At 38.5% G+C, this 72,089-nt stretch overlaps 1 protein-coding gene, 1 long non-coding RNA gene and 1 pseudogene across 3 annotated transcripts; 2 read left to right on the top strand and 1 right to left on the bottom strand.

Moving 5' to 3' along the window:
* Positions 1–26,215: 26,215 nt before the first annotated feature.
* On the top strand, positions 26,216–32,703 carry LOC114378887 (annotated as a pseudogene).
* Positions 32,704–32,853: 150 nt separating this feature from the next.
* LOC114378459 (probable cyclic nucleotide-gated ion channel 5) lies at positions 32,854–46,479 on the bottom strand. 2 transcript variants are annotated; one of them, XM_028337053.1, is made up of 8 exons: positions 46,296–46,479; positions 45,490–45,579; positions 44,319–44,901; positions 42,209–42,421; positions 41,722–42,023; positions 35,747–35,858; positions 34,309–34,545; positions 32,854–33,698 (listed from the first exon to the last, which is right to left on the bottom strand). In XM_028337053.1, the coding sequence occupies exons 2-8, from the start codon at positions 45,546–45,548 to the stop codon at positions 33,006–33,008; spliced, it is 2,199 nt and encodes a 732-aa protein (XP_028192854.1). In that variant the 5' UTR covers positions 45,549–45,579; positions 46,296–46,479; the 3' UTR covers positions 32,854–33,005. The 2 variants fall into 2 exon arrangements, with proteins under 2 accessions (XP_028192854.1, XP_028192855.1); XM_028337054.1 differs by lacking the exon at positions 46,296–46,479 and adding an exon at positions 46,127–46,243.
* On the top strand, positions 33,033–34,752 carry LOC114378461. Its single transcript, XR_003659339.1, has 2 exons — positions 33,033–33,611; positions 34,304–34,752. It is a non-coding gene; the product is annotated as an uncharacterized LOC114378461 (long non-coding RNA).
* Positions 46,480–72,089: the final 25,610 nt, after the last annotated feature.

The following is a 72,089-nucleotide window of genomic DNA, read 5'->3' as shown; positions in this document are numbered from 1 at the left end:
GACGGATTAAGTCAAATGACTCCTATTCTTGATAACTCACTTCTCTCTAAAAAGAAAAAATTTCTGGAATGATAAAATGAGGTCACATGAATGTCTATATTTTTACTTGAAAACACAGTCAATTAAATGCTTTTTTTCCTTTTTGAACTTTTCTGCTTTACTTGTTGTTTATGGCACCCCACCAACGTGCAGGACGAGTAATCTCTGATTGAACGGTCTTGGAAGTCAACACTTAGGGGCGCAGGTCGCTTTGAGCAAACAAACCAATGGCTTACACTCACATTCTGGTGGAAGTTCAATAAGCAAAGATGTGCTTGTGAGAGGATGAGAGAAACAAGGATGTCAAATTCATCCATTTTAGCATTGTAATTGTGGTTTATAATAATGGCATAAACTTGAAAATCCTGATGAGTCATTAGAGACATCTAACAATAGCTTTCAAAATTACCTCATGTGAGGTGTCGTTTGTCAATGTTAGGATTCACAGGCGATTCTCCTCAAATTTCAGCCAGCCCGTATCAATTAGACTTTGCACCTTACGCTTCAGGGTCATACAATGCTCAATGGAATGCCCCGGGGCTCCTCCATGATAAGCACATATTGCGTTCGAGTCGTATCCTTGGAAAAATGGAGGTTGAGGAAACCTAGCAGGGGTTATGGCTACCATTGCAGTATCAAGTAGATAATGGAGCAAGTTAGCATAGGACACCAGAATTGGGGTGAATTCTACAGGCTTTTTGCTGCAAAATTCCTTCCTTGGTTGGTGTTTTGGTTCGTGCTAAAGGTGGTGTTTAGCATTGGTTGTGTGGAAGGTGGGTTTTGTGGTTGATTTAGGGATGGCCTTTGTGGATAACTGGGTGGTAGGTAAGGAGAAGGGTTGTTATTGGCTAAGTAATGACATTGTTGGGTTGGTGGGAAACTTGGCCGTATAGGAATGGCAATCACAACATGGTTTTCTCCCTCATCCTCACCCTCTTCATTTGCCCTAGTTTTCTCATTCTTCCAAGCAGGATGATTAAATTTGCCTCTTTTCAGATCCGCTTCGACCCTTTCCCCGGCGAAGAACAAATCCGCAAAGCTTGAAGGTGCGTACCCCACCATTTTTCATAGTAAAACACTGGTAATGTGTCTACTATTATTGTGATCATCTCTTTCTCCATCATTGGAGGTGCCACTTGAGCTGCCAGGTCTCTTCACCTTTGGGCATATTCTTTGAAAGATTTGTGCCCTTTTTTGCACACTTTCTATAGTTGCATCCTATCCGGAGCCATATCAGAATTGCATTGATGCTGCCCAATAAATGCAACCATTAGGTCTTTCCAAGAATGGACTCGGGAAGGTTCCAAGTTAGTGTACCAGGTAACAGCTACCCCAGTAAGACTTTCTTGGAAGAAATGTATCAGCAGTTCCTCATCTTTTGCGTATGCCCCCATCTTTCGACAATACATCTTTAATGGTTCTTGGGGCAAGTAGTCCCCTTGTATTTGTCAAAGTTTGGCACCTTGAACTTGGGATGGGTGATGATATTGGGTACTAGGAACAACTCTTCTAGGTTAGCTAAGGCATAATCTCTACCTCCTTCAACGACCCTGAGCCTTTCCTCTAGATGATCCAACTTCTCCCGTTTCTACCATAGCATGAGGGTTTTTACCTGTTGTGGAATGCAAGAGGTGTGGTTTGTGGGTGATACCGAGGGCCCTCCAAAGTGTTTGCCAGGGGTATACCACCAATTGCTTGCCCTTCAGTGGCATATCCGAGGCAAGGCTTGAAGTCGGCTAGATTGTGGTGGGGAATTTCATGTGTCTCCCCTACGGTTTGAGAGACATGTGCATGATCAGATTGAGGTTATTGGCTCTTAATGAGTATCGGAATGGAGTTATTGACATCCTCATTGGGAGTGTATGCCACATTAGGTGGTGTATAGTTGGGAGGCAAGCCATATGGTGGGAAGGCATGCTTGTTTTGAATTTGTGCATAATGGGGGCCGCCCGTACTTCCCAAATCTTTTGCCTACTATATCTGAGGTTGGATGATTCATTTGGTTGAGGCCAGATGGGGGCATCGGGTTCACCTTAACAACAGCGCTGGTAGCGGCAACAGCAACCACCTTGGCTTCCATTGTCTTCTTCATGCTCATCATGGCCTCCATCATTGTGGCCATTTGCTCTTTCATGGCCTCCATGTCGGCCTTCATCTGCTCTTGCACCTCCTCTACTTCACTCATTACTCTAGCTCTAGCACGAGTTCGGTAAGGGCGCCGTAAAGTATGTTCTTTTCTTTTTGATAACAATGATTAAGTTCATTTTTTTTCAAGGAAAGAATGAAATGAGCAATGCAACCAATGAAAAGCATGGATGTATGCGAATTATGCAAAGTTGAAGTATTGCAAATTTTTACGCAGGATATGGGGTTGAATCAATTTAGATTTTCAACATGGTCCATGACATCTTTGTCAAGGTGAAACTGGAAGTAATAAGGACATCGACAGTCCTAAATGTGTTTAGCAGTAGATGAAGCAGCGATGTAACCCGATCCATCTTTTGCCCCAATTTTTGCAAGATGGTTACTTCCATACTTCAACTTGACTTGATGAACCTTTTTCGTAAAAGCATGAGCTTAGTTCAACCCTATAATCGAAGGAATGGCAATTCTAATTGCCAATACTTCAACAACCTTTCATAGGGATGAATGACTCGGGCATACTTTAAGCTATGCATGGAAAATGTAATTATGAAATTGAGATGCCCGTAGAAACATCATTTCCTAGTTAACCATGCATTAGGTACCATGTTCACTCATTTTGTTTTTAAGTGAAACGGGTTTATGATCCCAACATGGTTGGCTCATGTTACCGAATATATGCAACCAAGAATGCATCATGAATTTTCATGCTTCCCTTTTTGTTTTCTGTTTTGTAGAGGAAAATGCAAGGATCATGCATGAGCGAACATGAAAACAAAAGGTATGTAGTTTGAAGAACAAAAAGTATGTTGAACGCATATGCATGATGATGCAATGGCTCATGCAAAATGTGATGTTGGAATATGATAACGGACAAATGTAGGAACGATATGTTCATTATGATGCCATGAAGAGATGCTTAGGCGATGTGTGACATCCTGGAAATTTCTACCCGGAATTTTTGTAAACGGTGTATTTTGAATGATTATATATATATAAGTATTATTCAGTGTATATGCATATATGTTCTTGGTAGAAGTAGGAATAGTGGGGGCAAGATACGTGGGTTAGGCTAATTAAAGAAGAGAAATCCATGACTGGATGGTTATGGATTAACTCTCAATTAATTAGTCTAAAATCATCGTTTTGCGTGCAACTTAAAATTTAACAAAACCAACCTCTGAACCACGCTCGGGGTTTTATTCTGAGCATTTTGATATATATATTGCCTACTTTCGAAAACTGGCCCCGACGGGAGCAGAGAAACGCGAGGAACTGGAACCAGAGAAACGGCATGCAAACCGAGGCAGGATTTTAGCGTTGCAAAGGTCAGATTTTTCCTTTTTTGTGACTGAGTAAGAGTCACATCAAGAAGAAAAAGTGGGCCCTTTTGCCCCACTCAAATGGAGACATGTGGCATAGTTTATAATAAAATAATAGGAAAAGAGAAAAGCTCTTTTTGTAAAAAACCAAAAAGCAACTTTCTCTCTCCTCACTCAGCCCAAATTTCAGAAGCTCTCTCCCTCTCTCTCACGCAGCCTTCTTCCTCTTTTCTCTCATCCACCATTGTTGCCCAACAAAGCTCCAACCTTTGGTCACCATTTCTGCTCGAAATCGCGAAAGGAATGCATTTTCGGAGTCATGAAGCGCATCTCTACGTGTGGGACCTCGAAATTTCAGGTTTGGGTAGACTTCTTCTCACCTAAATTTTCGTGGGTATTGGGTTTTGGGAGATATGATGGGTAGTTTTGCTAGGTTTCTGCTTCATGATGGTTATTTGTGAAGAAATTTGTTGAAAGCATGTTGAACTTGCCATGTTTGGGTGAGTCAAGCTTACCCATTCTGTTTTAGGGTTTTTATGATGATGCTTGTGATGTTTATGTGCTGATATTGCTTATGGAAAATTGTTAGAGATGAAGGGTAGAGTTAAGCTAGAGTTAGAAGGTGAGAATATGGTGTTATGAGTGGAAAAAGAGTGAGTCTTTGAGAGTTGGAAGGCCAAATCTGGATTTAGTGGTATTTGGAGGTTAAAGTAAGTTAATCCTAGCTTGAAACGTCCTTTAGGACTTATGAGAAAGCTTGGGCTGTGCTAGAGAGAAAAACAAATGACCAAAGTGAGGGCAAGAGCCATTTCTAGGGTAAAATTGGGTGTTGAGGAGTCAAATTTTGATTCGGTAGAATTTTCGTCGTAAAACCAGTTTGAGCAAGTTTAGATTGATGATATAGACTTGTGTGAAGTGAGAGTTTGCTCCAAATTTACCCCATTCTCAATTTCACTTCTCAAACCTTGAAAATCCATTAAATTGAGGGATTTTAGATACCTAGATTTTGAGTTGCTTTGGTGTGAAGCTTGCCCTTGGTTTAGACATGATTGATACATGATTTAGGACTTGTAGGATTCAATTTGGGCAAAATTGGATGAAGGCAAGAGTGGTTTTCGAAATCTGCACTTTATGCAGAATTTTGCTCTTGAAATGTGCAGCAGAATTTTGTAAAAGTGCAGAAAAATGCTTGTGTATGGCTGGCTGTGGAAAGGGTAGTACACTTGGGGTTCTGGACATTTGCTAATAGATCCCAACGGTCAAAATATAGACTTACGTACTAGAGACTTCCAGTAAAATTTTCGAGTCGATCCAACGGTTAACGAATTGGAACGAAGAGAATATTACTGGGGTAATTGAGTGTGAAAAGCTGTGATTTTGGTTTGGGCAGAGTTTTCTGCCTTTGCCCTGTTTTGCTTGGTTTTATAGTTTGTGATGATTGGATGTTGAATTACTTGGATGTTGTGGAAGCTTGGGAGGATTGATGGGGACCCGGCGTTGAGAGGAACGAGGATAAGGGCTACGTGGGAGTACGTGAGCTCAGTTGGAGGTGGGCAACAGGGGATGGTGGGTTTATACGTGATTTATGGACGTGGAGAATTGTTTTGCACCATCGCCCGACCGCCACCTAGTACCACATGTGATGGGTACCTCATAGTCCTACAAGCTTGAAATGAGGAAGTGTGGAAGGGTGAGACTTCCTACTTTTATTCGTTGACCACAGAGTGGTACCTGGAGATATGTCGCGGGGGTCAGGAGACCTTGGGGACGTCAGGTGGGGTGCTATTGCCCAAAACCAAGCTTGACCAATCCCGACCCAACCCGGGCATAGTCAGTTAGTGAGAACCTGTGATGTACCTAAACAGGCGAGCTCCTGGCAGTCAACAGATAAAAGAACAAAGACCACAAAGCAAGGAGGCTTGTGTGGTGGCTGGCCAGCTGTGAACTTTGATTGATATATGGGATATGGCCTCTGGTAATCGATTACCAAGGGTGGGTAATCGATTACAAGGCTTAAAAGTGAAGACAGGAAGCTAAGATGGTCTCTGGTAATCGATTACCAAGGGAGTGTAATCGATCACCAGGCTTGAAAACGAGATCAGGAAGCTAGGAGGGCTTCTGGTAATCGATTACCAAGGGGTGTAATCGATTACCAGGCATAGTAATGAAGGTAGCATGTTGTGGAGGCCTCTGGTAATCGATTACCAGGCTGTGTAATCGATTACATAGAGGAACATGTCACTGGTAATCGATTACCAGTTATGTGTAATCGATTAGACAGTGCATTTTTGCAGGTTTCATGTCCTGAAGCTGTGTAATTCGAGTTTGGCCTCTGGTAATCGATTACCAAGGCTGTGTAATCGATTACCAGAGATGAAAAGCCTTGAGATACTCCTTTTACTTGCATGTAGTGGTTATGAGAAGCATTGTGTTGCTACGTAGTTAGATATCGCGTGAAAAAGTCTACCCCTTTCTTTTCTTTCTTGTAGATCGTGATGGCGGCACAACTAATCCATGATCGAGTGGAGATGGAGTGCCTAGAGGGAGCTTGGGAGACCCTCGAAGGCAATGTGAGGTGCCGATTCCGGGGCACGATTCGATTCACGGCTACTTCATTGGTGTATCCAGATGAACCCGTGCGCACGCTTCAACGTACTATGGATTGGATACTACCCACACCTACACCATACCGTCTAGTGGAGCCAGTCCAAGTGATCGAGGTGACGTCATCCGAGGAAGACCCTGAAGAGGACCCTGAGGAGCTACCTCCCGAGCCTGCTGTGGATGCTCTTGACTTTCTAGAGGGTGATGAGGACCCACTCCCTGAGGTGGATTCTCCCGAGGACGTCATGTCGGCATCTGAGGCAGACTCTACGGAGGATAGTGGCCCTGGAGATATGGCGATCAGTGGAGGCTCTTCATCATAGTAGACAGCTCATTAGACTAGTTTTATATACTTTTTGAGGGTGGGTGTATCTAGGACTGACTGTTAGGTTTACTCTTTTGTTTTTGTATGGGTAGACCTATTGTATAGGAATTTGATGATTGTATACATGTGGCTGAAGCCACCACAGTGGACACCTTTGCTCTGGATGACACTATGTATTTTTTAAAACTCCCATATTTTGGACAGCTTTAAATGATGAATGTACTTATGTTTAATCTTGTTATTTGAAAAGAAAACATTAGCAAACTTTATTTGCAAAAGAGTTTACCGACCGTATTTTGTTTTATTATTTTCACGTGACGACCTAAAGTAATGACTGGTATACTCTTCCTTTTGAAACAGCAAAATAGTTTAGAGATTACGAGCGGTAAGAAAGAAATGACTCCGAATAGAGTTGTGAACTGGCCATTCAGGACTCTATAGTGAGGATTTTCCTTCTAAACCTAATTATTGTGAAAAGAGAAAGAAATGAAAAAGAGAAAAAGAAGAAAAAAATAATTTTTTTCCATGGTTTTTGTTATTTAAATCATTACTGTTAAACCGGTCATTATTTTGGGGACGCCACAATTGGTGGTATCAGAGCAAAAGTTGGATTCTAGTGAACCTGTTTATGGTCTTGCTGTGTGAATGCTGTGTATCTCTGAAACTTGGAAGTAGGTTTCGGGGAGTGACGTTGAGTCACACATTGTGTGTATTTCTATCTTCTTGTCTTAAGCATGAATGTGTGATTGATTTAGTAGGATTGTTGTGTGTATATGTATGTATAGAGCGAAGGATATTGTTGTAACTGTCATAGCCTGTGTGGTACACTCTCTCAGTAGGATTTCTTGGGTACTAATAGTTTCCCTACAGGTTTGGTATGGCAGGACGTGGTAGGGATCAGAACCGTGATGTCCTCGACCGCATCACAGTTGTACTGGAAACTCTGGTGCAGGAACGTGATGTGGAGCCGGCGGAGTATCGGGGACTCATGGCTTTCCGTAAGAACCACCCGCCAAAGTTCAGTGGAGACTATGATCCGGAAGGTGCCAGGTTGTGGTTAGCTGAGACGGAGAATATTTTCGAGGCGATGGGTTGCCTCGATGAGCATAAGGTCCTTTATGCGACATTTATGCTCCAAGGAGAGGCCGAGAATTGGTGGAAGTTTGTGAAGCCTTCATTTGTTGCACCTGGAGGCGTGATTCCTTGGAATGCCTTCAAGGAAAAATTTCTGGAAAATTACTTTCCACGAGATCTCAGGAAGCGGAAGGCGAGGGAATTTCTGGATTTGAAGCAGGGAAACATGTCTGTTGGGGAGTACATGGCCAAGTTCAATGAGCTTCTACAGTATTGGCCTCAATACCAAGATGCTAGGAATGAGGAAGATTTATGTGCTCAGTTTGAGAATAGGCTTCAGTTGGAGATCCAACAGGCGGTTAGCTATATGCAGATCAAGGATTTTAATCAGCTGGTGACAAAGTGCAGGATTTTTGAAGATAAGATGAAGGAGAGGCAAGCTAGAGGCGTTGGAGGACCTCAGAGAAATCATCCTTTTAGGGGGAATAGTAATAAGAGGATGAAGCCGTATGCTAGCAACAAGGGGAAGCAACCCATGGCTACGTCCAACATGAGTCAGTCCAGGGGGACTGGGGTGCAGTGTTTTCAGTGTGGAGGACCACATCTTAGGAGGAATTGCCCACAGCTCCAGCAGACACAAAAGAATCGTTGTTATGTTTGTGGCAAGGTGGGCCACTATGCTCGAGAATGTAGGGTAACCGGGAGATCGACGGTAACTGCCAATTCCAACACCGTCAATCGTGGACCCGCTAATTCCACAAGGAGCGGTAATGTTAGCAACAACAACACTAGTGGTGGAAGACCAAAAGTACCCTCCCGGGTATTTGCTATGAGTGGTTCAGAAGCGGCTGCCTCCGACGATTTGATACGGGGTAAGTGTTTCATTGCTGATAAACTACTAGATGTACTTTATGATTCGGGTGCCACGCATTCTTTCATATCTTATGCATGTGTGGAGAGGTTGGGGTTATGTGCGATGGAGTTACCATATGATATGGTGGTGTCTACTCCGACTAACGAGCCTGTAACCACCTCTCGGGTGTGTTTGAAGTGTCCTATGATTGTCGAGGGTCGATCTTTTATGGCGGATTTGATTTGCCTACCTTTAGCTCATCTAGATGTGATCTTGGGGATGGATTGGCTATCTACTAACCATATCTTTCTAGATTGCAAGGAGAAGATGCTAGTATTTGGTGGAGATGTAGTTCCAAATGAACCATTGAAAGGGGATGCGACCAACGATGGAACGGGGGATGTTCAAACTTACATGGTGTTGTTCTCCATGAATGTGGAAGGGGACGCTGAAGTTAGTAGTATACCGGTGGTGTCAGAATTTCCGGAAGTTTTTCCTGACGACATTTGTGAATTACCATCTGAGAGAGAAGTGGAATTCATTATTGACTTGGTGCCTGGGGCGAATCCAGTGTCGATCGCGCCTTATAGAATGTCCCCGGTAGAACTAGCAGAGGTGAAGGCACAAGTGCAGGATCTTTTGAGCAAACAATTTGTTCGTCCAAGCGCATCACCGTGGGGAGCGCCGGTCTTGTTGGTTAAAAAGAAGGATGGAAGTATGAGAATGTGTGTAGACTACCAGCAGTTAAACAAGGTCACTATCAAGAACAAATATCCTCTACCAAGGATAGATGATTTGATTGACCAATTGAGGGGAGCGACGGTATTTTTGAAGATCGATCTGCGATCTGGGTATCATCAAATCCGAGTTAAGAAGGAAGATATCCCAAAGACTGCGTTTCGAACTCGGTATGGGCACTACGAGTATTTAGTCATGCCATTTGGAGTGACTAATGCTCCGGCTATTTTCATGGACTATATGAACCATATATTCCATGATTACTTGGATCAGTTCGTGGTTGTGTTCATTGATGATATCCTAGTGTATTCGAGGAATAAGGAGGAGCATGAGAAGCACTTGAGGATTGTGTTGCATATCCTGAGGGATAGGAAGTTGTTCGCCAAATTGTCGAAATGTGAATTTGGGTTGGAGAAAGTGCAGTTCTTGGGGCACGTGATTTCTAAAGACGGAGTTGCGGTGGATCCGAACAAGGTGGAGTCGGTTATGGAGTGGCAACAAGCGAAAACTCCAACAGAAGTTCGAAGTTTCTTGGGATTGGCTGGCTATTATAGAAAATTCATTGAGGGATTTTCTAAATTGGCATTGCCCCTAACTAAGTTGACTCGTAAGAATGAGAAGTTTGTCTGGAATGAGAAGTGTGATCAAAGTTTCCAAGAGTTGAAGAGGCGGTTGACAACAGCTCCAGTGTTAATTTTGCCCGACCCTAAGAGACCATTTGAAGTGTATTGCGATGCAAGCGGGCAAGGCTTGGGGTGTGTGTTGATGCAAGAGGGAAGAGTAGTGGCTTATGCTTCACGTCAATTACATCCTCATGAAGTTAACTATCCGACCCATGACTTGGAACTAGCAGCGGTGGTCTTTGCTTTAAAGATTTGGAGGCATTATTTATACGGTACTCGTTTTGAAGTTTTCAGTGATCACAAGAGTCTCAAATACTTGTTCGATCAGAAGGAACTCAATATGAGGCAACGAAGATGGATGGAGTTCCTCAAGGATTATGATTTCGGTCTTTCCTACCATCCAAGAAAGGCTAATGTAGTAGCCGACGCGCTAAGCCGGAAGTCTTTACATGTTGCGACTATGATGAGTTTGGAGCAGGGATTGATAGAAGAATTCTGAGATCTGAATCTAGCAATCGAGATACGACCCAAGAGCTTATTTGTGGGAGCGTTGCAGATCACCAATGAATTCGTAGATCACATACGCGAGGCTCAAGAGGATGACCCGCTTTTGCAAGGCAAGGTGTTAGATGTAATGGGGGATAAGGATGTGGAGTTTGAGAAGGACACAACCGGGTTAATTAGATTCAAGGGGAGGATATGTGTACCATCTTTAGATGATTTGAAAGTTAAGATATTGGAGGAAGCGCATAAAGGTCGTCTTAGTTTCCATCCAGGAATGACTAAGATGTACCAAGATTTGAAGAGAAGTTTTTGGTGGCATGGCATGAAGAAAGATGTAGCGGAATATGTAGTGAGGTGTTTGACATGTCAAAAGGCTAAGGCTGAGCACCAGCGACCATCAGGAGAATTGAAGCCATTGGAAATTCCAGAATGGAAATGGGAGAGCATATCTATGGATTTTGTATCTAGTTTACCCAAGACTAGTCGGGGACATGATGCTGTGTGGGTCATAGTGGATCGACTTACCAAATCTGCTCATTTTATTCCGGTGAATATGAAGTATAAGATGGAGAAGCTAGTAGAGTTGTATATTAAAGAAGTAGCAAGGTTGCATGGAATTCCTTCCAGTATTATATCAGACAGGGATCCGAGGTTCACTTCGCGATTTTGGACAAGTCTACATGAAGCATTGGGGACAAAGCTGAAGCTTAGTTTAGCTTATCATCCTCAAACAGATGGTCAGACTGAACGAACCATTCAGACTCTAGAAGATCTACTTCGGGCGTGTATTATAGAGCAACAAGGTAGCTGGATGGATTGTTTGCCATTGATTGAATTTACTTACAACAATAGCTACCAAGCCAGTATTGGTATGGCTCCTTTTGAAGCTCTATATGGACGAAAGTGCAAAACTCCTATTTGTTGGTACGATGATGGAGAAGCGGTACTTCTTGGACCTGAAATGCTACAACAGATTACCGAACAAGTGAAATTGATTCGAGAGAAGATAAAAGCATCTCAGGATAGGCAGAAGAGCTATTATGATAGAAGGAGGAAGCCATTAGATTTTCAGGAAGGAGAACATGTGTTTTTGAAGGTTTCTCTTGTCACCGGAGTTGGAAGAGCTCTCAAATCTAGGAAGTTGACGCCCAAGTATCTAGGTCCGTATCAGATTTTGAAGAAGGTTGGGCCTGTAGCTTATCATATCGCCTTACCTCCGAGTTTATCGAATTTGCATCCTGTGTTTCATGTCTCTCAACTGAGACGGTACAACCCGGATCCATCACATATACTTGCAGTGGACGAGGTACAGGTGAAGGATAACCTCACCTATAAAGCACAACCTCAGAAGATCACTGGCCGAAGAATGAAGTCGTTGAGGGGAAAGGAGATCGCGTTGGTGAAGGTGCAGTGGGGAACCGATGAGGGTGATTCAACATGGGAGTTAGAAGATAGGGTGAGAGAATTGTACCCAAGTTTCTCCATAGAGTAGTTAATTTCGGGGACGAAATTCCTAAAAGGGTGGGAGTATTGTGACATCCTAGAAATTTCTACCCGGAATTTTTGTAAACGGTGTTTTTTGAATGATTATATATATATAAGTATTATTCAGTGTATATGCATATATGTTCTTGGTAGAAGTAGGAATAGTGGGGGCAAGATACGCGGGTTAGGCTAATTAAAGAAGAGAAATCCATGACTGGATGGTTATGGATTAACTCTCGATTAATTAGTCTAAAATCATCATTTTGCGTGCAACTTAAAATTTAACAAAACCAACCTCTGAACCACGCTCGGGGTTTTATTCTGAACGTTTTGATATATATATTGCCTACTTTCGAAAACTGGCCCCGACGGGCGCAGAGATACGCGAGGAACTAGAACCAGAGAAACGGCATGCAAACCGAGGCAGGATTTTAGCGTTGCAAAGGTCAGATTTTTCCTTTTTTGTGACTGAGTAAGAGTCACATCAAGAAGAAAAAGTGGGCCCTTTTGCTCCACTCAAATGGAGACATGTGGCATAGTTTATAATAAAATAATAGGAAAAGAGAAAAGCTCTTTTTTTAAAAAACCAAAAAGCAACTTTCTCTCTCCTCACTCAGCCCAAATTTCAGAAGCTCTCTCCCTCTCTCTCACGCAGCCTTCTTCCTCTTTTCCCTCATCCACCATTGTTGCCCAACAAAGCTCCAACCTTTGGTCACCATTTCTGCTCGAAATCGCGAAAGGAAGGCATTTTTGGAGTCGTGAAGCGCATCTCTACGTGTGGGACCTCGAAATTTCAGGTTTGGGTAGACTTCTTCTCACCTAAATTTTCGTGGGTATTGGGTTTTGGGAGATATGATGGGTAGTTTTGCTAGGTTTCTGCTTCATGATGGTTATTTGTGAAGAAATTTGTTGAAAGCATGTTGAACTTGCCATGTTTGGGTGAGTCAAGCTTACCCATTCTGTTTTAGGGTTTTTATGATGATGCTTGTGATGTTTATGTGCTGATATTGCTTATGGAAAACTGTTAGAGATGAAGGGTAGAGTTAACCTAGAGTTAGAAGGTGAGAATATGGTGTTATGAGTGGAAAAAAAGTGAGTCTTTGAGAGTTGGAAGGCCAAATCTGGATTTAGTGGTATTTGGAGGTTAAAGTAAGTTAATCCTAGCTTGAAACGTCCTTTAGGACTTATGAGAAAGCTTGGGCTGTGCTAGAGAGAAAAACAAATGACCAAAGTGAGGGCAAGAGCCATTTCTAGGGTAAAATTGGGTGTTGAGGAGTCAAATTTTGATTCGGTAGAATTTTCATCGTAAAACCAGTTTGAGCAAGTTTAGATTGATGATATAGACTTGTGTGAAGTGAGAGTTTGCTCCAAATTTACCCCATTCTCAATTTCACTTCTCAAACCCTGAAAATCCATTAAATTGAGGGGTTTTAGATACTTAGATTTTGAGTTGCTTTGGTCTGAAGCTTGCCCTTGGTTTAGACATGATTTAGGACTTGTAGGATTCAATTTGGGCAAAATTGGATGAAGGCAAGAGTGGTTTTCGAAATCTGCACTTTATGCAGAATTTTGCTGTTGAAATGTGCAGCAGAATTTTGTAAAAGTGCAGAAAAATGCTTGTGTATGGCTGGCTGTGGAAAGTGTAGTACACTTGGGGTTCTGGACATTTGCTAGTAGATCCCAACGGTCAAAATGTAGACTTATGTACTAGAGACTTCCAGTAAAATTTTCGAGTCGATCCAACGGTTAACGAATTGGAACAAAGAGAATATTACTGGGGTAATTGAGTGTGAAAAGCTGTGATTTTGGTTTGTGTTTTGGGCAGAGTTTTCTGCCTTTGCCCTGTTTTGCTTGGTTTTATAGTTTGTGATGATTGGATGTTGAATTACTTGGATGTTGTGGAAGCTTGGCAGGATTGATGGGGACCCGGCGTTGAGAGGAACGAGGATAAGGGCTACGTGGGAGTACGTGAGCTCAGTTGGAGGTGGGCAACAAGGGATGATGGGTTTATATGTGAAGAATTGTTTTGCACCATCGCCCGACCGCCACCTAGTACCACATGTGATGGGTACCCCATAATCCTACAAGCTTGAAATAAGGAAATGTGGAAGGGTGAGACTTCCTACTTTTATTCGTTGACCACAGAGTGGTACCTGGAGATATGTCGTGGGAGTCAGGAGACCTTGGGGACGTCAGGTGGGGTGCTATTGCCCAAAACCAAGCTTGACCAATCCCGACCCAACCCGGGCATAGTCAGTTAGTGAGAACCTGTGATGTACCTAAACAGGCGAGCTCCTGGCAGTCAACAGATAAAAGAACAAAGACCACAAAGCAAGGAGGCTTGTGTGGTGGCTGGCCAGCTGTGAACTTTGATTGATATATGGGATATGGCCTCTGGTAATCGATTACCAAGGGTGGGTAATCGATTACAAGGCTTAAAAGTGAAGACAGGAAGCTAAGATGGTCTCTGGTAATCGATTACCAGGCTTGAAAACGAGATCAGGAAGCTAGGAGGGCTTCTGGTAATCGATTACCAAGGGGTGTAATCGATTACCAGGCTTAGTAATGAAGGCAGCATGTTGTGGAGGCCTCTGGTAATCGATTACCAGGCTGTGTAATCGATTACATAGAGGAACATGTCACTGGTAATCGATTACCAGTTATGTGTAATCGATTAGACAGTCCATTTTTGCAGGTTTCATGTCCTGAAGCTGTGTAATTCGAGTTTGGCCTCTGGTAATCGATTACCAAGGCTGTGTAATCGATTACCAGAGATGAAAAGCCTTGAGATACTCCTTTTACTTGCATGTAGTGGTTATGAGAAGCATTGTGTTGCTACGTAGTTAGATATCGCGTGAAAAAGTCTACCCCTTTCTTTTCTTTCTTGTAGATCGTGATGGCGGCACAACTAATCCATGATCGAGTGGAGATGGAGTGCCTAGAGGGAGCTTGGGAGACCCTCGAAGGCAATGCGAGGTGCCGATTCTGGGGCACGATTCGATTCACGGCTACTTCATTGGTGCATCCAGATGAACCCGTGCACACGTTTCTGCGTACTGTGGAGTGGATACTACCCACACCTACACCATACCGTCTAGTGGAGCCAGTCCAAGTGATCGAGGTGACGTCATCCGAGGAAGACTCTGAAGAGGACCCTGAGGAGCTACCTCCCGAGCCTACTGTGGATGCTCTTGACTTTCTAGAGGGTGATGAGGACCCACTCCCTGAGGTGGATTCTCCCGAGGACGTCATGTCGGCATCTGAGGCAGACTCTACGGAGGATAGTGGCCCTGGAGAGATGGCGATCAGTGGAGGCTCTTCATCATAGTAGACAGCTCATTAGACTAGTTTTATATACTTTTTGAGGGTGGGTGTATCTAGGACTGACTGTTAGGTTTACTCTTTTGTTTTTGTATGGGTAGACCTATTGTATAGGAATTTGATGATTGTATACATGTGGCTGAAGCCACCACAGTGGACACCTTTGCTCTGGATGACACTATGTATTTTGTAAAACTCCCATATTTTGGACAGCTTTAAATGATGAATGTACTTATGTTTAATCTTGTTATTTGAAAAGAAAACATTAGCAAACTTTATTTGCAAAAGAGTTTACCGACCGTATTTTGTTTTATTATTTTCACGTGACGACCTAAAGTAATGACTGGTATACTCTTCCTTTTGAAACAGCAAAATAGTTTAGAGATTACGAGCGGTAAGAAAGAAATGACTCCGAATAGAGTTGTGAACTGGCCATTCAGGACTCTATAGTGAGGATTTTCCTTCTAAACCTAATTATTGTGAAAAGAGAAAGAAATGAAAAAGAGAAAAAGAAGAAAAAAATAATCCATGGTTTTTGTTATTTAAATCATTACTATTAAACCGGTCATTATTTGGGGGACGCCACACGATGCATGATATGAATGCATGCTAAAGATAAAATGTGGGAGTGATTTGATTCGCACTGATCTTTGGAGTAAAAACGCGGGATAAACTCATTTTATTCAGAAAGTTTATAACTAGTCAAGATCTGAGTGACAATAGAAACTTTCCTAGCGGTTTCTAATTATATGGGCCATTAAGTCTATCATATGCTGACAATAGTTGAGAAGTCCGTGGATCTCCTCGGGGGGCGGAGTAGGTGTCCGCCATTGCTATGGCCTTGGCTAGCAATCGGGGAAGTTCTTGACTCCCGTTCAAGGTAAGAGCAAATCGGTCCATCCACATTGTTGCTTCTTGATGTAACGAGTCGATCACCCTTCCTCTAGCCTCCTTTTACGCTTACACTCGGGCATACTCGTCCACCACTTTGTGCTCGTGGGCCGTGGCTAGATTTAATTCTTCTTGGTACTTGCTGATGATGGCTAACATGTTGGTCTTTGTCTCGCATAAATGTTGAGACAAGCTTCTCTTGGACCTTGAGCAAGCAGTTAACTCCTCTTTTAAGACCATGTTATGTGCTCATGATTGGTCTCTCTCTCCCCTTCGAAGCTTGAGCTCACTGTTGCTGCCCCATAAAGCTCCATGAAATTTGTCTCGACCATGCTCTTCCTTGCGAGTCCTCTTGGTTTCTTGTTCAAGGGCTCTTGCGATAGCTGCATTTTCTTCTCGTAACTCGGCACACTCTTTCCGGACATCTGTAGCGACCAACTTGAATTTTTCTTTGGCAAGTCTCGCTTTCCCTAGTTCGGTTTTTAGAGCTCGGACTTCTTCATCCTCTTTCGGAGCTTCGAAGTTCTCTTCATTGATAATATTTAACTTGGAGAGCCAATCTAACCCTCATGTACGAACTTTCAGCCATTCATGATAACCACCAATGATGCCATTACGAATGCCCCTAAGTTCTTTATCTTTCCTTAACGGGCCTTCCCACGCCTTATGGACTCTTTGTATAATCTTGAAACTTTGCGCGCCGAAATCTCTCACAAGGAAAGGAGAGAGGCTTTCTTCCGTCGGTGCTCCCTTCATGGGGTACCCTAATTGTCTTATAGCAAGTGCGGGATTGTAGTTAATGCAACCCCTCGTTCCTATCAACGGGACATTTGGGTAGTCCCCACATGAGAAGAGAACTCCCTCCTTTCCTTCCTTCCATCGAGGAAACCAGTTAATCGTTCTGCCTCCTATCCCAGCCAAGTGTTGCTCCCAATCTACTCTTCTCTTTTCGACACACGAGCGATGGCTTCGAAGCGGACATGGATGCCTTATGTCTTGTTGGAATAGGTGCGAAACCAACCATACACAAAGAGCGGGTAAACAACAGATGATACGTGCGCTACTCTTCTCGCACCTTCGGTCAAATGTGTCAAATAAGTCCGCCAAGATAGGCACTCCCGGGCTCTCTTTGCTATGGTGATATGCAAGGAAAGCATCAATTGCGGCTAGGTCCACCAAACCATCCATGTTTGGAAAGAGGACAACCCCAAAGATTAGTAATGCTAATACGTCCATAAACGGGACCCACTCCTCTTGATTCGTCATATCCCTTGCCTTGCCTTCTAAGTACTTCCGTGGTAGACCCACTACGCCGTTTCGAGTTTGCTTTACACGATCCAACTCTCTTGTCGAATCCCTGACCACAACTGCAATCTTGCTCAAGGAGGGAAGAAACCCGGAGAAAAGATACAGTTTTCTTCCCCCAAGAGGACATCCTAGAATCTCCTCAAATTCTTCAACAGTCGGTACTAATTGGAAGTCTCTAAGCGTGAAGCATCTTAAAGGCTGGTCATAGTATTGGGTGAGTGATACAACAACTTCTGTGGATATCTCTGCTATGGTCAAATCTAAAATCTTTCCGTACGACTTACGGAAGGCTTGCATTTGGAGAGGTCCCATCAACCGCCCCAACTCCTTAATGCTGGTGATATCTAGGCCCTTAATCTTGACTAGATAAAACCTTTTTCCAGTTTGATTTGTTCCCATGTTTTTACTAAACTGAAAGAAACCAGTGTGAATCAAAACTCTAACATCTATCATGGGTGGAATGGATGAATGCATGAATACGGGAGCCCGGGAAATTGTCCCCTTCTTAGATACAACGTCTTGGGGTAGCACGATGCCCGACATATGCATTTAAGAAGGTGGCACGGACCTTCCGTTGGTTTGCCAAAGAGAGGGGATCAAGACGAAACACATGCATGATAAGGCACAACATGGGAATGTACATAGTACGACACTATCCACAAACAAATATAATCATAGGGGTACAAGACATTTTGACTACATGCATGGCAGTGTGAAAAATGGCACGCCGCGTGCTTGCTCCGTGCCCCTATTTTAGGGACCTATACGAGAGGGAGCTAAAAGGGCTTTTAATGATAATTCCCAAGGTGGTCATATCTCTCTTGATGGTGTCTAGAGGTATCATCCCCTTTGAATAACATATTGCAGCAGTAGGAACTACTAGCAACAATATGTTGTCAAAGAGAAAAACTCTAGATGAGGGTTCACTATAATCAAGCAAGTCGGAGACCTAGCATGATCACAGATTCACCTCCACTCCTTAAGTTCCCACGAACCCGGGTATAGGGCCCTTTTTCAACTCACCGTGTGTGCAAATAGTGTTGGTGTTTGTGTGCATCAAATGAATAAATATTTACCTGATGCATACATTTTAAAACACACTAAAAGCATCAAAAGAGTTTATATACACAAGAACATAAGAAAGAAAAAGAAAGGACAAAGAACAAGAACAAAAGGGAAGTCATAGTAAAGAAAGCACACTGATTGATTGGCCTAACTCTCTAAAAAAAACAGTCCCCAGTGGAGTCGCCAACGGTCGCAACCTACCCTTCGGCGGGAGGGTGACGCGGGGGCTCACAGGTGCGTCTTCCATGAGAGGAAAATGCGCGGAGTCACCACCAACGTTTATTCGAGGAAAACGTCGGAAAAATCGAAAAGGTGTGGTCTACGAACTTTAAGTGTGAAAGGTTCGGGAGTTGTATTTATGCACGGGGAAGGTATTAGCACCCCATGCGTCCGTCACAAGGGACGGCAGTCTTTAATCAAGTGTGCAAAATATGACTTCAATTTGTTTTATTTTCCCTTTTTTACGTTTTTATGTCTTAGCTTTTAGTATTTTTTTATCTTTTTGTGGTCGACAAGGGTGTTTCCCTTGCTCCTACGTATTCCTTAATTGTGATAAGGAAATCAGACCTACGTAGTTCTTTGAGAACTAAGCGTTGGTTAAGTTGTTTTTATCTTTTTTTGCAAGATATATTTTGACTGAACAAAAGGTCATTTAAGGTGTTGGACCATTAAACGATCTTTTGATTTTGAAAGGAGAGAAACGTTAAGGCACTAGACCATTAACGATCTCTTTTTTTTTTAAGGAGAGAAATGTTAAGGCATTGGACCATTAACGATCTCTTGTTTTTGAAAGTAGAGAAACGTTAAGGCGTTGGACCATTAACAGTTTTTAAGTGATTCGTGGACAAAGCTTGATTTGTGAGTTGATTTTAGTCTTAGTTTCACTTTGGTTATTAATCAATTGATCCAAGAAAACTTACAAAGAAAAACGTCCGATTGATTTTTTATTATTATTTTATTCAAAGATATTTTGATTATTTTATTATTATTTTTCAAGATATTTTGATTATTTTATTATTATTTTGCTTTTTTTGGTTTAACCGAGGTTACAACGTGAACGATCGGTTAGATTTTGTTTCAAAAGTGATTAAACGATATTACAACACAAATGATCGGTTGAAATTCATTTTATCATTTATTAGGTGAGAAAACGGCTTAAATAAACGGTAAAAGCACCTTAAAGACGGAAGAAAAAAAACGAAAATGAACGAAATAAAGATGAAATCCAAAAAAACAAGAAATGAATTGAAAGTCTCGGATTCGAAAACTTACCCGTTGAAGAACGAAGAACGAACGAAGAACGGATGAATAACAGTGAAGAACGATGAAAAACTTTCACGGATTCACTCACGAAAACATCTCGGAAGCGTTACCGAAGCACCTCGGCTTGGATTTTCTTCACGGAAATTATTTTTTTCACCCACAACAGCTGAAATACATAGCCAGGGGGCTCAGGGATCCTTAGAACAGCCTCCTTCAGCCTATTTATAGGAAAAAGGGGGAGGAGGTTGCCGCCCAGCTCGCCCAGGAAAGCTGGGTTGCTTCCTCCATAAGCAATCCAGCATCGAAAAATATTCTGGAAGGCCCAATTCAAAATTTCAAAATTGCTATTTGCAACCCCCCATTTTGATAAGTTCACCCCCTTTTTCGTAATTTACAAAAAAGTTACGAAAGCCTATATGATTTGATTTTCTTCTTTTTTCTCTTCCTTCTCACCCATATTAAGTGAAATATGCTTATTTAGGGTTATGAGAATTTTACGGAAGCATTACGGGTGTCCCGGAAGCCTCGGAAGCCCATTTTTTAACAAAACGGGGGAGGTGGTTGCCACCTAGCTTGCCTGGGCGAGCTAGGTTGCTTCCACCTTAAGCAAGAAAATGCCCAGAAACCTCTAGAAGGGCCCATATTTGAAAATTACTATTTGCACCCCCCATTTTACTAAATACACCCCTTTGCCCCCTTTTTTGTTGATTCTTTTTCCGTAACGTTACAGAACTTTACGAATTACGTAACGATATTTTTTTTCTTTCCGTAATGTCACGAAACCTTATGGATTACGCAATCATCCCTTCTTTGGCTTCCGGAATGTTACGGAACTTTACAGATTGCGCCTTAACACGTCCTTTCAACTCCCGACATGTCGCGGAACTTCACGGATTGCCTAACGATGGGTGTCAAGTACCTCAAAGTGGTCAAGCGAGGGTCGTATCCCAACAAACAGATGGTCCCCTGACGAAATTAGGGTATGACACCCGTCTCTGGATCGTTCCCTCAGGGATCAACACAACTCTCCTTTATGCTGACACGAGCACCTGAGGGACCAACCTCTGGCTCCGGAGGTAGTGTAAGTCCCTGTGATTGCATCTGAGACTGAAACTGGGACTACATCTGGCTGAAGGATGCCATCACCTGTCGAGTCACTTTTTTCTGTGATCGACTCCTCCAGCTGGTCCCTGATTTGTTGGGTCAGCTGTTGTAGGTCTTCAGGAAGCATGGAGGAAGAACTGCGTGATGTTCGCGGAGCCGATCCGAAATATTGCTTTATGGTGACACCGGCTCCAGCAGCATAGACACGACCAGGATGCTTTGGTCGCCCAATAGCAACAGTCAGGACATCCTGACGTCCATGTGGGACGAACGATCCCTGTGATGCCTGTTCCACCAAAGAATCCTGTACAGAACACATATATTTGTCCAAGATATTCACAGAATACACAAAGATAATTACAATTCTTAATTGAAAATGACTTACAATCTTCTCATTTATTTCCTTTGCTGCCTAAGACGTCATCTGCCCAGTTTTCTCTGTGCGGGCCATCTTCCACTTCACATGGCGTCTGATGGGAGATGGAGGGTCAATGACGCCCTCAGTGCTTCCGGACTGGGCAGCTTCCTCCAGTCTTTTCTTTGTCTTCTCAGCCATGAGCTTTTCTTCTAAATATTCATAACCCCCATGAGACAACACGTGGGGGGCAGTGTTTTGCTTCTGGATGGCCTGTGCTTTTTTCCGCACATCCTGTAAATATCGAACATTAATGAAAATGATTACTACAATGAATTATAAGAAGTGATTTTTTGTGGAAAACAATTAAAATGACAAACTACATACCTCCCACGAGGGGTCTCTGCGGGTCTGACAAAACTGGGCCCATTTCTCCTTGCTAATGCCATATTTTTCACAGACAGTGTCGTCCACACCATCCTTGTCGGCTGCAAGTGCCCATTTCCTGGTCAAGTCAGATTTAAACTGCCTCCACCGCTCACCGACAGTCTTAAGAATTTTCTTCTTTGTCCTACTGTCAGAAGCTTCAGGGATTTCAAATTCCGCCTGACAAACAATAAATTAGGTTTTATTGTAAGTAAATTATAAATTTTGGCTACTAAAGAAAATCAAAGAAAACTAAAATACCTAAATATCCTCCCATATCAAATCCTTTTGAGCATTAGGGACTTCCTTCCAGGTTTCGTATGTCACGTCGACCTTATCACGAGCGACAATCCCAAAATATGTTCTTAATTTCTTCTTGTAGGGACTGTCGGCCTTGCCGGTAGCAGGATCGACGTTGACCACTGGTCTCTTTGCCCCAGGTGGTCTAGTGGCCAACGATTGTAGCCGTGTCGCCTTGCGTGTCCGCTTCAAGGTAGACGGAGATATGTTGATGCGTCTGCGGGAGGAGCAGGAGGAGGCGAGGCAGGTGGAGTTGCCATGGTCCTTTAAAGAGAAAAGGTTGAGTTAGTTAACATTATCAAAAAGCACTGTATGAGTTATGTAAATGAATGTACCGAAATGAAATACATAATTAGAAAATTACGTTAGACGATGTTAATTAATTCTCCTTCATCATGATAATTACGATTAGCATGAACGTCGTCAGCTTCTTCTTCTTCGACGACGTTAGGAGTCATTTGTGTGGACAAAGGACTAACATAAGTGTCCATGTATGAATCATCATCTTCTACATTAGCACCAATTGTTTTCCCGTGTAGAACCATGGACCACCTCTCATCACAAAGGTCTTGCACATAAAATACTTGCTTAGCTTGTTCTGCCATGATGAAAGGGTCATTATGGTAAGCTAGTTTTTTTAGGTCTACCAACGTAAATCCTACATCATTAGTTCGCACACCGGTAAATTTGACATAGTTAAGCTCCCATATTTCATCAATGAATCCGAAGTAAGGGATGGAAGCTACACAGGGATTGTCATCATGTACACTTGCAAAGTGTTGAGATTCATCCCTTAGGGTGACCCCGCTGTTTTGCATTGTACTTTTGTCGTCTTGTGCTTTTGTGTAAAAGGAATACTTGTTTATGTCATATCCTTGCCAAGTTATAACATTTCTTTTAGGCCCATCAGCTAGCTTTCTTAATGTTTCATAAGCATTTTCGTTAGCAAAGATTGTATCTTTAAACCAATCAGAGAAAGTCTTGTTATGCATTTTCAAGACCCAGTTCTTTGACATTTTTGGATGACTTTGTTTGACTAAACCTTCATTCTGAAGTATGTATGGCAAAACTTCATTACTGTTGTTTAACACATACAAGTGAGCTTGTAACAAATCTTCTAGACTTGGAGTGATAACATGCAGTCCTCTTGAACCCTTACCGCCCACACTGTCATCATGGCGAGACTCAGGAAGCCCAACAGGTTTACCCTTTTCAATGTACTCTGAACAAAATTCAATGGCTTCTTCTGCGATGTACCTTTCAACAATAGATGCTTCTGGACGATGTAGATTCTTAGTATACCCTTTTAAGATCTTCATGCAGCGCTCAACCGGGTACATCCAGCGCAGATAAACAGGACCACAACATTTGATTTCTTTGACCAGGTGAACAATTAAGTGGACCATGATGTCAAAGAAAGCAGGAGGAAAATACATCTCCAACTGGCACAGTATAATTGCAGCCTCATTTTTTAGGTCATCAAACTTGACAGGATCAAGCACTTTGCTACATATGGCATTGAAGAAAAAGCACAGGCGAGTTATGGCTAACCTGACTTTGTTAGGCAAAATGTCTCGTATGGCCACGACTAACAATTGTTGCATCAACACGTGACAATCATGAGACTTTAACCCCGCCAGCTTAAGCTCCTTCAACTGCACAAGACTCTTAATATTTGAATATTATCCTTGTGGGACTTTAACCCGACGTAGACACTGGCAAAAATTGATCTTCTCTTTTCTGGATAGAGTATGACAAGCTGGAGACAAGTATATTTTTTTGCCATCAGACCTTGGATGCAACTGTGATCATATGCCCATGTCAGCTAGATCTTGATGGGTATTCAGACCATCTTTCGTCTTGCCTTGAATGTTAAGAAGCGTCCCAATGACACTGTCACATACATTTTTCTCCACATGCATAACATCAATACAATGTCTAATGTCAAGGTCAGACTAGTACGGAAGATCAAAGAAAATGGACCTCTTCTTCCATATGCAAGTCTTACTTTTATCCTTCTTTTGAGTCTTTCCAAAAATAGTATTCAGGTGTTCTACCCGCTGGAAGACCTGCTCACCATTCAATGGTATCGACGCAGTTTCGTGCTCCAAACTTCCATTAAATGCTTTTTTTAGTCGTCTGTAAGGGTGATGAGGTTGTAGAAAATGGCGATGGCTAGTGTACACTGCTTTTCTACCATGTCTCAGTTGTATGTATCTTGTGTCTTCTTCACAAATGGGGCATGCATGATGACCCTTAACACTATAACCGCTGAGATTCCCATATGCTGGAAAGTCATTAATGGTACAAAAAAGCATTGCACGCATTTCAAAAGTCTCCTTGCGAAATCTATCAAACACTAAAACCCCCTCGTCCCATAACTTTCTCAGGTCTTCAATCAACAGACTTAGGTAAACATCAATGTCATTTCCTGGCTGTCTTGGGTCGGATATCATCATAGACAACATCATGTATTTTCACTTCATGCACAACCAAGGAGGCAAATTGTAAATTACTAGCAGAACTGGCCATGAACTGTGTTGAGTGCTTAAACTGCCATATGGATTCATTCCATCACTGGCTAGTCCAAGCCTAATATTTCTTGCCTCTTTCCCAAAATCCGGATACAAACCATCAATCTTCTTCCACTGTGAGCAGTCAGCCGGATGACGGACCATTGCATCAGAGTTTCTCCCATTTGCATGCCAGGTAAGGTCTTTAGCGTTGTCTTCATTAGCAAAGAGACGCTTGAACCTTGGAATGATTGGAAGATACCACAACACCTTCGCTGGAGGGCCCTTCTTTGAGTTTTCATCTGAACTGCCGTCCTCATCATCCTTCACTTTGTACCATGACGCTCCACACCTAGGGCATTTGGACATTCTTTGAATTCATGCTTGTACAATATGCAATCATTCGGGCAAGCATGAATCTTCTGATACTTCATACCCATCAGACACAGTATCTTCTTGGCCTGATAGTAGCTTTTAGGCAACGTGTTTTCCTCTAGAAGCAGATCATGCACTACTTGAAGCAGTGAAGTGAAGCTTTTGTCGCTCCACCCAAATCTGGCCTTGACATTAACCAGACTTAAGACAGCAGACAACAACGTCAAGGAGTTCTTGCACCCCGAATACAAAGGCTTCTTTGAGTCACTCTGCAATCCTTCATACACATGGGCATGTGCTTGCTGAAAAGACTCTTGTCCAAGGTCACGAATCATGTCCTCCAAGCGATCTCCCATTTCTACATCAAACAATTCAGATTGGGGCTTACCCTGCACGTCTATCATTTCACCATGCCATATCCGCATCGTATAATTCCTCTTAATTCCATCACACAATAGATGTTCCTGTATGTCATCCAGTATTTGTCTTCTACCGTTCAAACAATTGATGCAAGGGCAATAATATTTTCATCTTCATCTGGTCAACCTTTTTCTGAAGCAAATTGTAAGGACGCCTTCCTCATATTCTGGGCTGATGCGACTTTCATTCATCCAACTTCAATCGTCTTTTATGGTAGTTTCGTACGTCAGGGTTAATTCTATTTTGTTAAATTTGACAAAATTTCGACAACATTTCGCATTGGTCTCCAAGTACATGACATGAAATCGGCGAAATTAATTTCCCGATAATCAAGTATGCACTCAGAGAACAACTAGAAATGCATTGTATCGAAATTTCATCAAATTAAACAAAATAATGTTAACCTTAACACATGAATCTACCATAAAAATATCAGTCTCCCCAAACTGTCCAAACAGACAATTCAAGATTGAATACAATGATTAATGCAAACTGTCTGCAAGAATCATTGCATTCAGTCTCAAACGGGAATCTAAGGTTCACTCATAATGAACACAATTTGTATATCATATATCAGTTGTCTTTAATGACAGAAATATCAACAACAACAACACAAATCTATAAGACGCAATTATTTATTGAAGTTGTTTTTGTAAAAATTTCAATGGATCTCAACAAGTAATAATCAATAGCTATAAAACAAGGAATTTTATTTGTCATATGGTACTATAAATACTAATAAAAAAAGAGTTTCTCCCAAAAACGTAACCTCTAAATAAAAGGTAGGTTTAGATACTTGAGTGTGTGAATCAGAAGCACAGACATCGAACAGGAAGATTGTGTCTAATTTGCAGTTTTTACATAAGCAAAAACCACGTTTATGGCAGCTGGTACATTACATTTATTTCAGTGTCAAGACCACTGTAGAATTGCACGTGTACACAGCTTTGGTTTAACGAGTTCCACCTAGTTTTAACAGTTTTTAATGTCGTACTCTACAATGTCAAAAGAAGCAATATACATTGTGGTTGCTTCTATTCCTAGCTGCATTGTTGTTAAATACAAACGAGCATAAACTCATGCTCATAAATTGCTCACAGATTTGGTCTAAGTGAAAAGATTTCTTATACACTCAAATGGGTAAGTTACCTTGCCATAAACTACCATGATGTTCTTACATATCAAGTGGGTAAGTTACCTTGCCATTAGATACAAAGGCTCGAGAATTTTGGTTTTAGAAACATTGAAAACAATTTGTTTTGGTTCTTTGGATAGTGAAGAAAATTATGAGGATTTTCTAGATAATATAAATGTAAACATTTAGTAGGCGATAAGTTGATCTCTTTGTTATTCTGTTGGTTTATTCTTCTAGTTTATGATAAGTCTAGTTTTTCTTGTCTCTGCAGTATCAGGCATTGAATGAATCTCCTATTGGACATAACCAGTCCCCTAAAGTTACCTTAGAAGTTGTGGCCATCGCTGAAGATATTAATGACATGTCATTTATCAGTGCACAAGCAGCTGAAGTCACCTCACATACAACAGACCTTGGATGTGATGGTTTATTGGAGGAAGATGAAAATGGAGCAGAGCAAATGATAGTATAATTAAGGATGGAGATGTAATTGATGGATTGAGGAATATGTCAGAAAATCTATCTATAGCAGTTGTGAATGTAAGTGACAAGTTTAGATTGTCTCTTAACTGCAAAATTTCTATAAACTTACAGGCTGGGAGAAGGCTGAAAATGAAGGGACAAGTTTAAAGAAGCAAGTCTAGGCACTGACTCTCAGAAATTCAACACTTGAAGATAGAGTCACCCATCTAGACAGTGCACTTAAGGAGTGTGTTAGGAAGCTAAGACAAACAAGGTGTTTATAACCTGGAAAATAAGGTATTATGGTTCCAAGTCTCTATGCTGATTTCTATTTTTTTTTTCTTTCTTTGAATGAAGGCTGATTAATTTTGCCTAATGTTGATATGACTTGTTTATGTACTATGTCAGTAGTATATTGCTCTAATTCATATTGATTTATGTAGTCATTTGGACCAAGATCATTCAACATTAGGGTTTACTTGCTTATCATCTAGAATAGAATATATCAAATACATGATGTTTCTATTAATAATATAGCTTATCAGTCACAATAAAAGAATAGAACAGCATTGCTGGTTACCTCAAACTTGAAGAGTGCAATTGATGAATGGATTGCCCAGAAGAAAGCAAACCACCAAGGTAGAGGTAGAGGTATTCCCTATGCCTTGCAACTAAATCTGCCACAGAGAAGCAACCAAAAGCCAAAGAAGAGAAAATAAGTTGAAACTTGAAACTTTTGGGAATCTTAAATCCTATTTTTGAGCTACTTAGAGGCGTTTTTAGGAAAAATGAGTTGAGCAAATCCCCTTTGGGAATTGCCTAGGGATTCCTCCTTCGATTTCGAGTGTTTTGACATATTATGGGCCTCAAACGGACATTTCTATCAAAAGTTACAGTCGTTTGAAGTTTACTTGCCACAAACACAAACCCTAACTACAGTAAGGTAGTCTGAAGCATGGGGGTTAACTATGGAGTATGGGGGTGGTGAAAAAAAGCCATATAATATAGGGTTTAACTTAACAAAGCTCATAAGAAATTAATTACTTGACTGAGAAACTATGGATTGTTCCTATTAGTGTTGAATGCTGAAGTCCCCAGCGGTCACGAACCTCGACGGTGGTCACGACCCCAACGACAACGATGGTGTGGAGGAGACCAGAGTGACCTTCTGTGTCTTCACGATGAGAGAGAAAGAGGCTTTTGTGTTTCTGAAACTAAGCTAGTGCGCGCGGGGGGAGAACCTTCTGGATGGGTTTTAATTTATCTTTAACCCTATAAAATCGATGTTAACATCAACTAGTTAACATCGATTTTTTAAAAGACCGATATTAACCAGTTCATGTTAATATCGATTTTTAAAAAACCGATGTTAACTATATTATGTTAACATCGGTTTTGTCAAAACCACAAAACCGATGTTAACTACTTGATGCTAACATCGGTTTCGACTTATTTACAAAAATGTTACCGTACTTTTCTTAATATCGGTTTTTTGAAAAATCAATGTTAATCGTGCGATGTTAAATCTATATTTTGTAGTAGTGAAAATTTGAAACTTAAGAAGTGATTTAAGAATAAAAGTGTCCAACGAAATGTGTACACTAAATGGGATAATTTACATTATTAATAGTTATGGATTCATGAAAAATTTAATTTAATGGCATAATGTTAATGGCTAATTCTTAATTAAAAAAAAAAACACCCACATCCTCAAGAACTAAAATAATTAGTCATACATACCCTTATAAAGAATAATATGCTAATATTTAAGGCTATAGATGGAGTACCAGAATATGTAGTTATTACGTTATGATAGAAAAATGTACCAACCGCCAAATTATTTTGGACCAACAACAACTACAGTATCGTTTATGTAACGAACAAACCAAGAAAACTTGAAAGAAAAACTAGTGGGAGGAACGAGAGGAAGAAGAGCAGAGAGAGAAGTGTTCATGGATCTGCGTTGTTTGAAAACCTTGACGAGAGCGCTTCTCGCACGTAACCTGTGTTTATGGTTCTCTGTGTTTTCTGTCACTTGTTCATGTCCATTTTGGAACTTGTTTTTTCCTTCCTGGTGTTGCACCCGAGGATTTCCACAAGGGCATTCCCTTTTTCATTCCAAAAGTGCTTGTACCATTGTTGCATTTTCATGTTCATGCTTTCTTTTGAATTTCGGGTCAGATCAATATTTTTGTCTTCTTGATTTTCTTTCTTTATTTGGCTTTGTTGGTTTGAGAAATAAGATCCTTACTCAGTTTTACAATTTGGGTAATGATTGTAATTATTTTGGTTTGACGCCAAATTCTGCGTGGGTTTGTGAGATCCGAGCATTATGGTATTCGGGGTATGTCCTTCTTGCTAATATATATGAACTTAACGTGTTCCAGTGGTAATCTTTTATACTTGATATCTTTTACACTTTCATTTACCAAGGGACTAAAGAATCTAAATTTTGCAGTTCATGTGATGGCATTTTGATTAGTGGCAAAGGTGATGAGATATTTCACCGCAATTCTGTTTTTATCACGATGGAGGGAAATATAGGAATTTAGTCATGTCTGTTTTGTTTTTTTCATACCTGGTGGATGATGTATTTACCTTTTCGTAACTGTTTTACACATTTCATTCTCTAAAGTCATGCTGACATAAATGACACTTTCACAGCTTATTCACCTGATTTAATTGATGTTTGATTGATCTAGAATAGCTTCTTAATCATAGTTTTACATAAAATCTATTATCTTGTGTTGTTCATTGGTGACGGGGACCTGTTGAGGGTGAAAGTGAACAAATTATCTTCCACAAAAACACAGCTTCCTTACTCCTCCTACTTTTGGTGCCTTATTGTCATCCAGGTCACATTGTGGACAGTGCTGAGAATCTTGGGGAAGTCCTTAGGGGTGACCGCATAGAAAACTCTCACGTGGTTGGTTAAATTTTTGCATCACTCTTCCTTCTTCCATTTAGTATGTTCAATTCCAAAAATACTGAAACAGTTTGGTTCTTCAAGTTTAAAATGAGAGAACGCCAGATGTGCAATGTTGTTTGTCGGCTAACTCTCAATGCAAAAACAGCTAGAGTTTTAGGAAAAGATAGATGATGCATATCGAGTGAACATGTAAGTCACTAATGTGACCTTATGTTTTACTTAGCCCTTTACCCTTGTGACCCAAAATTTATTATTTTGTATTCTATCCATGCAATGTTGAAGGATTTTGGACAATCTTCCTTTGGTTGTTCCACTACGACGACCAGATCATGAGTATTCCTTGGTGTATCTGCATGGCTTCCTAGTTGGTCTTCAAGGACAGTTTGCTGGAGTAAGTGCCAGCTTTAATACCCTTTGTTTTTGTCATTGATTTGCGTTTGTTTTGACCTCGTATACACACATGTTGACAGAACAAGGATGAAAAACATTTTATCCACAACCTCTTAACATTTATAGTTAAGTATCACAGAGATCCAGTGACAGAAATGTCAAGGATTGTACGATTTGAGGTCAAGCCTTTCAGGTTGTATTATAATTTTTTCCTTCTTGGTTATATGCATAGTTTGGTTTGAGGAAATGTTCTTTGCTTTCACTTTGTTTCCTATTTTGTGAAGTTTATACATGAAAAAGTGAAAACAAAAACAATGCAAAGTTGTTTTCACTTTTTCTTATTGTACTTTTGAAAACAAGCAACAAAATCAAGACAGAAAACATTTCCTCAAACCACAAACCTTGTTGATAATACTTGTAAGTTGAAATTATTCCTTTGAATTCAGTGTCAAGCATGAATATGATGGTGAATGGGATAATACCAGACGCTTAACTACATGTGATCCTCATGCAAAAAAGTTAGTCTCAGGCTCTGAGCCTCCTCAAGAGGTTGAAGACAAAGAAGGAGATTATTTTTACCTATGATGTTGAGTTCCAGGTTAGTTTCATCATTCATGGTAATGGAATAAGGGTGCACCTGAGAATTGGGTTTTGATGTTAATTTCTTTTCTAAATCTGAACATTTTGTAGGATAGTAATGTGAAGTGTGGCATCTTGCTGGGATTCCTATCTCCTAATGGCTGATGACCAAATTCACTCACTGGTTTTCAATTATTAATTCTTTAATGTTGTACTTTTCCTATTGGGCATGGTGGCTATGATGATGTTGAGAACACTTTACCGTGATATCTCCAAGTACAATCAATTAGAGACTCAGGAGGAAGTTCGGGAAGAGTCAGGGCAAACTTGTCCATGGAGATGTTTTCAGGCCTCCTTCAAACTCGGATTTACTCTGTATATGCTGGAACTGGTGTTCAGTTTTTTGGGATGATTATTGTCACCATGATCTTTGCTGCACTTAGATTCCTCTCCCTCTCAAATAGAGGGGGGTTGATGACTGCCATGCTCTTGCTCTGGGTCCTTATGGGACTGTGTGGTGGCTACTCTTCGGCGCGTCTTTACAAGATGTTCAAGGGAACAGAATGGAAAAGAATTGCTCTCAAGAGATCCTTTATGTTTCCTGCCACTGCCTTTGCAATTTTGTGTTAAATGCTCTAATCTGGGGTTAGAGGTCTTCTAGGGCTGTGCCATTTGGTACAATGTTTGCTCTCGTTTTCTTATGGTTTTGCATCTCAGTTCCACTTGTGTTTCTTGTTGGTCATTTTGGCTATTAGAAGGCAGTGACTGAGGATCCTGTAAAGACCAACAAGATAGCCAGGCAGATCCCAGAGCAGCCTTGGTACATGAACTCAGTCTTTATTTTATTAGCAGGCATACTCCCATTTGGAGCTGTCTTCATTGAGCTTTTCTTCATTCTCACATCTATCTGGTTGCATCAATTTTATTATATATTTGTTTTCCTGTTCATTGTGTTCCTCATCCTCATTGTTACTCGTGCTGAGATCACAATAGTTCTCTGCTACTTCCAGCTGTGTAGTGAGGACTACCGTTGGTGGTGGGGGTCTTATCTGACTTCAGGTTCCTCTGCACTTTACCTTCTCTTGTATGCTGCATTTTACTTCACAAGGTTTGAGATCACAAAACCAGTTTCTGGAGTCTTGTTTTTTGGGTACATGCTGCTTCTTTCATATGGTTTCTTTGTGGTGCCTGGTACAATTGGTTTCTATTCATGCTTCTGGTTCATAAAGCTAATCTACTCGTCAGTGAAAATTGACTGATCCATGGCTTGGGAAGGAAATGGATGGATTGTTAAATCATTTCAGGAAAGCTTTTAGTTGGAACAGGGAATTGCGGTGATCCTTCTGCTAGACCTTTGGTTCTCGCATGCAGTTCAAAGTTCAGAAATTGTTAGTCTTCTCAGGATAGGTTGTCTTGAAGTTATGATTTTATTCAGATATATTTTCTCCAGGTATCATATTTTGTATCCTAGTATTCTTTTCCTCTTGATTCTCCTTTTCTAATTGAATATTCTCATTGTTTTGTCTGACATACTCATGAGGACCATTATCTTGCTGTCTATCGATAACATATCATCGGTAAATGTATAATACCAATATAGATCATGGAAAACAAAAGCAGTTTCTTTTGTCATTCAGGAGAAATTAGCTATATACCTTGCCACAACTATGCATTTTATCTTGAGTTTTCTGGTACATACTTTTCTTTCATTGAAATGGAGCATGGGCTCATTAATGTATTGTCTTGTTACAAGGGTGACTTGACATCTAAGATGAGGTTATGAATGAAATTGAGTAATGCAAGGGCGGCATCTTGCTGAATTTTGACTCTTGCTTTTACTTTGCTGTTACTGAAGTTCCAAGAAAAACACATTTACCATACCAATGAATATGATAGAACTTTCACTGTACTGCTTCCCTCTTTGGATAATAGTCAGCAAAGTATCGTCACTATATAATGTTCGTCATTAATGTTACTTCTACAATAGCTACCTTTACAGTTCGGAACAAATGTAAGCAAAAGGATAAGTTGATGAATGTAAACGAACAATAAAATTGGCTTAGGGTGATGTTCTTAGAAGTAGGTTGGCAATTAATACAGAAGCGAGTACATTAGTGCACCGTGAATAGAGACAAAAAAGGAAAAAAAAAAAAAAAAACATCAACACCAAACCAATAGGAGGCAAGCATCGAGAAAGCCCGTGACGATCGGAGTGACAAACCAGACAAGGTAGGAAACATGTCAAAAAAGTCATGACATAAAGATAGGAAGTGGTGACAATTACGTTGCAAAGAAAAGATACAACGGATGTGACTAAATATATTTTATATCAAAAGATATCAGATATTTCTCATATTTTCTAACAAATTGTATAATGTTTTACCTTTAACCGTTAATAGAAAGTTATATTCAAAATAGTAAATGAGAAGTTGAAAACAAGTGTAGTTTATATATGAAAATTTAGTCTGCATCATCAGCAGTGAAGTCAGGCTCTGGAGGTTTCTGTAGTTTCACCAACTCCCTGGCACTCTTGGCTTCCCGATTCCGATGTACACCACGAAGAGCATTTGCAGCAAATCTGGAGGCCAAGAAGGTGGCACCAAGGCTGTACGAACTGCCACTGGCATTGCCACGAGTTCCTTCTGACTCCTCAGGTTCGTCCTTCTGACTAAGCTCCATAGTTTTCCTTTTGGAATAGCGACGCCAGGCTGCTTGAATAAAGCATGCAGCCCAAGTCCTCCACTGTTGGGAGTAAAAGCGAAAGGTGTGCTGAACCTGTCTACTGTGCAGGCGCCTAAACTGACTGGCAACAAACTTTAACTCTTCAGCAGTTAAGGCAAAAGCTTCAACTTCTGTTAAAGCTTTAACTGTTCGAGTAGAAGATGGGAGATTAGAGCCAGATTTGGGATCCAGTGCCCAGGTCAAAAGCTCCTCCCCACAGAAGTCGGCCTCTTTTAAAAAACCACGATTGAAGAATCCACTCCTCCCACCATCTGTAGTAACACTCTCAAGGCGACCCCGTATGATGAAGAGCATCTCATCAACTGGATCTCCTTCACGAACAATGTAAGTACTCTCTGTAAATAAGCATGGCTTCAGTCTCTCACATATGGCATCAAGCAATCTCTCATCCATACTCTCAAATAGTGGAACCTACAATTCAGAGAAAAGCAATTAATAAATTAACAAACTCAGATGCTCATGCACTAATTTGGTGAGTTAATCTAAGAGTGAGAGGGCATTGCATGATTAGGGCCTAAAAGATTTGGGAAAGCACATCTTAATAGCAAGAAATCTATGATCACGCCAATAAAGGATGCTATCAAGAGAATAAAAACATCCAAAACAACCTTCATCAATGCTACTGGAAGATCTTTTTGGCACATCTGCTAGCCAGAGAATTTAAGAAAGCCTTGAGGAGTGACTTAAAATTTTTTCATCTGATTCAGAATTCATTGGGAGAAACAAAAGGTACCACAGGATTAAGAAAAAAGTATGTTAGCAACAGCTTTAGATAGTTTAATAACAAATTTGTATATGCAAAAGGACCAAATAATTAATTCATGCAAGAGGACAGCTAGCCACAACTTGATATTATCATATTGTTGTAATACCATAACCACATAACAAAAAAGTCCTTTATGTATGATGCTTTAGGCCATCCTTTTGTTAGAAAAAAAAAAGTTGGGTCCTTTTTAGTCTATACATTTCAGTTAAGGGCATTTTGGGTGTTTTGCTAATTTTCAAGTGTTTGACAGCATACCCTTCTCACTAGAGCCAGACAAAGGTGACGCTTAATGTCTCTTCGAAGATCCTTTGGCAAACTCTGAACCAAACTTTCTTCATCTACACCACGTGTTGCCAACCACTTGTATTGATCATATCGTCTCACACGCTCTCTAAGCTCTTGTGGGAGCAAGCGATGATGCATCCACTGTTCTGAATCACGTCTTTTGACTCTCATTTCCTCAAGTCTAATTGTAAGAGACTGAAGATATGTCTGTAATCATATAAAGAAATCACAATATCAGTCACAAACAATCCGCTCTTCATGCTTTAGTAATCATAAACCTGGAAAGCTATTTACAAAGCCAGTCTGATAAGGAGAAACAAGTCAAACAACAGAAAACAAACAAACAGCCACTGTTCTCTCCTTGGTATCTGTGTGCATGTGTGAATGTGTATTTGGTCTGACTACTTTCATGCAGAACCGTCTATAGACCATTCTTAACATGAATAGTTCCTGGATTCTAGGAATGAACACCAACTTAATCTGGAAATAATAGCATTCAACTTAAACTATACATGCTTTAGAGTTTATATCCAATGAAAAAGACTTAAGGCAGTTGATCAATCTTTCCTCAATGCAACATACATCAGAAGATATATCACCTCTAGCTGCCCTTACAAACAGACTCGTTATAACTCTTAGGACTTTGGAGGCAAGCTACACCAATCTAACAACACCATTTAAATGATTTGATGTCATTGACCCCTGTCACCATCCATTTTTGGAAGAGAATTTACAAAAAAAAATGAAAAACTAGAACCTGGGAGAACATAAATCATGCCGATAAGAACACTTGACAAGGAAATGTCGCTTAAAAGATTGTTAAAATTATGGAGGTTTATTTGATATTTACCATATATTGTTACAAAAGACCACGAGAAGAATACCACAGGGAAGCTGAAAAATACCTTTATCCCAAATGAAGTCTAGAGTCAAACAAGTGTCCTAAAAAATTCTAGATTCCTCCTCTTCAACCATAAACACTGCTACAAAAACTAAGTCCTGTTTGGGTAAGCTTATTCAAAAAATAAGAACAAAAAAATGAAATAAGCTTCTTCATAAGCTAAAATTAGCTCTCCATTAGTTAATTTGTAGAAGCTCTCTCATATAGCTTCTTTAAAAGATGAGAGGACATCTATGAATTAGCTAATGGAGACCTAATATTAGCTGATAGAGAAGCTCATTTTTCTCTTATTTTTTTTCCTCCTAAAAGTGCTTCTACCGAAGCTTAGCCAAACAGGCCCTAAGCAATGCCACAGAATCTTAGCTTCTTTATGTATGCCAAAACCTCTTAAATTAATACACAAAAACTGATTCAAATCCATAGGTCAGACCCAATACCCCTTCAAAAGACCCAATACCATTGATATTCTTATTCAGCACATGTTAAATTAACTGATTTTAAGTATACCTGCATGTTACCAATCAGAAGTGCAAATAGGATAAGGCCAGCTATGGCTAGTGCTATTGAAAAGACAACCTCCCCAGTGTAGGTGCTTGTTTCAAGCCCCTGGCCAAGTGTACTGCAGTGAAATAAATTAATAAACAGTAAGTATGGATATATGAATAATCTAAGCAATCTATTATATGGAAATGAACTCCAAATACATGAACAAATGATATTGTATACACCGAAACACTGAAAATATGAAGTGCATTTGTGTAAATCCCTATCATTTAAAAGTAGCCAATCCAAAAAGTACAAACCATTCAAACAAGTATTTACCTAAAAATGTCTGTAAGTTGAATTGATAATCATGTATTCTATGGATATTAAATGTAAAATTCAAGGATTTAGAACCATGTTGTACTTACAGACTATAGAAAATTTAACTTAGAAATCAATTTTGAAACATGCACCAAAATGAATGAGATAGACTTGAACAACTATAGAAAGAATTAATAAAAATGCACAGCTGATACAGTCTAATTTTTAAATCTTTGGATTTATACATTCAAACTCCATAAAAACTAGAGCAAATTACACTTATACCCCCTGTGTTTCACTCATATTACGCCAAAAACCCCTCCTTTTTTACATTACTTTGACCTTCCTTCCGTTAAAGGTGACGATTTTAACCTAATGTTAAATGACCAAACAACCCTCTTCTTTATCCCTAACCCTAACTACCTCACTCTCCGTCTCCCTCAACATCTCTTACCCACTCTCCGTCTCCCTCCACATCTCTTACCCTCTTGATTCCTTCCCTCCACCGCTTCCTCTGTCGTCTCCCTCTTTACTTCCCCTTACCCCCACCAAAATGACATCACTTCCCCCTTCTTCTGCAACCGCATCCCTCAGTTACCCCAACTGCCAATGACATTCAAAGATTGTATGATGCAGCTGCCTAGTTGACATCTTATAAGCAAACAGATAATGATATGACCTCGTTTGTTGCTCAAATTCAATCTACAGTTGAAGAACTAAATATGCTCTTAGATGCGGACTCAGTGGAGGAAATGAAAAGGAAGCTTGACAATCTATACATGGTGCTGGCCTTATGTGCCATGAATCCAGATTTTGATCATATTCGTGATCAAATTCTGACCAGTCAAGAAGTTCTTTGAATGGATATCATCATGACACATCTTCATGTTCCCACCCCAAGGAAGATTGGAAACTCACTTGAGCATTCTGAATCTTCAGCAATGGTGTCTACTAGAGGAGGAGGGGGTCATGGGAATCGTGGAGGACGAGGTGGTGGTGGTGGTAGAAACACGAATTCAGACCTTCGATGCTTACATTGTAAGAAGCAAGGCCACACCAAAGACAAATGCTACTACATAATTGGCTAGTCTGATAAAACAGCAAACTTCACCAAATCATAAACACTTGATCCTAAGTTTTCTGAAGAGGAGTATCAAGAATGCCTTCTATTGAAGTCCAACAATCAAGCTCAATCATCTTCAGGCCCCAGTACTTCAACAGCTTGCATTTCTCAGAGTCTATGGATAGTCAAGGTCCATGGGTGATTGATTCAGGTGCTTCTAATCATATTTCCGATAATGACTCTGTACTCACCTCTGTCTCCTCCAAAATTTCCTCATCTGATCACCCTAGCAAATGGCACCAAAGTCACCTCTAAAGGAGTCGGCAAAGTCTTCATTCTTCTTCTTTAAACTTGGATCCAGTTCTTTTTGTTCCTAATTGTCCTTTCAACTTAGTTTCTCTTAGTCAACTAACAAAATCATTAAATTGTTCTATAACATTTGATGTTGATTCCTTTGTTGTACAAGAACGTGGTCAGTTGATTGGCATAGGACATGAATCTAGAGGCCTCTACTATCTTGAAACCAGCCAGTCTATGTCTTGTTTTGCATCGCTGTCTCCTAAACTTGTGCATGATCGCTAGGGTCATCCACATTTGTCAAAGTTGAAGAAAATGGTTCTTAATCTCAGCAAGCTTCTGATCTTAGAGTGTCAATCATGTCAATTAGGAAAACATGTTAGGTCTTATTTTCCAAAGAGAACTTAAACAAGATGTAACCTTGCTTTTTCCACTATTCACTCTAATATTGGGGGTCCAAGCCATGTCACATCTTTTGGTTTCAAATATTTTGCTACCTTTATTGATGAATACTCTAGAAGTACTTGGGTTTATTTAATGAAAGATCGATCTGGAATTTTACCTATATTCATGTCTTTCTTTAATGAAATCAAGACCAAGTTTGAAAAAGTAATTAATATTCTCAGGAGTGATAATGCCAAAGAATATTTCTCCTCTAATCTCTCTTCGTTTTTAACCACACAAGGAATTTTACATCAGTCCACAAGTCCTCACACACCACAGTAAAATGGTATAGCAGAAAGAAAAAATAGACACTTAGTTGAAACTGCTAGTACCTTATTGCTTGGTGCAAATGTTCCTGTTCATCATTGAGGTGATGCCATATCCTTACTTCCTGTTTTTTAATTAACAGAATACCATCTTCATCTCTTGAGAATAAAATTCATCATTCAATTCTCTTTTCAAATGAACCCTTATTTCATGTCTCTCCTCGTATTTTTGGTTGTAATGAACCCTTACTCAATCCTTAGTTCATGTTGTTTCTCCAAATCAAGACAAGCTATTTGCAAGGGCCATTAAATGTGTTTTTCTTGGATACTCCCATCTACAAAAGGGGTACCATTGCTACTCACCAGACACTAGATGGTACTACATGTTTGCAGATGTCACTTCTGAAGAAACTCCCTTTTTCTCTTCTTCAATGCAAGATTTCAATTCTGTCGAACAAGTTTTACCTGTCCCATCACTTGATCCACTATTGTCTCTAGTTCATGAAATCCCTATTATGGACACAAGTCAAGCAACCTCTCCGATATGATCCAACAAAGGTCCAATCACTTCAAATATCTTTTGCAATGGATGGAAGGCCCAATGACCAAAGCAAGACCGAAAAGAACTAGGAAGCTTTTCCAAAGCTTAGTCATGAAAGTGCCTAAACCAAGAATTGTCTCATTTCTACATCTTGAAGATAAATTCAGCAAACTTAAAGACAATAATTTGAAGAGCACAATGGGCCCAAGAGTTTTATACTTAAGATAATGGGCTGAAGTTTATTTGGATGGAATACATAACTTTTGGGCTAAAGAACTAATAAAGGCCCATTTTCTATTTTTTCTTTAATTTTCGTATTTTATTTTCATGTAATAAATTCAGATGGCTCTTGGCATCTTTTAGGTCATTTTTTATGTTTCTAGGCTTCCCAAGTTATTATAGTGGTTAGTGGGTTTTATTTCTAGTTGAAATTTAATGTAAGTGGGAATTTAATTCTAAGTAGGAATTAATTCCTAGTGGGATGTTTAGAAGGAAGCCTAGCCTATAAATAGCATACACTTTGTAGCTTTGAGGAGAATGAGTGTAAATGAAAGTTTGAGTTTTCTCTCTTTTGAGAGCTTTCTTTGGTTCTTGGGCAAAGAACTGAATCTAATCTTATCAAGGCAACTTGTGGCGATCAAATCTATGACTTATCACTCACCTCACCTATTTCTTGAGTGTGGCATCAATATCCTTCCCGTAAAACAAAACTAAACCAATTTCTAAATCTAAATTCTTCAAGGCGATCCATCCAGTTTTCGTGTTCGTATCACTCTCCAACGAGCCTTTCCATCCCTTCCTTGTCACCTCACACCACTTCATCACCACACACTACTCACTAGTATGAGACACAGAGTTATCTAGTCCTATGTCACATGTAGAGTCCTTTGCTTCATGTCCGTCACTTCAACTATCTGTACAACGGTTCCAACTGATGATGACTTTGGGTGGCCAATTGCTCTTAGGAAAGGTATTCGATCTACAAGAAATTCCCATTCTATTTATAATTGTTTGAGTCATCATCGGTTATCACCTTACTTTTCCTTTGTTTCATCCATATCACCTCTCACCATTCCAAAAAATATCCATGAAGCACTTGATCACCCTGGATGGCGACAAGCCATGATTGTTGAAATGCAGGCTCTTGAAAGCAGTGGCACATGGGAACTAGTTCCCTTACCACTTGGAAAGAAGACAGTTTGGTTGCAAATGGGTGTATGTTATTAAGGTTGAGCCTAATGGTAAAGTTGATCACTTTAAGGCTCAATTTGTGGCAAAAAGGTACACACAGATATATGGATTTGATTATGGTGATAACTTTTCTCCTCTGGCCAAACTCACCACAATCCGTCTATTCCTTGCTATGGTTGTCATTCGCCATTGGCCTCTCCATCAATTGGATATTAAAAATGCTTTATTACATGGTGACTTAGAAGAAGAGATATACATTAAGCAACCCCCTCGATTTGTTGCTTAGGGGGAATGTGGGTTAGTTTGTAAATTGTGTCGATCTCTCTATGGCCTCAAACAATCTCCACGAGCTTGGCTTGGAAAATTTAGTCAAATTGCACAGGCGTTTGGATTGAAGCACAATGAAGTAGATCATTCAATTTTCTATTGTCACACTTCTCTAGAAAAGTGTATTTATCTAATTGTCTATGTTGATGGCATAGTTATTACAGGGAATGATGCTGCTACAATTTGTCGGCTGAAAAAGCACCTATTCAGCCACTTTGGTGTCTAAAATACTTTCTTGGTATTGAGGTGGCTCAATCTAACGAAGGCATTGTTTTTTCTCAAAGTATGCATTGGATATCTTGAAAGAAACAGACATGATTGAATGTGGGCTTGTTGACAATCCCATGGACCCAAATCAAAAGTTGATGGCAGAACAGGGTGAACCCTTCAATGATCCTGAGCAGTATAGGAGACTAGTTGGGAAACTCATATATCTTACAATCACTAGTTGGGACATCTCTTTTGCAGTTGGGGTAGTTAGTCAAATTATGCAGGCTCCTCACACTGATCATTGGAATGCTGTAATTCACATTCTTAGGTACATTAAAAGGACTCTGGGACAGGGATTGTTGTCTGAAGACAAGGGAAATACCCATGTTACTCAGTATTTTGATGCTGACTGGGCAGGCTTTCCTATAGGCAGGCACTCTACTATTGGATATTGTGTATTCATAGGAGGAAATCTGATTTTTGGGAAGAGCAAGAAACAAAATGTTGTTGCTCGGTAAGGTGCAGAAGTTGAATATAGGGCCATGGCTTCAGCCACTTGTGAACTGATGCGGGTCAAACAACTCCTCCAAGAACTTCAATTTTGTGAAGTTCAGCAGATGCAATTATATTGTGATAATCAGGCAGCACTTCGTATTGTTTCAAATCCAATATTCCATAAAAGAACCAAACACATAGAAATTGACTGCCACTTTGTTCAAGAGAAATTGTTGGCTAAGGAAATTGGTACTGAAAAAATTAGCTCTAATGATCAAATTGCAAGTATTTTGACTAAGTCATTGAGGGGACCTAGGATTCAGTTTTTTATGCTCCAAGCTTGGTGCGTGTGATTTATATTCTCCAGCTTTTGGGGGAATGTTAGAAAATAGGTTATTATATCCCTATTGTACTAGGCTACTGTTCTTCTTTTTGACTTTTTGTATTGGCTCTGTTCTGAGTTTTCTGTAAAAGTTTCCTTTGTAAGCTAAGTTTGATATATATAAGAGAAGCTGAGTGTTGAGAAAACACTTAAGCATTTCATTCAAAAATATCTCTCATTATATTCAAGTAACATAAAGGACAAAAAGTTTATTTTAGCCTTCCAGTTATATCAATTTTCATTATCATTTAATATCTCTCCCTCCCTCTCTAACCTAAAACCCAAAATTTCAACAACCCTGATATATACTAAATAATTATAATCAATCCAGAATTGTAGATACTCCTGGAGAAACACTCAGCATATAGTATTCAGTTCAGACAGAACATATATGGCATAATGTTTAGTTTTAATAACTTTAATACATGATTAAAATGGCCAAAAGAAAATAAAACGGAATACCTTAAATTTTGGAGCCCCCACCATAAACAGTAACAGTACTTGGAGAAGAACTTCTTAGATGAAACAATACGAGATGACAAGGCTTGTTTGAAAATTCCATAGTCAAAAGGTGAATTATCATTATCTACAGAGCACTGTGATGTAAGAATATCTTTACTTCTATTCTGCCAGGCACTATAACCTTCCATGTATTGGTTGCCACAATACAAGAAATTTTTATTGTACCCATTGCCACTACAAGCCTTTTGCCAGCAAAAGTCATTGCGTTCAACAGCTAACAAGTACCAAAACGACCCAACTATCTGCAAAGAGTCATTGACGGAAAAGGATGCAAAATAAATTCTTGTCAAAGTTGATGCATCATAAAGCTAGATAGCAAGTGTAATAGCATAATAACTACTTAGAAAGTGTATTAACTCCAAAAGTAACTTAAAAAAATGCTGGGAAGTCTAACATAATTCAACAACCAAAATTAAGCAAAACTTACATGACTAGCAAGCATAAATAATAGCAAATAATATGCAGCCCCTGCCCATGCAGTTTCAGCAAAGACACCAGCTGTTCTCTTAAGTTCAGAAGTCAACGGTACCATCCGGAAAAATCTAGGAATGTACTGATGCAAAATGATGAACAGAAGGGCCCTCTTTGTTGCAAGTACAACTGAACCTTTTGACCTCTGCAGAAATCTCCAAACCACAATCTGAATAAAAGAGAAAAGAACAGGTAAAAATAATAAACACTTACCAGTGAAAAAAGACTATAGTTACAGTAGTCAGAGTTTCCAAAGGAATGATGGCTATAAAGGAGCATTCATGACACAAAGTTTAAAAATACTCACTTAGTTAGCAATTCAAATTGTTAGCAAGATCCTGTTTGCCATGGTATCTCTAATAATGTCTAGAAAAAAATATGTATTCGACAATTGCGTTAAGAGAGAATCAGTCAATTATTAAATGAAAGTAAAAGGTATTATTTTACCATTAAAGGCAGGGATACCTTAAAAATTCACAAAATCAGCCATCTTCATACAAAAGGATTGATAATTTAGATTAGAAGGGGATGCTAACTTTCCAGAAAACAAATTGGAATGAGAGAAAAAAGAGAATAGTGTTGCTTTCACAGTATGCACCACAGGCATTACACATTTTAGTTCCTTGGACTAGCAGTACTAGATATGGTCAGGTCATAACTCAGAACCATGTCGTATACTTCTCAAAATATCTAATCATGTTTTTCATTAATTTGTTAGAAATGGACATTTTCATAAGAAAATAGACCAGATAGCGTAATGAAATAAGGTGAAGGATATATTAATCAAAACCCTTCCATCTCATTCTCATTTTCTCAGAATTGGGAGATTTCTGCTCTTTCCAAGCAATAATTAATAATTTGCTTTTATGCACATGATCATTGTTATTAGTAACCACAAACTAAATTACTCTAATGGAACCATCAAAATAATTACACTGTCCTGAGAAGAAAATAATTAACAGAAACAAAAGGAGTTCTCTGATAAACCAGGCATACTAAATATAAAAATGGCATTATAGAGAAGGCAGAAGCATCCATATCTATTGGCAATTTAAAGAGCTACACAAACAAGATCTCTCTTTCATGTGGTTGAACAAAATATAAGACTACTCATTCCAACAATAACAATTTCCACAATAGTTTTAGATCCACAGTTTCTCTCCTATAAGGTGTGTCAAGGACTAACTTTGATATTAACACATCCACTCAAGCAATATTCCTTCGTCCTTGAAGCATGGAGAGTGCACAGGCTGACTATGCCTTGTGCTGAAATTCAATTTCTATTTAAAAGAACGGAACAGTGAGGATTGAACTCCAAACACCAGGTCATAAAGGCTCTGATACAAGGAGTGGTTTTGAATTAGCTTAATTTATGTTCAAAATAGCTTATAATCAAAACATTAATGAAAGCTTTCAGAAAGAAGAAAAAAAAATGAATTTTTTCTCTAAAAATCAAGCTAATGCAAGCATGCACTTAATCAGTCACGCATTAGACTAATAATAAGCATTGAAATCTTAGAAAAATGTCCCTGAACAAACACACAGTTGCCAATTTAAATATTATAAGCTCTAAATTCGAGACATTATTGACAATTGAATAAAAACTGAAGACCTCTAATGTCAACCAAACATAGAGTTCAGTATATGTCCAGCAATAAAAGAAATAAAGAAAACAGATATGCATAAGCACAAGGACTCAAGCTATTTATGTATCGATGACATGTTTGTGAATTCAGTTTTTTTCTGTTACTTGGCTATGGAGTATATCTTATTCTGTACCTTCAGTGTACTCTATCATTTTCAGTAAAATATTTTATTTCATCACAACTCATACCCAACGCTCAATAAAAAAAGATTAAAAGAATCAAATTAACAAAGCCTTCCAGCATATATCCATGAATGAAATCCCCAAATCAACCCTTGACTAAACACAAAAGAACCAAGAAAAAGATAGCAGCGGAGATTGATAGTCTGACAATCCAAGATAAAAGATGAGCTACAAATGTAGTGTTGATACAGGCAAAAAGCGATCAAATCAAGTTTTTTTAAAAAAAAAAAATCTTGACCTGTGGTAAAGGCAACACTGATAGAAAATCAACAATGAAATACCGCCGCAGGTATCGTTTGGCTATCTGTGCTGGATCTATCACAAGCTCACCCCGTCCAAAAACACGAGATGATGGAGCAATATAAGCAGTACGAAATTGGAGGGCCATGTGTACGAGATAGAAAGCATCAATGAATGTCCTCAAGGTGGTAACTGTAATTGCCAACTTTCGGTCGATACCAAGACAGTGAAATGAATCATTGATGACAGGGAGATAAAAAAACAATGGATCAACAGACACAGCTAAAATGCATGATATAACAAAAAGCTTATTCCAGGTGAGCAAAAACTTGTCTTGAGGGTCAAATATCTTCTTTTCTGAAACTTTAAGATCTTCAGGGAACACTGCCCTAGATACCCCTAATCCAAGTGATCGGCCAATTGACTTCAGTCCTTCGGATCCCTTTCTAATTCTTCTTTTAAAAGACCGAGAAGTAGTACTGCTTCCATGGCCACCATGGCTTAATTTATCAATACTAAATCCACATGTTTTAACTGCAGCTTCAGAAGATGATGATAGTCTAGAATCCAAGTCATCCAACCTAGAAATAAATGAAAAGGTAATATCATAAATCCTGGATCATGATAAGGCATGGCTGGCCCCAAAAACACTATACCATGTGTAGCAGGATAACCACTATACCAAAGACTATAGATTCAAAAATTTATAATTTATACTATATAGAAATTAAAGATAAGATGCACAAAAATAAAAATTATAATCCAGAATTAATGAATACTATGCAAAAGTTATAATCTAATCTAATTCTAAACACACCATCATTCTCAATCAAAGGTATAATTAACAAGCTAATAACAACAAAAAATCATTACATGCAAAAGATACAAGAAAAAATATTCAAACATTTCAAGTAAAACACAAGACTAGCAATGGAATGGGTAGTTTAGCTTTAGTGGAAAAGAGAAATTCTTTAATAAATCAAAAAGAATTAATTTCAAAATATAGGTAGTTAATATTTGAATTAAAAATGAAATTTTAATATAAAAAAAATTAAATTCATTAAAGCTTAGATTTGAGAATTTGAAATTTTAACATAAAAAAATCATAAAATATCTTGTAAGTGGGGTTTTATTTTTCACGTAACCGTGCAATGAGCTATATTGGATACCTCACAAATTTTTCACATTGCCCACCCACATATTGCGACTTGTAACCACAGTCAAACATCTTTCAACCAACGATTCATGTAATACACAACCTGCAGCCAAACAAAACAAATTCAAATCATTCAAAGATAATATTAAATTGCTGTTTTCACCATAATAAGCCTCGGGCAATTTTCAACTAAAATCTGGGAAAACACAGAACTTCAAGACATATCTCATACATTCAGAAACATATGCTCATGTTTACTCGCATGAGATGTTACAACCTAAACAAGACATACTCCATAATGCATCGATTGATTGCACCACCAAAAGTACATACATCTTTCAGCTCGGTATTTTCACACCTAAATCCAAAACAAAGTAATGTTTTGCCGTTTGTTCCATTATCCAATCTCAATATATCAACATCTAAATACCTAGTTCATAAAAAGAAACTACTCCATTATTTAAATCAAGAAAATCATCACCAACTCCTCAACCACCACAAATTTCACTATTCATAAAAACTAGCTCATCAAACTCAAAATCAACAATTCAAAACAACAATATCCAATAAATCGACTAAATGAAATTCATCAACAAGCACTACGCACTCGATAGTCCGAGAATCAAGAAAATTAAGAAACGATTATTTACATTATTTCCACGAATCGTAAGACCTAGGGTTAAGTGGCATGAAGTGTTGATAAGAGTTGAAGTTTAACCTAAAGGCAGCAATGGTATCCAAATGATAGCGAAATGAATCTGAACTCTAAAAAGGAGTGGGTTCAAATGCAAAATAAAAGAGGGGGAAGAGGAATCGGACCTTGAAAGTAGAATTGAACGGAACGGGGATGGAAGATTGAAGCGAAATCTGAGGGAGAAATAGTAATCAATGAAGAAGGTCAACTACGACTCGAAGAGGTGCTCCCTTCACGAACGCTGCCATTGTTTCCTTCTTTCTACCAATCCACCACCTACATCCACACTTTTACTTTTACTTTTGACCATTGCAGAAATACTTATCACTTATGACACGCTTCTGTTACTGTATGTATCAATATGTATGTTTTTAATTTTTTTGGACTTAAATATTTTTTTTAGCTGTCGTAATTTAAAAAAAAATATTTTTAGTTCTTACAAAAAAAAAATTAATTCTTGTAAATTATATTTTTTTGTTTTTGGTTATTGTGAGATTTTAGATAATATTTTTTTTATTGTTCAAAATGTTATCTAAAGTGTTTTAATGATTAAAGAAAATAAATATAATTTACAAGAACTAAAAAAAACTAAATTACAAAGAGCAAAAATATATTTTAAATTTTTTTATGCATGGAAATGGAATAATAATTCATGCACCATAGTTAACCAACTTATCTCGACCCTATCAATTGACCAATATATGTATGTTTGAAAATTGAAATCCCCATTTACTTAATTCACCTCCGTGATCACTTCGAAGTGAAACAATGTTGAGATCTTTTTTATTTTGAATCACTTTGGCAAGTTTGCAAAAAGCATCAAAAATGTCATTTTTGGTTTTCAAAAACAAAGTCCATTTTTTACTTGCTTTCCTTTTTAACAAGTTTCACACAATTTATTTTTCTCAAACTTGAGTTTTGGAAGACGAATACTCAGAAGAGAAGCTCTCAAAAGAGCTTATGGCTTGTATCCAAACAGGCTATAAGTCTTTTTTGACTAGATGATAGAGATGATGCATGTTTATGTATCCAGCCCTATGATGTCATAACCAAGAATTATCTATCTTACTTACCAAACAGCTAAGCTCACGAAATGATGCATGTTCAATGTTTAACATATAGATATTACCTATCCTCTTTTCATGCAATAATGACAGGTCTTTACATTTCTTTTAGAATGCACTATGTTCTTCTTTTTGGAGACCTTGTTTGGGTTCACCCCTTTTGAGGATACAAACTTAGTTTCCTTGGAAAAGGTAGTTTGATTGTTATACCTCAAACCAATGTTATCGGTAGTATGTTTTTGCATGTTGAGCATGTGATTGAGATCACCATTTCCTTTGTTTAATTTTCTAAAAAGATCTTTAAGATAGGAAAGCTCAGTTTGCAATTTTATATGTTCAACATAGTGATCCTTTTTGAAATTTTCAAATTCAGTTTGGAAAGACTTGTAATCATCCATGTTAAAAGAAGTAAAGGTACAATCACAACTAGTGGCTTTATAGCTTGAAACAAGTTTCTCATTTTCTTGCTTCAATTTATCCAGCTCACTTTGAGTTGAAGCCAATTTAGTGATATGCAATTTTAGATCACTTTTTGTTCAAAACAACAAGCCTTTGAGCTTCTTCATGTATTTCATTAAATGCTTCCAAAACTTCTCCAAGTTCAGGATTTACCTCAATTCCTTCAATCGTTGATGAGTTATCTATTGACTTTGCCATTAAGCATACATTTGCAACTTCGTCACTAGAAGAGTTAGAGGATGTAGACGCATTATCTTCCCACGCTATGTAGGCCTTCTTTTGTTTTCTATCCTTCTTTCCTTTCTTTACACCTACTTATTTTCTAAGGTAGATAGGACATTCAAATTTGATATGGCCTTCATTACCACATTCGAAGCATGTGCAGTTGTTGTTGTTGTTCTCAATCTTGGAGGATTTAGAGAATTTTCTATCTTAGGACTTCTTGAGAAATTTTCCAAACTTCTTTACCATTAAGTTGAAATTCTCCGCCTCTTCCTGTAGAAGCAAATGACTTTGATGTTTTGATGATGATCATGATGATTAGATGCAAATGCGCTTTTCAAGTTTAATTCAAGACAATGATTCAAGAATACAAGACACAACATCAAGATGATCACTAGTATTTTAGGAAGGGAATTCCTAATTGAAATAGCAAAAGCTTTTGCCATGTAATTTAAGTTAAAAAGTGTTTTTCAAGAGATTTACTCTCTGATAATCGATTACCAGAGGATGTAATCGATTACCAGTGGCCAAAAATGGTTTGCAACAGCTATTGAAAATTTGAATTCAAATTTTAGACTGTGTAATCGATTACACAATATTCGTAATCGATTACCAGCAGTTAATAAACGTTTTAATTCAAAATTTAAAACCTGTAATCGATTACACAAATCCTGTAATCGATTACTAGAGGAGTTTTTCAGAAAATTATTTCTAAGAGTCACATCTTTTCAAATGGTTTTTACATGGCCACCAAAGGTCTATATATATGTGACTTGAAACACAAATTTGCTGAGAGTTTTTCATAACAAAAAGTCTTATTCTCTCAAAGAGCAAAAACATTTCATCCTCTTAAGAATTCCTTGGCCAATACACTTGCAATTCAATAAGGAATTAATTGAGTGCTCAGATTGTAAAATCTATCTCTTTCAAGAGAGATTTGTTCTTCTCTTCTTTCTAAATTCTCAAAGGGGATTGAGAGACCGAGGGTCTCTTGTTGTAAAGAAATCTAAACACAAAGGAAGGATTGTCCTTGTGTGTTCAGAACTTGTAAAAGGATTTTACAAGATAGTGGAACTCTCAAGCGAGTTGCTTGGGGACTGGACGTAGGCACAAGGGTGTGGCCGAACCAGTATAAATCTGAGTTTGCACTTTCTCTTCCCTTAAACTCTTTTATTTATTATTTCTTTATATTTATATTCAGATTGTTCTATTTGAATCATCATTTAAGAGTTCATTTTTAAGGGAATTTGTAACTTGCATTGAAATTGAAATAGAGTTTTTAATTGGGGAAATAGTTTGCAATATCTTAATTCAACCCCCCTTCTTAAGATATCTGAGGTCACTTTTCTAACAAGTGGTATCAAAGCTTCATTCTTGTATAAAGTTTAGAAGCTTCAAGAATAATGGCCTCAGCAAACTTCTTATTTCCAGAAGGAAATTCAATCAATAGACCTCCAATCTTTAATGGAGAGGGTTACCACTACTAGAAAACTCGAATGCAAATTTTTATTAAGGCAATAGACTTAAATATTTGGGAAGCCATGGAAATAGGGCCTTATATATCCACCACAGTAGAAAGAACTACAATAGATGGAAGCACAACAAGTGGAAGCACAACAATAGAAAAACCTAGAGATAGATGGTCTGAAGAGGATAGAGACGAGTACAATATAATTTAAAAGCCAAAAACATAATTACATCTACCCTGGGAATGGATGAATATTTCAGGGTTTCAAATTGTAAGAGTGTTAAGGAAATGTGGGACACTTTACAAGTAACACATGAAGGCACAACAGATGTTAAAAGATCTAGGATAAACACATTAACTCATGAATATGAACTATTTAGGATGAATGCAAATGAAAGCATTCAAGACATGCAAAAGAGGTTCACACATATAGTAAATCATCTTGCAACCTTAGGGAAAGATTTTCAAAATGAAGATCTCATAAACAAAGTATTAAGATGTCTAAGCAGAGAATGGCAACCTAAAGTAACAGCCATTACTGAATCAAGAGATTTATCTAACATGACTCTTGCTACTCTATTTGGAAAGTTACAGGAACACGAAATGGAATTGTTGAGATTAAATCAACATGAAGAAAATGACAAGAAAAAGAAGGGAATTGCTCTTAAAGCCTCATCTTCAATCCAAGAAGAAAGTGATAAGGAAATCGATCTAGATGAAGATGATGATCTTAGCCTTTTTGTAAAAAGGTTCAACAAGTTTCTGAAAGTCAGAGGAAGTCAAAGGCGACCAAATTTTAAATCTAAAAGAAGGACAGAAATCTCATCTTCTACTCCAAAATGCTTTGAATGCAATCAACCTGGACATCTGAGGGTTGATTGTCCTATCTTCAAGAAAAAGATGGAGAAATCTGAAAAGAAAAATTTTAGTGAAAAGAAAATGAAGAAAGTGTACATCACATGGGATGACAATGATATGGAATCTTTTGAAGATTCAGAAAATGAAGAGATAAACCTCTGTCTAATGGCTAAAAGTTATGAAAGCGATGAAGAGGTAACATCTTCAAATAACTTATCCATTTCTTTCAATGAATTACAAGATGCATTTGCTGATTTGCATAAAGAGTCAATCAAACTTGCAAAATTAGTTTCATCTTCTAAGAAAATAATTTCAGATTTAGAAAATGAAATTTCAAAATTAAATAAAGAATTAGATCATCTTAGAACAAAAGTCTCAATTTCTAAATCAAATGAAAAAGTTTATATCTCTACTGTTTTTTACAAGAAAATATCTGATTCTTGTAGTTGTTGTGGAAAATATGAAAAAGAAATTAAAGATTTGAAAAACTCACTTGCAAAATTTTCTGACAGTAAAAATAATTTAGATGTCATATTAGGAAAACAAAGATGTGTCTCTAATAAGGCTGGAATAGGATATAAACCTGAAAAACAACAAAAATTTCATTAAAACCTCTTTACTTCCACACAAAAATATAATTCTAGTTCTATCACTTGTTTTTACTGTGGAAGAAAAGGGCATGGCACATTTACTTGTTAAAAACTACAACAACATAAAAATGATATGGGTCCCAAAAGGATCTTCAGTCTACACTAACACACAAGGACCCAATAAAGTTTGGGTACCTAAGTCAAAAACTTGATTATGTAGGTGTCTTTGAGGAAGGAATGGTACATAGATAGCGGATGTTCAAAACATATGACTGGAGATGCATCAAAGTTTACACATATCTCTCCCAAGAAAAGCGGGCATGTAACTTATGGTGACAACAACAAAGGTAGAATCCTTGGAGTTGGTAAAATAGGTACAAATTCTTCAAACTCCATTGAAAATGTTCTACTTGTTGAAGGTCTTAAGTGTAGAAGCAAAGCTTCATGGTGAATCAAAGGTGATTCAAAGGTGTTTTGATGATAACAATGATGATGACAAAGGTGATGACAAAAAGCTCCAAGATCAATCAAGAACAATTCAAGAGTTCAAGATAAGAATCAAGAAGAATTCAAGACTCAAGAAGAAAGTCTAGAGTCAAGAATCAAGATTCAAGGTTCAAGATCTCAAGAATCAAGATTAAGATTCAAGTCTCAAGATTCAAGAATGAAGAGAAGACTCAATCAAGATAAGTATTAAAAAGTTTTTCAAAACTTTGAATAGCACATGAGTTTTTGACAAAACCCTTTACCAAAGAGTTTTTACTCTCTGGTAATCGATTACCATATTGTTGTAATCGATTACCAGTAGCAAAATTGTTTTGAAAAAGTTTTCAAATTGAATTTACAACGTTCCAATTGTTTTCAAAAAGCTGTAATCGATTACCAGTGCCTTTGAACGTTGAAATTCAAATTCAAATGTGAAGAGTCACATCCTTTCACACAAAATCTTTGTGTAATCGATTACACTAATTTGGTAATCGATTACCAGTGACTGTTTCTGAATAAATCAAAAGATGTAACTCTTCAAAAGGTTTTTGACTTTTTCAAATTGGTTTTAAGTTTTTCTAAAAGTTATAACTCTTCTAAATGGTCTTCTTAACCAGACACGAAGAGTCTATAAAAGCAAGGCTTTGTTTTGCATTTTTCAATAAATTCATTCATTCTATCAATCAATCGTTTCCAATTCATTCTTTACACAAGCAAGTTTTCCACATTGATTTCTGAGTCTCTTTGAACTTCTTCTTCTTCTTCCTTTTGCTAAAAGCTTTCCAAAGTCTCTCTTCTCCCTTTGCCAAAAAGAATTCGCCAAGGACTAACCGCCTGAATTCTTTTTGTGTCTCTCTTCTCCCTTTTCCAAAAGAACAAAGGACTAACCGCCTGAATTCTTTTTTGTCTCCCTTCTCCCTTGTCAAAGAATTCAAAACGACACAGTCTAAGAATTCTTTTGATTCTTCCCTTTCCCTAATACAAAAGTGTTCAAAGGACTAACCGCATGAGAATTCTTTTGTATCCCCATTCACAAAGTATCAAAGGTTTAATAGCCTGAGATCTTTGTCTTAACACATTGGAGGGTACAACCTTTGTGGTACAAGTAGAGGGTACATCTACTTGGGTTTGATTGAGAACAAGAGAGGGTACATCTCTTGTGGATCAGTTCTAGTGGAGGGTACATCCCTTGTGGATCTTTGCTTGTAAATGGATTTTTACAAGGTTGAAAGAAATCTCAAGGACCGCAGGTCGCTTGGGGATTGGATGTAGGCATGGGTTGTTGCTGAACCAGTATAAAAACTCTTGTGTGTTTGTTTTCTTCTTCCCTACTCTTTTACTTTCCGCTGTGCATTTAATTTCCGCTTTTACTTTCTGTTAAGTTTCTCTTCTACTCCTCATTCTCTTAACAATTTAGTAAAAGCCTTAAAAGAGTAATTTTTAATTAGTAAAGGTTTAGGAATAATTAATTCAACCCCCCTTCTTAATTATTCTGAGGCCACTCGATCCAACATTAAGCACAACCTACTTAGTGTTAGTCAATTATGTGACAAAGGCTATCTAGTATCATTTGATTCTCAAAAATGTCTTATAGAACATAAGCATGACATTAATATAAAGCATGTAGGATATAGAGTCAACAATGTATACATGATAGACTTAAGCCTAAAACTAGATAACAATCATTGTTTTCTTAGCAAAGATGATGATCCATGGTTATGGCATAAAAGAATTGCTCACATAAACATGGATCACTTAAACAAATTAATTTCAAAAGATTTAGTAGTTGGTTTGCCTAAATTAAAATTTGAAAAAGATAAACTATGTGATGCATGTCAAAAGGGAAAACAAACTAGAGTCTCATTCAAACCCAAAAATATTGTTTCAACTACTCAACCCTTACAATTATTGCATATGGATTTATTCGGTCCATCTAGAACCATGAGTTTTGGAGGAAATTACTATGCTCTTGTCATAGTTGATGATTTCTCTAGATATACATGGACATTATTCATTACTCATAAAAGTGATGCATTTCAAGCATTTAGGAAACTTGCTAAAGTTATACAAAACAAGAAAAATATTAAGATTGCATCCATTAGAAGTGATCATGGGGGTGAATTTGAAAACAAAGATTTTGAATTATTTTGTGATGAACATGGTATTGAGCATAATTTTTCTGCACCTAGAACCCCTCAACAAAATGGAGTTGTTGAGAGGAAAAATAGGTCATTGGAAGAAATTGCTAGAACTTTATTAAATGATACTTCTCTTCCAAAATATTTTTGGGCTAAAGCCGTCAATACTGCATGTTACATCATGAATAGGGCCTTAATAAGACCCATTTTAAAGAAAACCCCATATGAGTTATATAATGGTAGAAAACCTAACATTTCACATCTTCATATTTTTTGTTACAAATGTTTTGTGCTTAATAATGGTAAAGATAATCTAGGAAAATTTGATGCAAAATCTGACGAAGGCATCTTTCTTGGATATTCATTGCAAAGTAAAGCATATAGAATATATAACAAAAGAACTATGAGTATTGAAGAATCCATTCATGTTTCTTTTGATGAATCTAATGCTATTCTATCAAGAAAGAATATACTAGATGATATTGCAGAATCTTTAGAACAAATTCATATTCATGGACAAGATTCGAAAGGAAAAGGGAAAGGAAGCAATGAAGATCCTCATAAAGAAGCAAAATCAAATGATGAACTTCCAAAAGAATGGAAAGCCTCAAAAGATCATCCCCTCGACAACATTATTGGTGATATCTCAAAAGGGGCAACAACTAGACATTCTCTTAAAGAATTATGCAATAATATGGCTTTTGTATCTATGATTGAACCTAAAAATATAAATGAAGCCATAATAGATGATAATTGGATAATTGCTATGCAAGAAGAACTGAATCAATTTGAAAGAAACAATGTGTGAGAACTTGTTGAGAAACCTAAAAACTATCCCATCATAGGAACAAAATGGATATTTAGAAATAAGTTAGATGAACATGGAATAATCATTAGAAATAAGGCTAGATTAGTTGCAAAAGGATATAATCAAGAAGAAGGTATAGATTATGAAGAAACATATGCTCCAATTGCTAGATTAGAAGCCATTAGAATGCTCTTAGCATATGCATCCATAATGAATTTTAAGCTTTATCAAATGAATGTTAAAAGTGCTTTTCTAAATTGCTTAATTCAAGAAGAAGTATATGTTGAACAACCACCAGGTTTTGAAATGTTGGATGAGCCAAATCATGTCTATAAATTGAAAAAGGCTTTATATGGCTTGAAACAAGCCCCTAGGGCTTGGTACGAGCGTCTAAGTAAGTTCCTTTTAGAAAAGGACTTCTCTAGAGGAAAAGTGGATACTACTCTTTTCATAAAGAAAAAATCACATGATATTTTATTAGTTCAAATTTATGTTGATGATATTATTTTTGGATCCACTAATGAATTATTGTGCAAAGAATTCTCTCATGACATGCAAAGTGAGTTTGAAATGTCAATGATGGGAGAACTTAATTTCTTTCTTGGATTGCAAATTAAATGAACCAAGGATGGTATCTTTGTCAATCAATCCAAGTATTGCAAAGAGTTAATCCACAAATTCGGCATGGAAAATGCTAAGCACATGGCTACACTAATGAGCATTGCTTGCTATCTAGATAAAGATGAAACCGGTCAGTCAATAGATGTTAAGCAATATCGAGGTATGATCGGATCACTTCTTTATTTATCTTCTAGCAGACCTGATATAATGTTTAGTGTGTGTATGTGTGCTAGATTTCAATCAAATCCTAAACAATCACATCTTAGTGTTGTTAAAAGAATCATAAGATATTTAGTAGGCACTATGAACATAGGATTATGGTATCCTAGAAATTCCACATGCACCTTAATTGGATATTCTGATTCAGACTTTGCCGGTTCTAAAAAAGATAGAAAGAGCACAAGTGGAACTTGTCAATTCATTGGATCTGCTCTAGTTTCTTGGCATAGTAAGAAACAAAATAGTGTTGCTTTATCCACTACAGAAGCGGAATATATTTATGCCGGCAGTTGTTGTGCACAAATCTTATGGATGAAGCAACAACTTTCTGATTATGGAATCCTTCTCGACCATATACTTATTAGATGTGATAATACAAGTGCAATTAATCTTTCCAAAAATCCAGTTCAACACTCTAGAACTAAACATATAGAAATTAGGCACCATTTTCTAAGAGATCATGTTCTAAAGGGAGATTGTGTGTTAGAGTTTGTTGATACAAAGAATCAACTTGCTGATATCTTCACAAAACCTCTCCCCAAAGAAACATTCTTCTCTATTAGAAGGGAATTAGGCCTCTTAGATGTTAGTGATTTAGATAAATAAGGATTGATTGATTGATTTATTTTTATGTTTGATTGTTTGTGTTAAGTATGTTACTTTGCTTGATCTTGTTTAAATTCTTGTTATTATGATAGGCTTTATGCATTATTATGTGTTTGATGTTTGAATGATTGAATTAAATGTATTAGTAGTGATGATTGATAGTATTAGATGTATTTAGCATAGACATAGGTAATTTTTAGAGAAACTAGCCTAGTTTATGCTATGGTAATCGATTACCATTCAGTGTAATCGATTACACAAGAACAGGAAGCCTGTAATCGATTACAACATACCTTGTAATCGATTACCATACCTTGTATTCGATTACAACTCATCCTCCTCTATAAATACCTACGAAACCAGTCACGCTGCGCAGCCTCACTCTCGTTCTTGTGCCTCCTTCATCCCTAATCTTCAAATTCTCATATCTTCCTCAATTCTTCACCAAAACACGTCCCGTAAAGCCCAATCTTCCTTATTTTCACTCCTCTTTCGATTCCACTGATGGAAATTCACTAAAACTTCCTCAAATGGAAGAATCATCAAAGAAGAGAAAGGGATCATCCTCCACCACCGCTGCTGCTGGCCATCGCCGCCACGGACCATCAGAAGCACCCACAGCACCTATCCATCCTCCCTTATCATCTCCAAGATCATCCACTCTGTTTTCTTCCGATGATCAATGTCTACGATATCTTTCTCAATTCTCTTCTAGGATCATCTTAGACCTTAAAGTACCTAGACATAGATTTCTTCAATGATGAGACATTTGATTGTTATCAAGTGTTTCAAAATTCTGGCTTGGTTGATTTCATGTCTTTAAAATTGCCTTATTATCCTGAACTTGTCAAAGTCTTTTAGTGCAATTTAAAAATTCAGGATGACATTATTTCTTTTGAGGTGCATGGTATTTCCATGATCATTGATCAATCATTGTTCTCTTCTTTGACTAAATTACCAGTCAAGGTGCACCTTTTGAGGGCACCGTTGTTGATGACTGGAAATTTGATTATTCTAGTCATGATGCTCGTCGTATGGTTTGCAATGACCATGCTGAAATGACCGGTAGATTGCTGGCCGGATCATTGACCTTTGATAATCGCATCATGCATTACATTATTGTTAGAATTTTGCTTCCCCGGTCTTCAAATTTGGCTCAAGCCTCTGAGGAGGACTTGATTTTGATGTGGGCTTTCCTTACCGGTCATCAGATCGACTGGGCTCACTTGGTTCGGTATTGAATGCATAAGGCATTACGGGCCAATGCACCTCTCCCTTACCCTCAATTGGTCACTCTGTTTCTCCGTCATTTTCAAATTTCGCTTGATGATGAACCATTTTTTCAAGTCAAGCGTTCCTTTGCTATTGGTGCTGGTGCAGTCATTTCTTTTGGATACCGTAAGGATCGGAATGGTCAATGGCTGAAGAAAAATGCACTTCCTCCACAAGATGAGCGTACTCCTTCTCCTCCTCCTCCACGAGACGATTCAGCCCTCATGACTGAAGTTCTTTCCGAGTTACGGGGTCTTCGTACTTATGTTGGAGAACGTTTTGATTCATTGGATAATCGCTTTGTCGGAATGGATATTTGTCTCACACAGCTTGAAGAAGATGTGGGTTATATTCGCCAGAGCTTCGATCTTCCACCACCACCTCCACCTTCTTAGAGTTTAGTTTATAATTTTCTTTTTAAGCCGTGTATTTTGGCTATGGTATTTAAGTTATCATTTTTTGCACTTTATTTATCTTTTGGTATTTGGACTTTAGTCTTTTATGATTGGATTTTATGTGTTTTTGAATTATGACTGTTTGGATTATATTTTGGTTATGACTTATTTATGATTTTGGTTGGTTATGACTTATGATTGATCTTTGTCCACTTCATAATATTATCTGTATTGATTCCCACGAACTTTGGCTTTTTGATGTTGCCAAAGGGGGAGAAAAATGGGGTGGTAGAGAATCTTAGAAAAAGCTTAGAATCAAGTGATCATCAATTCCAAAACATAGGGGGAGTGAACGCAATATATTATGCATATACATTGCTTGCTTGCATCTTGATTTCAGGACTTAAATTGTCATCATCAAAAAGGGGGAGATTGTAGAAGAAAATGACTTTGATGTTTTGATGATGATCATGATGATTTGATGCAAATGCGCTTTTCAAGTTTAATTCAAGACAATGATTCAAGAATACAAGACACAACATCAAGATGATCACTAGTATTTTAGGAAGGGAATTCCTAATTGAAATAGCAAAAGCTTTTGCCAAGTAATTTAAGTTAAAAAGTGTTTTTCAAGAGATTTACTCTCTGATAATCGATTACCAGAGGATGTAATCGATTACCAGTGGCCAAAAATGGTTTACAACAGCTATTGAAAATTTGAATTCAAATTTTAGACTGTGTAATCGATTACACAATATTGGTAATCGATAACCAGCAATTAATAAACGTTTTAATTCAAATTTTAAAACCTGTAATCGATTATACAAATCCTATAATCGATTACTAGAGGAGTTTTTCAGAAAATTAGTTCTAAGAGTCACATCTTTTCAAATGGTTTTTACATGGCCACCAAAGGTCTATATATATGTGACTTGAAACACGAATTTGCTAAGAGTTTTTAATAACAAAAAGTCTTATTCTCTCAAAGAGAAATAACATTTCATCCTCTTAAGAATTCCTTGGCCAATACACTTGCAATTCAATAAGGAATTAATTGAGTGCTCAGATTGTAAAATTTATCTCTTTCAAGAGAGATTTATTCTTCTCTTCTTTCTAAATTCTCAAAGGGGATTGAGAGACCGAGGGTCTCTTGTTGTAAAGAAATCTGAACACAAAGGAAGGATTGTCTTTGTGTGTTCAGAACTTGTAAAAGGATTTTACAAGATAGTGGAACTCTCAAGCCGTGGTTTCCTCTCTTTTCTTATTTGCTTGTGACAATTCTGTATGTTTGTTCACATACTGTCTGGTCCGAAGACCTTTCTGTATATTTTCTTTTTGTTTTCTTCCAATCTTTGATCGAGAACTTTCTTTTTTCTTTTGTTTTCTTCCAATCTTTGACCGGGAACTTCTTCTTTTTTTTGTTTTCTTCCGATCTTTGATTGGGAACTTTTTTTGTTTTTGAAGCGTGTTAGCAGCTCAATAGTGAATGACTCTTTTTTCTTGGGAGACCCCACTGTTCCTTCTTCCGAGGACAGGGATGGAAATTCTCATCCTGGGTCAAGGTTTATGGTGGTTTGAGGTCTTGGCTCAAAAGGCTTGCTGAACGACCGGACATGATGTATGTCAGGGGGTTGGTTTGGCCAGCGGTTTAGGGATAAAGGAGATGTCCCACATTATTTCCATGACACACATGCAACAATGATGATTTGGAAATTTTATGCAAAACTAGTCATGCATGCACCCATGTGGACACTCAAAGTTTTTATGGTCATGTGACACTAGGGCTCAGGATTCATTTTTCCTATTTAAGTCAACCCAGTGTTTCCAAAATATGTTATTTTATCAATTCATGCATTTATCCGAGTCTATTCTGGGCTTTTGGGAAAATTTTAACAGCATTCAACCTTCAGGTGCATACACATTTTTTTTCAAAAACCTTGTGTTCTGAATGGCAAGTTCATTTCCTTTCAAAAGCATGTTGGCTTTTTAGCTAACCAATTTTATTTTTATTTTGTTTTTTTGTTGTTTTTTTCATGAGGTATTTTGCTACCTAAACACATATATATTTGTGAGACATTTTACTACCTAAACATATATATATATATATATATATATATATATATATATATATATATATATATATATATATATATATATATATATATATATATATATATATATATATATTTTGTGAGGTATTACTACCTTCCCAGTTTGTGCTTGTTTATTTAAATTCCTAGGATTATGAGCAACTAGGTGTGTCCAACTATGACTTAAGAAACAAAGGTGAACAAATAACAAACAAAAATTTAAAGGGTACTACGCTGCCTCCTAGTAGTGCTTCTTTAACGTCTTGAGTCAGGCGCGTGATGATTTGTTGGTCACGGGCCTAGTACTTTTGCTTACCTTTGGCTTTGGACTTGGTCGCCTACTGGTCGGCCACGAGTCTTAGGCAACGCTACAGCCTTTGTAGATGAGCTGAGGGGCTCTAGAGGTGGTGGCGGTGTGTCTGTTGCCCATTGCTGGCCATCCCCAGGCCGCTGTGGTGCCTCGTCCAGCGCTTGCCTGGGGGCGCAGTACTTCTTGATGAAAGCTCGGTTAGTAGAGGGCCTGATCACCTTGTTGGGGTGACGGGCACTCCATAGAACTGACAGAGGCTCGTAATTAGAGCTGGAAACCCCAGGGCCCTGTTGGACTTCTCCGGGTCCACTGAGTGTCTTGTGGGCACAATCCTTGCAAGCAGTAAATGGCATCAAAAATCAGTTGAGCCACGTGCATACTTACCTATGTCATGATGGCATAAACCAGCAGACACTTTAGTAGAGGGAGATTGGATTTGTGGTCGTTGGGCAGAATGTTACTAAGTAGCAACATCATCTATGTGTTGGTGCGCATGATATGCACTCGTCTCCTTACAGCGGTCTGGGCGAAATCTTGCCCTGATATGCATAATAGCTGCGCGATAACCTCCTCCTCTGGCTGTGCTCGCACAGTTGGCCCTCCTCCAAGATTAGGGGGGTGGCCCAGGAACTGATAAAAGGAAACCACTGGCCCTTTACCCAGGAGCACAAGCCTCGGTTAAGCATTAATGGCAGAGGACCTTGAGTTTTCTAAAGGCGAGGACGTGTAGCCCTCTGAAGGCAAGGACGTGCAGCCCTCTAAAGGCGAGGACGTGCAGCCCTCTGAAGGCGAGGACATCCAGCCCTTTGGAGGCAAGGACGTGTAGCCCTCTAAAGGCAAGGACGTACAACCCTCTAAAGGCAAGGACATATAGCCCTCTAAAGGTGAGGACGTACAACCCTCTAGAGGCGAGGACGTGTAGCCCTCTGAAGTCGAGGACGTGAAGCCCTCTGAAGTCGAGGACGTGTAGCCCTCTGAAGGCGAGGACGTGTAGCCCTCTGAAGGCAAGGACGTGTAGCCCTCTGAAGGCCAGGACGTGTAGCCTTCCGAAGGCGAGGACGTATAGCCCTCTAAAGGCAAGGACGTGTAGCCCTCTGAAGGTGGAGGACGTATAACCCTCTGGAGGCGACGACGTGTAGCCCTCTAAAGGCGAGGATGCACAGCTCTCTGAAGGTGAGGACGTGTAGCCCTCTAAAGTTGAGGATGTGTAGCCCTCTGAAGGCGAGGACATGTAGCCCTCTGAAGGCGAGGACGTACAACCCTCTGAAGGCGAGGACGTGTAGCCCTTTGAAGGAGAGGACTTGTAGCCCTCTAAAGGCGAGGACGTACAGCCCTCTGGAGGCGAGGACGTGTGGCCCTCTGAAGTCGAGGACGTGTAGCCCTCTGAAGTCGAAGACGTACAGCCCTCTGGAGGCGAGGACGTGTAGCCCTCTGAAGTCAAGGACTGTAGTCCTCTGAAGGCGAGGACGTGTAGCCCTCTAAAGTCGAGGACATGTAGCCCTCTGAAGGCGAGGACGTGTAGCCCTCCGAAGGCGAGGACGTACAACCCTCTAAAGGCAAGGACGTGTAGCCCTCAAGGGGTCCAACCTTATGAGAAAGCAAGAGATTGACTCATTGAGAGGGCCTCTCATCCCAAACTCAAAAGTTTGAACATTAGATTTAGGAAATCTATGCAGTTAACATGATTTTTGGGGATGCAGATGCATGCAACCTTTGTCTTGAAATGCAGTAAATGCAAACTATGTATGCAACAATACAATGTAATGGAAAGTTGTACAATGTTCATGACATTCTTTCCCTATTTTGTGATTTTGATTTGATTTTTTTTTAAAACACAGATTGACTGTCCTTTTGAAAGAGGCGATGATTCATGCAACCTTATCATATCTCTTGCAAATCTCTTCGGGAACTCCCTCAGAGTGTATATTCTGTTTGATTTAGTCACTTGACAATTTTGGAGTGATGTCAATGGAGCTGTTTAATCAATCCATTGAAATCTCAGGGTTTGTCCCTCCCTTTTTCATTTAAAAACATCGACGGGTGAGAACTTTTGATCTGCCCCTAGGTTCATTTGAGGCTCATGCATGGTGCCCCTCATTGCCCCAGTGTAGGGCTTTGAGGTATCAATCGTTGTCTTTCATCATGACCTTGTAGCAGGGAACTTATTGGGTGAGAATTTCTGATCTGCCCCTAGGTTTGCTTGAGGTTTCTGCATGGTGCCTTTCATTGCCCCAATGTAGGGCCCTGAGGTATCCATCGTTGTCATGTTTTCACAACCTTGTAGCAAGGAAGAATGAAAGAAATGGTTGATTCTCGAGAAACATTTGAAGGATTTTTTTTAGTTTGATGGATTAAGTCAAATGACTCCTATTCTTGATAACTCACTTCTCTCTGAAAAAGACAAACTTTCAGGAATGATAAAATAAGGTCACATGAATGTCTATATTTTTACTTAAAAACACAATCAATCAAATGCTTTTTTTTTCTTTTTTCTTATTCTGAAACTTATTGTTTTCATATGGGGGAGTCAGGTTCACCTTAGCAACAACGCTGGTAGCGGCAACCGCAACCGCATTGACTTTCATTATCTTTTTCATGCTCATTGTGGCTTCCATCATCGTGGCTGTTTGCTCTTTAATGGCCTCAATGTCGGCCTTCATCCGCTGTTGCACCTCCTCTATCTCAACCATTACTCTAGCACGCGTTCGGTAAGGGCATTGTAAAGTGCGTTCTTTCATTTTGATAACAATCATTACAATTCGGTTTTAAGGAAAGAATGCAACAAGCAATGCAACCAATGAAAAGTTGGATGTATGCAAATGATGCATGGTTGAAGACAAAGTAGCGATGTAACTCGATTCATCTTTTGCTCCAATTTTCCCAAGACGGTTACTTCCATACTTCAACTTGATTTAACGAACCTTTTCTTAAAAGCATGAGCCTGGTTCAACCCCATAATCCAAGGAAAAGAAATTTTGATCGCCAATACTTTGACAACATTTCATAGAGATGAATGACTCGGGCATACTTATGCTATGCATGACAAATGTAATTATGAGATTGAGATGCCCGAAGAAACCTCATTTCCTAGTTAACCATGCATTGGGTACCATGTTCAATCATTTTGTTCTTTAAGAGAAATGGGTTTATGATCCCAACATGGTTGGCTCATGGTACCTAACACATGCAACTAAGAATGCAGTGTGAGTTTTCATGCTTCTTTTTTCGTTTTTGTTTTGTAGAGGAAAATGCAAGGATCATGCATGAGTAAACATGAAAATAAAAGGTATTCAAAAAGCATGTTAGATGCAGATGCGTGGTGATGAAATGACTTACGCAAAATGCAATGCATGAACATGATAAGTGACAAATGTAGGAACGATATGTCCATTACAATGCCATGAAGAGATGCATGATGCAATCAAGGAATATGCCAGAGTGAGTTTTCTATGTGCCCCTAATTGAGGAATCTAATGGAAATGATCCAAAAAGTCCCCTTCTAGTAACAATTCCCAAGCGTAGTTTTATGTAACCTTACTAGCTTCTAGAGATATCATACTCTTATGTAATACATTGTGGCGATAAGGACTATCATCGACAATGCATCACTAAAAGAGGAAAACTCTAGATGAGGCTTCACTGTCATCAAGCGAGTCGGAGACCCAACATGACCACAAATTCACCTCCACTCCTTATGGCTCACATAGACCCGGGCATAGGGCCTAATATCTCAATGTGTGTGTGAGGTGTAGGTGTCATGTGTGTGTAGAAAAAAGGTATTTCTAACTACGAATGTAATTGATAGACAAACACACCAAACACAACAACATAGCAAAGGTTATGTACAAATATGGACAAAAAACCAAAGATAAAAGGGAAGGGAGAACATAAATAAAGAAGAAGTCATGATGAGATGTTGCACACTGGTTGATTGGCCTAACTCTCTAAAAAATGTCCCCAGTGGAGTCGCTAACTGTCGCAACCTACCCTTTGGCGGGAGGGCGATGCGGGACTCACAGGTGCGTCTTCCAAGGGAGCAAGGCGCGCGGAGTCGCCACAAACGTTTATTCGAGGAAAACATCAAAAAAACCAAAACGTGTGGTCTACGAACTTTAATCGTGAAAGGTTCGGGAGTTGTTTTTACGCACAGGGAAGGTATTAGCACCCCATGCATCCGTCACAAGGGACGACAACCTTCAATCAAGTGAGCAAATATGACTTCAAAACTACATATTTTCCCTTTATGGTTTTATGTATTTTCCCTTTTTTATGTTTTTTTAGATTTTTATGGGTTTTTTGTATTTTTTTTTTATCTTTTTGTGGTCGACAAGGGTGTTTCCCTCGCTCCTACGTATCCTCAATTGCGATGAAGAAATCAGACCTACATAGTTCTTTTAGAACTAAACGTTGGTTAAATTGTTTTTATCTTTTTTTTGCAAAATTGATTTTAACTGAACAAAAGTCGTTTAAGGCGTTGGACCATTAAACGATCTTTTGATTCTTTTGAAAGGAGAGAAACGTTAAGGCATTGGACCATTAACGATCTCTAGGTTGTGAAATAAGAGAAACGTTAAGGCATTAGACCATTAATGATCTCTTGTTTTTTTTAAAAGGGATGGTCGACAAAAGCGGGGCTTTTGCTCCTACGTATCCTCGATTTGTGGTGAGGAACTCAGACTTACGTAGTTCTTGCAAAAACGGTAAAGTTATGTGTTAATTTTATGCTTTTGAATGGTCCATGTTAACCGATAAAAGTAAAGAGGATCGTTTTAAGGTGTTGGACCTTAAAACGGTTTTGAGTGACTTTTGCGGACAAAGCTTGATTTGTGGATTGATTTTAGCCTTAGTTTCACTTTGATTATTAGTCAATTCATTCAAGGAAACTTTCAAAGAAAAATGTCCAATTGATTTTTTTGATCATTTTATTCAAAGATATTTTGATTATTTTATTATTATTTTGCTCTTTTTTTATTTAACCGATGTTACAACATGAACGAACGGTTAGATTTTGCTTTAACGGTGATTAAACGAGATTACAATACAAATGATTGGTTGAAATTCATTTTATCAATTATTAGGTGAGAAAACGACTTAAATAAATGGCTAAAAGGTCGTTAAAAGCGGAAGAAAGGGAAACCGAAAGTGACGAGATGAAGATGAAAGCAAGAAAAACAAGAAATGAATTGAAAGTCTCGGATTCGAGCACTTACCGGTTGAAGACAAAAGAACAGACGAAGAACGATGGAAAATCTTCACGGAATCACCCACGGAAACGTCTCGGAAGCGTTATGGAGGCACCTCAGCTTGAATTTTCTTCACGGAAACATGTTTTTTCACTCAAAATCCCTTAAATGCATAGGGTAAAAGGCCAAGAACCCTTTGGAACAACCCTCTTCCCCTATTTATAGGAGAAAAGGGGAGGAGGTTGCCGCCCAGCTCGCCCAGGCGAGCAGGTGGCTTCCTCTGGAAATTTCTCGATGCAACCCTGAGTTGATAAGTTCACCTCCTCTTGTTTCAAATTTATTAGAAAAGTTACGAAAGTATTACGAAAGCCTATCGGACTTGATTTTCTTCTTTTTTGTCCTTCCTCTCACCAATCTTAAGTGGAAAAGATTTACCCAGGGTTACGGGAATTTTACGGAAGCATTAAAGAAGCCCCGGTGGCCCGTTTTCAAAAAAAGGAGGGAGGTGCTTGCCGCCCAGCTCGCCCAGGTGTGCTGGTTGCTTAGCCAGGAAGGAAGAAAAAATCCAGAAAACTCTAGATGGGCCCAGATTTGAAAATTTCTATTTACACTCTAGCTTGATAAGTTCACCCCCTTTTTCTGCGTTTTTTTTTTGAGTTTTTTGCTGTTTTCTTTCTGAAACATCCTGGAACTTTACGGATTCCATAACGATGGGTGTTAAACATTTTGAAGTGATCAAACGAAGGTCACATGCTGACAAACAATGGTTCCCGAATGAAAATAGGGTATGACAATCCTTGTTAAAGTTCTTTCTTTCAAAAAGATGCTTTCTTGAACCTAAACTGATTAAGACTAGAATGAGAAAGAAAGATAAGATCAAGAGAAGTACAACACCTTTTTATATTGGTTCACTCTTGTCAAACCCTAATTTCGTCTGAGGACTATCATTTGCTAACGTTTTGATTCTTGCTGGCCGAATTAAGCTGCTTGACACCAGTTGCATGCAATACGAAAGGTTTTTCGACGTTTCGGTAAAGAATTCGGAAAATACCTAAAAGAGGGGGCAAAAAGGTCATTTTGAAGCTTTTTTTGACCCTTGGCTTGCCTAGCCTCTGGCTTGCCTGGCCCCCAAATAGCTTAGGGGTGAAGTAACTAGCTTGCCTGGGCGAGCAAGGTTACTTCAGGTTGAAGAAACAGCTCGTCCAGGCGAGCTGCAGATCAACCAAGTCCCCTTATTTCCTATAAATAGGCGTGATGGGGCTAAAGGAAGGGGTTCAACCTTCATATATTGAAAGGATTTAGTTCAATTAAGGAGAAGAAGGAGAAAGAAGAAGAAAAAATGAGGCCAAAGCGCTTCCGAATTGCCACCGTGATCGATTCCTACATCGTTCTTCATTCGTTCTTCGTTCGTCAACCGATTAGTATTTATTTCAAGGTTTTGAATTTGCTCTATGCACCCTTAAGGGTCCTCCTTGTTGCTTTGCACATCTTCATCTCATTCTTTTACCATCAGTGGTCTCATTTCTTCATGTAAAGCGAGTTTCAATTGATCATTTGTGTCGTAATCTCATTTTTATCCTTGTAAAATAAATTTCAACTGATCATTTACCTCACAAGTCGTCTTTTAATGAGGTTGAAAGTAAATAAGTGAAACCCAGATAAATTCAACATGTAATCGAGCTTTCTATCCACAAGAGTCGCTTGAGTCCATTCAAGGTCCAACGCCTCAACGGTCTCTTTTATTTTTATTGGTTAAAATGAACCTTTCAAAATTTTAAAATCAACTCTACGCATAACTTTCTTGCTTTTAAAGAACTACGTAGGTCTGAGTTCCTCATCGCACTTGAGGATACGTAGGAGCAAGGGCAACGCTCTTGTCGACCCCAAAAAGTAAAAAAACATAAAAAAGGGAAAATAAATAAATATTGAAGTCATGATTTTGCACACTCGATTAAAGGCTGTCGTCCCTTGTAACGGACGCATGGGGTGCTAATACCTTCCCTGCACATAAACAACTCCCGAACCCTTATTCTTAAAATTCGTAGACCCCTTTTTTGGGTTTTTTCTAATGTTTTCCTTGAATAAATGTTGGTGGTGACTCCTGCACGTTCTCTTTTTTCGAAGATGCACCCGTGAGCCTTGTCTCGCCCTCCCGCCGAATGGTAGGTTGCGACAGTTGGCAACTCCACTGGGGACCTTTTTTAGAGAGTTAAACCATTTAATCTGTGTGCAATATTTATCATGACTTTCTCTTTGTTTTGTTTCCCTTTCTTTCTTTTATGTTCTTGTGTTAATATAAATCTTTTGGTGCTTTTGTATTTGGTGTGGCTATTTACTTATTACATACATGATTATAAATATTTGTTTGTTCTAGCACACATGCACTTACACCTTTGCACACACAGTGAGTTATTAGGGCCCTATACCCGGGTCCATGGAAACATAGGAAGTGGAGGTTGATCTGTGGTCATGCTGAGTCTCCGACTCGCTTGATGACAGTGAAGCCTCATTTAGAGTTTTTCTCTTTGATGATATGTTGTCGCTGGTAGTCCTTACTGCCACAATGTTTGATACCAAAGAGGATGATATCTATAGAAACCTTTGAAAGATGTGTGCGACCACCGTTGGGAGTTATCACTAAATAACAAACCTTTAGTCCCTCCCATTAGGTTCCTAAATAGGGGCATGGAACAAACACACAAAGTTTTGTTTCCTTGATATAGCCATGCATATCTTTATGATGCCATGATTGTGTGCGTCATTCCTGTGTTTGCCGTGTTGTTATATCCGTTTGGTATTAATTTATCGCGTTGTCATGTTTCTCTTCGTGCTACCAACCATGTGCTCTCACGCATGCATACTCATGTCATGTCACCACTCATGCATTACATTTTTCTCATCCGCTTTGTCACGGGAAGCCAAAGGTCTGCGTCACCTTCTTAATTGTTATGCATTGGGAACCATGGTGATGTCTGCAAACAAACCATGATACCCAATGCATTTCCAGTGAGAAGGGACACTCTTTCGAACTTTTGTGTCCATAGATAAACACGTTTTGTCATGCATAGCATAAACATTCCCTCATGCATTCATCATATCTCTTCTATGATAGGGTGTTGAAGTATTGATCAGCAGAGTTTTCATTCTAGCAAACATGGGGTCGAACCAAGCACCCTCTTTTTAGAAAAGGTTCTATCATGTCAAAGTCAAGAGCCCAGAGGTAGCCATCTTGCGAGAGCTAGGGCAACGGATGGATCAAGTCTGACGTCAAGCCTTCCGCAAAACATATGGGAAAATCTGGGATTTGGCTATGATAGAAGTGTTTGCTGAAGCCATCACATCCCTCACTCAATATTATGACCAGTCGCTAAGGTGCTTCACGTTCAGGGACTTTTAATTGGTACCAACCATTGAAGAGTTTGAAGGGATCTTGGGATGTCCGCTAGGAGGAAGGAAGTCGTATCTATTTTCTGGATTATACCCCTTCATGGCAAGAGTAGCGAAAGTGGTCAAGATCTCAGCACAAGAGCTTGATCGAGCGAAACAAAATAGAAATGGGGTGGTCAGGATACCAAGTGTCATACCCTAAATTTGTTCGGGGACTATCGTTTGTTGCTCTTTTGATCCTTGCTAGTCGACTTGTAGTGTTAAACGCCAGTTACAGTGCGAAACAAATGATCATTCAATGTTTTGATCAAGGATGCGAAAATACCCAAAGGGGAGGGCAAAAGGGTCATTTCAAGGTCTTTTCTGAACCTTGGCTCACCCAGGCTAGCCTCTAGCTCGCCTGGGCCACCAAATAACTTCATGGTGAAGTAACCAACTCGCCTAGGCGAGCTGTCATGACCCCAAATGCTTTGTTTTGCTATAAATAAGCGTGAAGAGGAGCTGAGAGGGATGTTCTGAGGTCCAGAGGTGAAGGATTGAGAGAAATCAAAGAGAAAAGGGGAAATAAGAAGGAAAAACGAGGTTGAGGCGCTTCCGAATCGCAACCATGATTGATTCTTACATCGTTCTTCACCGTTCTTCGTCATTCTTTGTTCTTCATCTTGTTAGTTTTTTTTTTGTTTTAAGGATTTGAACATGATGTATGGACCCTTAGGGGTCCTCTCTATTGTTTTGTGCATCTTCATCTCCTTCTCCTATCATCGATAATCGCTTTTCTTTTGTAAAGTAAGTTTTAACTGATCATTAGTGCCGCAAGTTATCTTAAAAAAAGGTTGAAGGTTAATACACAAAAACCAAGATAAAACTAACTCATAAACTTCTTCATTTCATCAAATATTGCTTGAGATCGTTTCAAGGTCCAACACCTTAACGACTCCTGAATTATTGCAATCAATTTTGTCTTGCATGTTTAAAGAAAATTATTAAATTGATTGCTGCTTCTTCTTCTACATTCTGAGCCTATCATTTAGAAGGAGGTTAAAAGTTTGTTAGTGGAAATTGTAAGACTTAATTCACCCCTTGTCTTAAGTTATTGAGGCCACTTGTCTAACAAGTGGTATCAGAGCATGATTCTTGCCTAAAGTTTAAAAACTTCAAGAATAGATATGCCCTCATCTAACTTTTCATTTCCTGAGGGAAATTCTATTAATAGGCCTCTTGTTTCTAATGGCGAGGGCTATCATTATTGGAAAACCCGAATGCAGATCTTTATTGAAGCCATAGATTTAAATATATGGGAAGCCATTGAATTTGGTCCCCTCATTCCTACAATGGTAGTGGGAAATGAAACTGTAGAAAAACCTGGAGAAGAATGGGATGATGATGAAACAAGAAAGGTTCAATACAATTTAATGGCCAAAAATATAATCACTTCTGCATTAGGCATGGATGAATATTTTAGAGTCTCAAATTGTAAAAATGCAAAAGAAATGTGGGATACATTACAAGTAACCCATGAAGGCACAACTGATGTCAAGAGATATAGAATAAACACTCTCACACATGAATATGAACTATTTAGAATGTATCAATATGAGACCATACAAGATATGCAGAAGATATTTACTCATATAGTTAATCATCTTGCATCATTGGGTAAAATATTTCCTAATGAAGATCTCATTAACAAAGTGTTGAGATGTTTAAGCAGGCAATGACAACCAAAAGTAACATCAATTGCAGAATCAAGAGATCTCACAAATATGTCTCTTGCCACTCTCTTTGGTAAACCTTTAGAACATGAAATGGAACTTATGAGACTTCATCAACATGAAGATAATGATAAAAAGAGGAAATGAATAGCACTCAGAGCCTCATCATCTTCTATTTAAGAAGAAAGTGACAAAGAGGACTTGACTAAAATAGAAGAAGATGATGATTTCATATTTTTTGTGAAGAGATTCAATAAATTTTTGAGAAACAAAAGAAATCAAAGGAAATCAAACATCAATCCAAAGAAGAAAGGAGAAGATTCCTCCTTAGCCCCAAAATGCTATGAATGCGATCAACCTGGGCACATGAGATTCGATTGTCCTGTCTTTAAAAGAAGAATGGAAAAATTCGACAAGAGGAATCTCAAAGAAAAGAATGAAAAGAAAGCATACATCACTTGGGAAGATAATGACATAAATTCTTCAAGTGATTCAAAAAATAAAATCATAATTTTGGGTCTCATGTTGAAAGACTATGAAAGTGGAGAAGAGCAAAGTTGATACATTGATAGCGATTGCTCCAAACACATGGTGGGAAATGCATCAAAGATCATTCATATTTCTCCCAAAGATAGTGAATATGTGATCTATGGAGACAACAAACAAAGGCCACTTGATCAACAAGCCCAACAAGTGGTATCAAATATTACCAAAAGGTCACTTGTCTTTGATTGATTACTTTTGATTATTTTTTCCTATGATTTTTAACTTTTGATTGGATTTTGATGCTTGCTTTCTGCTTGAGTTTTGATTGTCCTTGATGATTATAATTAATAGTTATGTTGATTGTCTTTGATGATTTCTTTTGATGATTGTTTTTTATTGAGTTTTTGATTGTCTATGATGATTGTGTTTGAGAGTTATGATTGTTTTTTATGATTGTGTTTGAAGGTTATGTTGATTATTGATAACTTTTGATGATTGTTTTTTTAATTATTATATATTTTTATTGTTTTATATTGGATATGTATTTTTGTGGGTGCAAAATAGTTTGTTTTAATGCCTTTTGGTATCACTTGACTCTCATATATTGCAACAAGCGGTAATATTTTCTTTTAGGCCATGAAATGATACTTGTATGGTATGGCATTCTATACTCTTTTAATTCATTATAAATTGCTGAATGGTTTTCTCCTCTCTGCTCATGATTTGTTTTTGATGTTGACAAAGGGGGAGAGATAGATAAAAGATAAAATAGAAAGGGAAATTATCTATTCTTTACGAGACAGTTTTTTATATATGAAATCTATGAAATCTTCAACTGTCTCATATAATCAATCATTGCAAAATCAAGGGGTAGTAAACTATACAGATAGATATTTTTTTGTTGTTATTGCTCCTAACCTACAGATGGTTGTCATCATCAAAAAGGGGGGGAATGTAAATCATGCAGGTTTTGATGATGTCAAAAAGAATTTGCTTGATAATGAGTGTCATCATCAAAAAGGGGGAGAATGTGAATCATGCATCTTTTGATGATACTGAAAAGAAATCACTTGATAATGATTGCCATCATCAAAAAGGGGGAGAATGTGAATGTATGAATACATGATTTTGATGATGCCAAAGAAGAATCAAACAAGGTTGCTTCAAAGGATAAACATTGCTTCAAGATTAATACAAGGTTGCTTCAACAAGCAAAGCCTTGCTTCAAGGTTAACTCAAGATCAAGCCTTGCCTCAAAACAAAGTGTTTCCAAGACATCCAAGGCTCTGGTAATCGATTACCAGGCAGTGTAATCGATTACCAGAAGACAAGTTTGAAAAATGGCTATTAAAAAGGATTTTGAATTTGAATTTTGAACCTGTAATCGATTACCAGATGTTTGTAATCGATTACCAGCAATGAAACTCTTGAAATTCAAATTTAAAAGTCACGACCCTTCAAAATATAACTATGTAATCGATTACCAAAAACCTGTAATCGATTACTAGTGAAAAAATTCAGAAAAAGCTTTTTGAAAAGACACAT

This window comes from Glycine soja, chromosome 12 (genome assembly GCF_004193775.1).
Source record: "Glycine soja cultivar W05 chromosome 12, ASM419377v2, whole genome shotgun sequence".
Lineage (NCBI taxonomy): Eukaryota > Viridiplantae > Streptophyta > Magnoliopsida > Fabales > Fabaceae > Glycine > Glycine soja.
This window is presented reverse-complemented; position numbering and strand designations above follow the sequence as displayed.

What these genes read in the sequence shown, in the direction of transcription:
- LOC114378459 (XM_028337053.1), bottom strand. Translation starts at nt 45,548, where the DNA reads ATGTTTGACTGTGGTTACAAGTCGCAATATGTGGGTGGGCAATGTGAA. An exon ending in TGGGGGCTCCAAAATTTAAG is followed by an intron (nt 35,859 to 41,721) that starts GTATTCCGTTTT and finishes ATTTCACTGCAG; the next exon opens with TACACTTGGCCAGGGGCTTG. An exon ending in GTCTGGCTCTAGTGAGAAGG is followed by an intron (nt 33,699 to 34,308) that starts GTATGCTGTCAA and finishes TCTGAATTGTAG; the next exon opens with GTTCCACTATTTGAGAGTAT.